The following is a 61936-nucleotide window of genomic DNA, read 5'->3' as shown; positions in this document are numbered from 1 at the left end:
GGGCTGGGCGGGTCGTGGCTGGGCTGGGCTGGACTGGGCTGGGCTGGGCTGGGCTGGACTGGGCTGGGCTGGGCTGGGCGGGTCGTGACTGGACTGGACTGGGCTGGGCTGGGCTGGGCTGGGCTGGGCTGGACTGGACTGGGCTGGGCTGGGCTGGGCTGGGCTGGGCTGGGCTGGACTGGACTGGACTGGGCCGGGCGGGTCGTGACTGGACTGGACTGGACTGGACTGGACTGGACTGGACTGGGCCGGGCGGGTCGTGACTACAGCCCTGAACTGAACCTGCTGTGCATTTCTGCTCCTTGGCTCTGAGAGACTTTGCACTCCTGCACCGGCGGCTCACACAGCTGTGCAGATGTGCTCATTCGTTGGCTTTCTCAGACGACTTACTGGAAATTACATTTCTTTTTGTCTCTCAAGGGAAGTTTATCTAAATGCTGAAACACAGATTATTGTCACCTTATAAAATCGGTTTAGTTAAACGTGTGTGTTTTAATCTGTAAAACATAGGATGGGATCCGGAAGCGTTGGCTGGATATGGAACACAGAGATTTTTTTTTTTTTTTTTAAATGTCTTGTTGAAAAAAAAAAAACTCAACAAAGTTTCCCTTATTTATATTTTATGTTGTCAGTCCACATTGTGCTGTAGTGACGGATCATGTGAGTGAGCCTGAGGATGTGCAGTATTACAGTAACTATACGTGTGAGTCCAGTAGATGTCACTCTACGCCATCCAATTTCTAGTTACGTGTTTAATGTATCAGAGATTTGACTTATTATAAGAAGCCTTAAATTGAGATTGAGCGCAGACCGTTTTTGAACCAGATGTTGATTTCCTGCCTCGTGTTAAAGTTGCACTGAGGAGGCCGAGCTCTCTGTACATTACTTTCCTTCTCACAGTCCATTAAATGTATTTGACCTGTTTTAGAATAAAGCTCTACAGAGGCAACGTGTACACTGACTCAAGTACTTCTCACATACTTGTACGATTTTACTCCACTACATTTATTTAAGAGCCACAGATAAGTGACATTTAGCCAACTTTAAAACTTCTAACATGTGTTTGACGATATACTTCATGAAAAAAGTGTTTTTAATGCACTTTTGGCCCCAAATAGTGATAAATATGCATCATTTTTAGGCCAAAATGTCACTTTCATAAAACACTATGCATGGTTATTCAACCATTGAACAGAAGTAAGTATATCAGCATATAAGTAAAAAATATAGTAGTCACAGGAGGCATACTGCTGCATGATTAACACTTTAAAATTTCAAATTTGTTGAGTAACACTTCTGTTTTTTTATATAATACGATGCACAAATATTCACAAAACGCAAGATAAAAATTCTGATATGTTACAGAATAAATAATAAATTGTAAAACAAAAAAAAAACCCTAATAATGTTGAGTAGTTTTTGATGTTTCTCAATTTAAAAGATAATTTTCTAAGTCAATAAAAGTCTCAGTTTGTTGTGATTAAAGTAAAATCTGATGTAGTTTTGTGTTAAAGCGCTCAGTGAACTACGTCGTCTCACTCGACACCAACACGGAGCCGACTGGGCTCAGAAAAAGTCCTAAAAACAGATAAACGTCACAATAAATCTGCTCATATTGACGACTGCAGTTCTGTGAAAGGAGAGTGGGTTCTGGTTCAGTTCTGTGAGCTGCTGATATACTGGACTGGCTCTACAGGGTCTCAGTTTGAGGTCTTTGGTGACCGTTCACTCTTCATTCACTTCCATAGAAAGGTTTTTTCCCAATAAGGTCCCATGATGGAAACTGGGAGGGGCGCGACTTCAGCTCTCTTTGAAATTGTATCTTCATTTGAGATCTGTTTGTTTGTTCAGTCGTGAACACAAAGAGAGTTTGTCTCTAAGATAAGATGAGATAAGATGATCCTTTTATTGGTCCCAGTAGAGAACATGAAATATATAAGTAGGAAAATCAGTCAGAACAATATCGACAGTATGAATAGGCTATAAAAACTCCTACAACTACACAGTTGCACATTCATGAAAATATTTACACCACTGCACATGTAGATCCTCAATCTGCCCGTCGGCATATTGAGCAAACAGTTATCTTCTTTGTTCAGACATAATAAATGTGTCAGTAAATTCTTTCTCTTCCGATTAAAATTCCTTCCTCAAAACTACACAGTGTTCCCAAAGCTGTAGCTGCAGTACAGGACACTGAAGTCATGTCCGAAAATAAGCTATTATATACCATTAAAAAATGCAAAATTATAGGTAATTTAACTTTGTTACTGTTATTTCACTGTTAACAAGCAATGCAATGTTTCTACAAACCATTTATTAGCAAGTGTCTATTGGAAAGTTGCAGTTAATGTTTATGATACTTTATAAGTGGTTAATAAATAGTGCGTAGTTCATTATTTTGACGCCATTAGAGAGTTACAACTGATGTTTTCAGCCTCTACAACTGCTTATTTTTCTCTCAACTACTCATTGTTTATTAATAAGGTCATTGTTTATTAATAAGGTCATATTGTGCAAATGTTCAGGTTCAAACTTGTATTTAGGGGTCTTAGTAGAATATGTCTGCATACTTTATTTTTCATCAAAACACGTTATTTTTCTCATATGGTGCATCGCTGCAGCTTCACTTTACACGCTGTGTCTTGAACGCTCCGTTTTGGCCACAGAGTGAGACATCTCGCCTCTGTTCAGTCTTTGATGAGAGTTGCAGATGTACCTTATTGAACGGGCAGCAAGTAGCCAATCGGAAGCAGAGTAGAGCGGGTCACATCGAGCAAGGTAGTGTGATCTAAAATAACACCACTAGGAGCAACTGCATGTCTGCTGACGGACTAGAGTGTATATATTTTATAATAAATATATACAAATATATCTGTATATAACACCTGTTACACAGTGATGCACATATGTGACAGAAGTAAAGGTTCGGGTCCAAACCAGATGTTTCAGCAGGTGTTTTCTGTGGGAGAGCGATTACCTTTAGTGTGGACTTTTCACTTTGCAGAACTTTTACATGCACAGATATGTCACATGATACAATAAAGGACAGGCAAAAACGCCAAAAACCCAATATGACCTCTTTAACAGTGAAATTACACAACTAATCAGAATCAGAATCAGAATATTTTATTAATCCCGGGGGTGAAATTGTTTTTGTTCCAGATGCTCCGTGCAAAGTAGAAGTAGAAATACAGCATGAATGGAAACAAGAGATAAAGATAATGGATATAAATCAAAAAGTAAAGCAGACAATAAAATGAGGGCGTAGCTTAATAAATAACTAAAGTAAAAACAGAACAAGTAAGATAAAGAAAAAAGGAAAAAAGTTGAAAACTAAGTTAAAGTAAGCAGGAGCGACTGGAACAGGCTGCATTACACTGCACACATCATAAAATATCATAAACTACAATTTTTCCATTTATTATTGATGGTTATTATAAAGTTATACCCACATGAATAAGTTATTTTTAGCAAAGAAATAAGTTTGATACATTTAAGTCAAATTTGGCTATATGTGTGTTATCTTCTTCTTCTTCTGTTGGAATTTGAGTCCAATTTTTATCCATCCTGATGTCATTTTCTAACTGATAACTGCACCTGTGAAATGCAACTAAATGCATATATTATATTATATTATATTATATTGTATTATATTATAGGTGGAGGTGAGGGGGCCTGACCTATTGATGATATCAGTGATCAATAGGCCCACAGAGCGGCTGCAGGCTGCTGTGTGCAGGCTGTCGCCGCCCTGTGGTCGCCGGCGGTACTGACGCTGTTTAACGAGGTAATGTTTTTCTCGCAGCAGTCTGAGGATAACAAGCCAGCGGATCTGAGTTGCGGTTACAAGCAACCCTGTCAGCCGACGGCTAATAAGCTGAAAACATTTGCAAGCAGGCAGTCAGTGAGAAGAATCGTGGTTTGGAGCGGCGACGAAGGAAGGAGCGTTTCTGTCGCCGCGGTTTTTGTTTATCTTCATGGAGTCGTCGGGTTGGAGTTTGTCTGAAATCTCTCAGCTGTCCGTGGATTAACACAAGACTCGGCTCCGAAGCGCTGTCAGATCACTTTAACTGATAAATGTGTGGATTTTACGCTCCCTGCATCACTTTGTGAATATTTTGTGTTTTTGGAGGCTTGCTTGTTGCCTGTTTTTTTTTTTTTTAAGGGGGGCAACATAAAGTCGAAATTCAGTGAAGTCCGGACAAGACCCAGCGGACACTTGTTGAAATACAATTTACCGAGCAAACCTTTGCCCAACTGCTCGGGAGCTTTGCTAACGTTCCTAGCGAGATTTAGCTAACGAGGCTAACAACTTTCTCTCAGCACCGGCGCTCAGTGTTCTGGGCTCGGATCGGTTCTGAAACGTGTGTGTTAGATGTGGGTCGAGTGTCCACAGGTTGGCAAAGTGCGTTTGTCAGGATCGTCGGGATGCCACTGACAGCAGCTTAGCTAACTCGGCTAGCTGCAGCTGTTACTCGGCTCTCCGTTCACCTCCAACGTTTCGTTAGCAATGACAGCTAACGTTATGTTAACGTTAGATTCAAACAAGTGGTTCGCTTGAAATGTGTCAATATGAAGTTATATTTCGCCATTAACTTCTTGTAATCAACACAGCATACTTTGTGAAAGTCATCAGAGTTGACTTACAGACATAAAGTACACACAGGCTGTAATTAATCTGCTCTCCGGGCATAAGAAGTCAACTTTTATTTACGGGCAGCTTTAAACGTTAGCTTAGCTACGTTAGCTGCTAGCTAAGCACAGAGTTGTACTTCTCTTGAATTAACTTTGGCTAACCAATAATGTGTGCTGTGGTTTTTGAAACGCTGACGGGTTCACTGCGACGCTCACTGAGAGACTTTGAGAAGTAGACCCCCCCCCTCCAGCACCGTCTTCCACTTTTTACAAGTCGCTGAAGTTGTGAACACTGCGGCCCGCAACGATGTCCGGCTCCCCGGGCACAGGTGGCTCAAACCCCAGGAAGTTCAGCGAGAAGATCGCGCTGCACAACCAGAAGCAAGCAGAGGAGACGCGGGCCTTCGAACAGCTGATGACAGACCTCACTGTTTCAAGGGTAAATACACAACATTTCATAAGCTAATTATCCTCGTTATATATGTAATTATCAGTGGTTATTATGTGACGAGCTGCCTGCTGGGTGTCTGAGCTGCTTCATCTGCTGACTGAGATTTCTGGTATTCAACCAGAACTTCTTGTTTTCCCTTCTTGCGTTCAGCATGCCCGCGTACGTCTGTCAGCGTGAAGACCAAATGAAAACAGTTTGGTGGGGTTGCAGTGATACACTAACACAAACACTCTCTGCAGAGACCTGTTTGTTTTCTGGTTTCATTTCGATCAGCGGTGCAACAGGAAATGGGAAAGTGGCTCCTCTGCAGCTCAGCCACCCGCCAAAAAAGCTCCCTGGCGCTGTTACGAGTGCTGAGAATGGAGCAGTGTTGTCTGGGAGGGCTGCAGCATGCATGTCTGCAGACCTGCTGTTTACATCCACCTCCTCCTCTCATGTTGAATCAGTTCCCATGAGTTAAGACCTGAAGTGCACCCAGGGCACTGCAGCATATACACTCATCATTGTACCGGGCCAGTGCTCCTAATCATCCGCAGCACCGATGCTCAGATGTCCCCCAGAGCGAAATGAGTCCACATGTGCTTTATGTTTTCTGTTTCTGATGTGTGGTAACACACAGCTGAATGAATCTGTGTGTCAGGTTCAGGCGTGAAAGTGTTCTGCCTCAGTTATTATTCAGTTTGTAAGCTTGTAACGAAAAAAAAAAAAAGCTACCAATCGTCTAATCAGTATGAGCCAATCAATATGAATCAATCTGGGGATGTTTTTCTCATGAATCAATGACTTTTTTAGACTTTAGAATGTAAGAAAACTGTGAAATCTGTCCAACATGACAAGATTTTATCGTTCTAATGATACAGTACAGGACTGATGACTAAGGCTGTGCTAAACAAAATGTCACAAGATTTAAATGTTATATTGCAATACACAATATATGTCTTTAATATTTTGGCATCTTGACAGCAAAACAAAATCAAGCATCAGCGTATTATTGACCAAATACCTCTACTGATACTGCAGCCAAAGTGTAGGGATGACAGTGAGATTATTTGTAGTGAATCATCAGCTACGTGGATTTGATGTCTGCATTGTGAAGGAACATTTTAGACAAAGTACAACAGTGTGGGAAGTCCAGAAAATGACATCACTTTGCTGTAATGCTGCCTTCTTTCAATATTTAGTCTAGTATCACAATAATGATGCAACATCGATATGTTGTCCAACTTTACCCAAATCCTCCTGTTGAAGAGGTTGTTACCAGAAAATGTTTGAATTATTCTTCTTGATAAATGACTCAAAAGAATAATCACTTTACCAAACAGCTGCTGATTAATGTTGTACTAAGTTTTTCATTAATAGTCATTTTGTTAGTTGTACTTTACATGCTAACAGAAAAAGGACAAGTTGTACTTGCTTTTCTTTTTAGTTTTCTTTTACATAAAAATAACCTGCAGTTATTTTGATGGTGTTTTTTTGTTTTTTTGTTTTTTCTTCTGGCGTGTGGTGTTTGCTGCTCATGAGCAACGTGATCATGTGATGGTCGGATCAGATTAATTGATAATAATAATGAAAACAATATGCAGCAGTGATATCAGCTGATGGTTCGTCATCAAATAACTTGTGACACAGAAGAACAGAGGCAGGATATCGCACTGGACCAGTAAACTTCACTGGGAATTTAATATTTTTTCTGTTTTCTGTATCTCTGAAATAAGAGTTTTCACAACATTTTATATCATCACCAATATCAGTATATCTGTGATCACCCATTCAGTATCAGCAGCAGTGGCGTGCACAGACTTTTTGAAGGGCAGGGGCGAAAAGAAGGGCACTTTAGCGTGCGTTTTGGCTCCCAAGAGGGCACTTTAGCGCGCGTTTTGGCTCCCAAAAGGGCACTTTAGCGCATGTTTTGGCTCCCAAGAGGGCAGTTTATCATGTTTTAACCAGCCAAGGGAGCAGTTTAGTGTGTTTTGCCAACCAAGAGGGCACTTCAGCATGCTTTTGGGGCTCTCAGGAGGGCACTTTAGCGCGCGTTTTGGCTCTCAGGAGGGCACTTTAGCGCGCGTTTTGGCTCGCAGGAGGGCACTTTAGCGCGCGTTTTTCAACAATTGGGCCACATCACTGATCAGCAGGGCTCTAAATATTAGTACCAAATAGTTTGTTAGTGTTGTTAATAACTCCTCACTGGACTGATCCGAGGTCAGACTTGCATTTACAATGTCAGTGTAACAAGGTATGCTTCCTCAGGTGTCTGTTGATGCTGTAGGTAGGTTGATAGTTTCACACTAGACACGCGGCTGAACGATGTGCAGAATATCTTTTTTTTTTTATCATATAAATATTCTCACAGATGAGTCATGATTTTAGTGGGTATGGTAATTTGTGCTTTTCATTTTCACCTGGAAAAAAAAATCTAAAAGTGGTTGTGATGTGATTTTTGCTGCTATCAGTACCAAACAACATGTTCTCTACGTCTGGGAAATGTGATTGGCAGGTTGAGGCGTCTCTGTTGCACCACAGTAAAAACTTTTGTCAAGTTATGTTGCGACCAAAACGGTACCAAACACCCAGAGTGAGTGAAAGTAAAGGTATCGTGTAAAAATATTACATTGGTAAACGTGCAAGTCACCAAATAATACTTGCGTAAAAGTCTTTAATTATCTGACATTAAATGTACTTAAGTGTACATGTACTGTATATAAACTAAATACTGTGGATTGGCTGGTTATCCTTTATATGAATAAATTATATTAAACATATGTTCTGCAAAGTAACTAATAGCCAAAGTTACTAAATAAATGTAATGGAATAAGCGGTACCATTTTTATTTCATCTTTTTTCATCCATGTCTTGAAAATGTTAGGGATCTGCTGTACAATCCACATTGTAAGTGATAAATATAGTGCCGCTTCAGAGGATATAAAGGCTCTTTTCACATTATTCTCATACCATTGGTTTACAAAGTGCTCTTTCTATGAGGGGGAGAGTCCTGAATGGCTGGTCAAAGAGGATGTGGTTTGAGGCGACGCAGAATAAAGTTTGCCGTAAGGTATGAACTGCTGCTGACCTCCTGTGAGACAGAAAAGCCCAGTCAGCGAGCCCGACGCCGGCTGGATGCAGGAACAGCTGGAATTAGAAGTAGCTGCTTCTAGATTTTAACCAAAGGGCTGAATACAAGCTCCCCCGAGGGGCTCTGAACGAGTGGACGCGGTGCCATAGTGCACAGACAGACTGCAGCCGTCCCTCAGCTGTGAATCATATATGTGTACAGTCTGCTCGTTGGATGTTATGTAACAGCTAACGCCAACACTGGAGTAAGAGGTTTAAATGAGGATTTATTTTCTGGATATTTAAATATTTTTTTCATTTGTCCTGGACGGAAAATGAAATGTTCCTGGTGGGACGTCCGAGTTAATCACAGTAATGTCTGTAATATGTTTGTCATTATGTCCCTCTGCTTTGGACAGCTGGCACAGTTGTAATCTGACGTTCGCTGGCTGCAGTTCACACAGAATTAAACTGCCGTTTTGGGTCCCTGCTACATGCTGGATATGAAACTGTAATGCGTGCCTCCATTCAAAGCAGTTTGGGCGCAGCCTTCAAATTTGTATGACTCGCGCGTCAACTAATGTTTCATTTTATTGTCGATTAATCCCTCGATTCATTTCTCGACGACTCGATGAGTTCCTTGGACTATAAAATGGAAAACAGAAGTCAATCAGTGTTTCCCAAAGCCCACGATGACATCCTGAAATGTCTCGTTGTGTTGCTGTGCTTCCTTTAGTGCAGCTTTTTAGTGGATGCAAACAAACATTCGTTGCTGGTTTGTAACAATATAACCACATTTGCTACATACATCTGACAAATGTTGCTCCAGAGGGTTTGATCATTTCGATTTACAATTTCCGGCCCAGTCCTGATTTCTTGTCGCAGTCACAATCTCTCCGTTCTCTGTAAATCCACTGATAGAATCTAACAAGGTCAGTCTTTGAGATTCAAATTTTGCCCTTTCGGCAGTCTAAGGAAGAATTGCCCCTCTGATTTGCCTATTCCTGATCACAGTTGATGATTGGATCTGTTTTCCTCACCTTGGCAGAACAAGCTGCCTTCTGTTTTCTGCGAGCTAATCGTTGTGGCATCTCCTCTGGTAGGGTGCCTTTTTTTGGAGGCCAGACTGCCTATTTTTCCTAGAACGTGTCTCCTTAAGTTGTATCTAGGTCTGCTGCGTTTTTATCCCGTGTCCTGTGCTCCATTAGATAATAAGAGTATTTGATTCATTGTTCGGCATACAGGCCTAAAAATGTATTCCGTTAGTAGTGGTAATTTGTGACGGTTGATGTTTCGACACTAGAGAAGCTGCTTGTGCAACGATACGACTTTACAACATGTGAAACCGACGTCCACAGTTTGCTGCACATGCTTTAAAAAAAAAAGGGATGCGATTAAAAATTTAGATTGGATTTTTAAGAGCACTGAAAGTGGGGGGAAAAAAACAGTGTGATGAAGTAAATCTGTGTCTCTGATCTCTGCGTTTATTTCTAATTACAGAGGAAGATTGCGATTTTCATCCTGCAGCTATATTTCCTCCGCATGTGCAGAATGTATTATTCCTGACAGTTGTGTCTTTGTTTTTCTCCCCTCTTTCAACTGACAGGTGCAGTTTCAGAAGATCCAGCAGCTTCGTTTGTCTCAGACACGGGCGCCGTACTACGGAGGCTCTCTGCCGAACGTCAATCAGATCGGCAACACCAGCGCTGAATTTCAGGTGGGATTCAACTATTCCATTAAATGCTGAATTCAGAATTCGTTGTAATCTTTGTCTGAAAAAAAAACAGCTTGTAAGGTTAATCAGGATCGCTTGTTCCAGGTTTTTTGTATTGAATACTGTGTGTGATGTCAGTCGTCCGCTCAGTGTTAATGGTTTCTTTTGGTCTGTCAGACAGAAAGTGTAGGAATATTTTGCTCAAGTTCAAACGTTTTCATCTTAAGTAGACACTGTGAAATCACTGCACCACATCGGTTGTCAGGAATAAATCAATAGAGTACTTTATTAATCCCAAGAAGAGGTAAAGGGGACATACAGTACCCAGACCTTCATGAGTGATGTTGACTGATAATCTTATCATCTTTGGCCTCTATGACAAGAAAGTATGGTACCAAGTATGTTCAGTTCTCTTGTTTTCCTTGACTTTGCCTCACCGTTTTGCTGTGTTCATAAATTTTGACATGAATGTATCCTTCCATCATGTACTGTAGTCCTTTGTGTCGACTCTGTTGAAGCTGTATTGCCTCAGTCCCAGAAACTGTCTGTTAAACACTGCTGCAGCTGGCTGAACTGGACCAGCGTCGCCATGTTTTTCAGTGTCCAGATTGTGCGACCTAGCAACAGTATCTAAGGGGCGTCCAGTTGTCTTGACTTTATCAGGGCACGCAGTAAAAGTAAAGCCAGGATGAACTACTTTAGCCAGCATTTCTTCCACATAGTGCTGCTAGTGTGGCTCTGATCTCGGCCTTGCAGATGTTCTGGTGCTGGAAATCAGTGCAGTTTATTTTGTGTGACTGCACTCAAACGCTCTCCTTAAGCAAAAGGACGTTTCATGTCAAATTAAACATGAACGTTTTCTTCCAAACCCTGCCTACCCTGGGATTAGTATGTACAGAATTCAAGGTCTTGTTCTCATCCTGAGGTTTTCAAGGCCTGACCGCAGCAACCCGCAGATCTAATGTTGTCTATTTCAGTGGATTCCAAAATATTTGAGACCACAACACCTCCTCTGAGGAGATGTTTTGTTATGGCTAGACCCACCCAGCCCCCAATATCACATGTTTATATGTACACTGAGGGTTAACGGTTCCAATCATTTAAAATCTGATATTATTATTATTATCATTACTATTGGGGCTACAGCCATCAGTTGTCATGTCATTAGCTGCAGCATAACTGCATATTAAACAGGATATTTTGATGCAGTGATTTTGATTTAGATTCTTATGTCTTATTGTCTAGGAAAATTAACAATGATAATCCATCCTGTATTTTCTCAATCAATCGATGTCAGACAAAGGTAAAAAAAAGTCGATCAGTGTTTCCTGAAGTCCAAAATGTCGTCCTCAAGTGTATCGTTTTGTCCACAACTGTCGTACAGGAGAAAAGAAACCAGAAAATGTCTTAATTAAGGAATTAAAATCAGGGAATTTGGTCTTTTTTTCCCTTCTCTCTAATGACCCCAAACTGATTAATTGATCATCAAAATACTTGGCGGTTAATTTAGTCGTTGAAAACTATTAAAATGGTTGTTGCAGCTTTCCTCCAGTTTGTGAATCACTGGTAGTATGACTGCCAAAAGATCAAAACACTGAATTGGACGTTCTGAAGTGCAAACAAGCTTCTGCCGGGAGTGTTAAATAATTTAGCTCCTCATTGAAAGAAAAAGGAATAAAAGATCAGTGCAGTAGTTCTCACTACTCCTTCAAGCAATGCAGTATTTTATCTAGGAGTGCTTCTCTGCGGCACTGGGCCGGTATCTGTGTCAGCTCTCCAAGGACCGGCCAGTGCTGGGACACAGAGGGTCCAGGTGAAAGTACCCTTGTTGCTTGGAAGAATGGCCCTTTGAGGTGGCAGCAGTAATTGCAATTTCAACAGTGTGGCCAGGTCCAGAAATCAATCCCCACACGGAGGGAGTCCATTCACCTTCTCTTCAGGGAACAAAACGCAACAAACTAAATCGCGTCTCGATTCCACCAGTTGATAACCTGTTTTTTAACCCTAATTGAATTAAATGAATGCGGAGAGCTCTGAGCTGACCAAACATCACTTGAAACTCACAGAAACAGTTTTAAATCATTTGAAGAAGAAACTTTGAAATGTATGTCATGTGTCTGATGTCTCTTTGTCAGGGTGGCTTCCCATCGGGCTTGGACTCCGTCAGAGGAACCCGCCACCACGGGCTGGTCGAGAGGGTCCACAGGGATCGAAACCGAATCAACTCCCCCCACCGCCGACCCATCGACAAGCACGGACGGCAGATATCCTTCCAAGCCTAAATCATTGACAGTGGGAGATCTGAAAGGGTAATCGGTGACGTGGAAGAGTTGTGGCTTCCAGGTGGTCGGTCTTCTCTGTTGTCATTGGCGTTGTTGTTTTTTTTCATGGCAGTTTGTGTTTATGGTGTGGTTTCAAGCGTGACGACACTTACCAGTGTAGGCAGCTGTTTTGTAGCCTCAGGAACAGAATTAGTCATTATGCTAATTTGAAATGTGACGCAGAGACACTGCGCTTTTACTTGCGCCTAATGGACATTGACAGTAGGAGATTCTCGGCATAGTCTGAATGCACACACTCAGGCATCCGTGTGTCCTCAGCAGAAGGTGTGATTTCCATGACGAAGCTGCAGGAGAGTCTAATTCTTTTAACGGTGGCAGTACGCAGGATGAGGAACAGAGCAGTCGGTGTCTTAAACTTGCATCTACGTTCTTCAAAGTCTTTTTTTTCCCCCCGCAGTTTCCTCAGTGATGGAGTGAGAACAAGCAGAAAAATCAAATCTGTATTTCTGTTTGATTCTGCTGCTGTTTTGGTTACAAATTCCGTGGTCACATAATTTATTCGTTCAATTTCATAAGCCGTCTGTGTTATATAAACTGTCCCCATTTACGCCGCGCAGCCAATCACCATGAATGTTATTACCAGTCAGCTATCACATGTGCAGTGTGTGTCAGAATTCATTACTGCTGTGTTGGTATCTTACGTGGTTCTGAATAGAGACAACAGTGGTTGAATTTAGACCAGAATTATTAACAGCTGGATCGCTGTGTGTAATCTTGAAATGCTGTTCTGAAAATTAACAATAATTACAGCACTTCAGCCCCTTGAGAACCATTATGTGTTTGATTTGGAGAGCAGAACGACCAGCTCCAAACCTGAATAAGACCACTGTGTTTAGTCCCTGTTAGGGCTGCAATAACATGAGATTTTCATGGTGCTACAACCTTCTTAGACAATGTCGTGGTATCGCAGTATAAGGTGTTACACAATTGTATAATGTGTATATGTATTATCAGTTACAGTGATCCTTAAAGGAATAAGGACAGAGAGGATTTTGGGTTGAACAAACCCTGTTTTTATGATTTAAAATTGATTATGTCCTGACAGACCTGAAGCTTCTACAGTAGAATTCAATACAGCAGATGAGCAGTTGTGAACTTTCATACCATTGTATTGAAAACCGTACATCACTGCAACCCCAGTCCCTATTAGAGCCTGAGCCGTGCTGGAGCTTTGGGGGTGATGCTGATAACGACATTGGGGAGCAAATAAATTCCAGTATTGATATATCAGTTGATAATATATATAGATGTATCAGGATATTTTACAGCTCAACACTAAACTTTATTGTTTGAAATTAAATTAAAGCACTGATATCAATATCGTCATTGGCCGGTATATGTGTTGTCCATATTGGCTGAGACGAAAACATTTTGATTTTATAATTATTAAGATTCCTGTGAAGTTTATTGCTTTTGTGCACTGCTGTCATTTCACATTCTTATGAGAAAGATATGTGATGGAGTTCAGGTGTTTGATAACCATATTTGAGGGATCACAGCAAAAATTGGGAATATATTGGCCGATATATTGATATTAGAATTTTGGACACCCTAATGTTGGTCTCTGAATTGGCCCTAAAAATTGCATATCAGACAGGCTGTAGTTCTCACAAAAGCAGTTACTTCTAATAAATGGTCCTTAGACATTTAGACTTAATAGAAAAAACTAAATTCAGTACATTTATGGTCCAAGTACACTGACTGTCTTCTGACTGCAGTGCAGTGCCTCTTTTCTGTTATCAATGTTTTCTACTTCTAACCTGTTTGCATTTTGATTTAAAATGTTTTTTTGTAAATGATATCTAGCTGGTGAGCTCCTTTTGTAGTAAGGAGGACAGGGATTACATTTCCTTATCTGTATTCACACCAAATATGTTTCATTTACATGAAACACCACTTAGCCGTCTGATCCATCAGTACGCCCCCACCTCATAGCATTTTAGTAAGCGGATATGTTTATTTCCTGCCTCGGGATGGAGATGATTCAGTGACCTGTCACTGTGGTGTGTGATAGCTGGAAGGGAATTTGTCCTGTGTCCCAGCGTGTGATGTCATACCAGCGTCGTTTCCACGGAGAACAATCGGAACAGATGTGCGATGTTAGCGGTTAGGCTCAGTATGTGTGATGTATGTTGAGGAAAACATTCCACAAACTCACGTGTATTTTTTTTCTTTCATCGTCAGTACATTGTGACATCTTTGATGAACTTTCTTGTTTCTACAGTTTGTATAGAGTCTGATGTGGACAACAGATGGTTGAGACATACATTTCGTGGGTTGTTTAAACTGAAAAAACTTCAGTCGGTATAGCAGAACTCTAAATATACTTTGAGAGGGCTTGGGTAATGTACACATACACGCAGGGTGGAGGCACTATAAAAGTCTGCCTGTTAGTGTAAAAAAAGAAGCAGCTGGACCATTTGTGTGAGGTGGGTGGTGTTGGTTCCACACTTCTACAGACTGTGCATGTATGTGTCCTGTATACGTAGAGATTGTTTGGTCAAAATGGTATAAAGGTCACTGGTGAAAGAGATTGTTGGTGTTGTTTTGCCCAAAATAGACTGAACTATCCATCTCCAAGTGCGCTTGGCAGGAACGAAATCTCAGCGGAGGGAATGATGAGCACTGTAGACGGACGTTTATTCTTTGAGAAAACTGTGCATTTGTCTGAGCGGGCGTGTGTGAAAAAGAACGAGGTCAGAAGTCATCGTAGCAAAATCTGACACAGAAAGACGAGGCCCTGAACAAGAACTGACGAGGTCTAATTTCTAGGTCATGTGGGACGTCTTGTGGTCTTTAACTATTTTTATTTTTCTACTTTTTCTTTTTTTCCTTCAGGTTTTGTTAAGATGCACCAGTTCCATTCTACAAACTGTGTTACAACTAGACGTCCTGATTTAATATCCACAAGCTATTGACCCAGTTATTTGATCAGATATAGCCCACATGGAATAAGTTAAAATCTGAGAAGTTTGGAGTGAAATAAATACGTGTTGTTGGCTGAATGTTCATAGGTGTTATTGATAACATTCAGCCAGTAAATCTGGCATTTCATCTCCCCCGACTGCACCGGTGCATTCACTTAACAACACCGCAGCACATGTAAGTGCTCCATGAAGGCAACTTACTAGAGTTTATTGACGATGTTTCACCTTTTATCCCAGAGGCTTGTTCAGTTCATGAATTGAAGAAGCCTCTTGGATGGGAGGTGATGTCTGTGGCTTATCCAATCATGGTTAAAATGGAAAAGCGGTTTGTGGCTCTAATTGGTTAAAGATGTAGAGGCCGATTTTGGACATGTGACCCAATGTTACAGTCATTGTTTGTGTAGTAGAATGCAGTATGGGAGTGTGTGTTCTCTACATACAGGACACGAGGGGTGTCATGAATGATTTTATATTTTTATTGTTGAATCACTGAAGGGTGATGTTTTCTGCTGAACTCTTAACCTGCAAAAAGCCACCAGGGTAAAGTAAAGCCATAGTAGTAAAATAGACCTATTTTTAGATGTTGTTGAAGTTTAACACGAATATCTAATCACATCACAATCACTGTAGCATGTTACTGTTTGGGGTTGAGCCCACCATTATAGTGTGTTATGTACGAGTGCATGATCCAGTCAAATAACCAGTTCGACAAGTTTGTGCGCGTCCTTCCTCTGTATCTGAAGAAGCCGAAATAGTGTCTTTTCCATTTAGTTGTATTTGTGTATATATGAGAATGGGCTTATCCCATGTTGTGTGTCAGGGGGTAATGAGTGATAACAGGACTCCAGTCTCTGTAAATCTGTCTCACTCCTGATAATCATTTCTCCAAGGCCTGAATGCAGTGCAGAGCAGTGGTTGGCCTTGTGGGGCACCAGATCTGTGCTTTTATTTTGTTTTTGGACAACATTTTTAACAGTCTGTCAGACAGGAGAGCCTAGCACAGGAGCTCGACATGAAAACACTAAAAGATGAAACGCCACCCTCCTGAAGTCCTGCCCCTTTCAGAGACAATGCCAGGAACTCTGCCTCGGCTCCCAGTTGCAAATTGAATAATGCAGTCTTTGTTTTATTAAGTGTTTGAAAGAGGCAGCTCTGTCGTTCACACTTGTCTTCAACCGCAGTTAGACTCCGATGAGCCCACGATGTGAATGCTTTCGTTTCTCTGTGAACATGTTCATGTGTCATCCAGTCATACCTAAGACTGCACGGTTTTGGAAAAAACTGACATTGCGATATTTTGGTTTTCTGCATCATGAATAACAACTGGAATTTTTACCAGATAACTTAAGTGACTCAATTTGGAAAGAATTAACCTGTTAGTGAACGCCCCCATTTTAAGGTCCTTTTTCCAAAACGACACACCGAAATTAAAAGCATGACAGCTCCCACATAGTTTGAGACTCAGTGCTTGGTACCATTAGAAAGGTAACACCCTCAGGTTTTTATTAGAAGTGTAAGTGTGATTCTATGACATACTGACACAGAGTTACAGATGTTGGAACACAGGTTTTGGTTTCGGTCCAATTCAAATGTCTAAAAACTAAGATATAAGGGTTCAGGTTTGTCTATGGACACAGCAGACACAATGAGGCCACAGCCACACGTCTCAGCTTGCCACACTCAAAATTTGAAGTCAAAAGACTAAAAAAATGATTTTTCACAAATTCTTTTCTAAAGGCATGTCTGTGCGTTTTGCGTGGGTCCTCAATTATAACTGTGATTGGGATAATTGGGACTCATTATGTAATATCAGAAAGACCTCTTTCATAGATAAGTCATAGAAAATGGGAACTGAGTTTCCCATTTGTATCAAGCAGCAAAACATTTGTAGGATGACGTGTTCATTTCCCTTCGATGACACTGCATGTGATGTGACTATTGCACATGTGCACGTTGCGATGTCAGTGTGGAAATGAGATACTGTGCAGCCGTAGTTATAACTCACTCTTTTGCCCCTTTTATGTATAATGTCAAGGTGAAAGAAGGCTCCTTCATATTTTGGAGTTTAAGTCCAGTTGGGAATGTGGAAATGTACACATGTAATCTTTAAAATGAACTTGCTGTCAGTGATGTTTCTGTGTTGACAACAATAATTTCCTTAACTAAAAACCTACATAGAGAGCTCCCCGTATGGAGCTGTGTACCTGTCCCCACCTCTGGACAACAACTGGAGAAGGTGAGTAGCACGTCTGTTGAGCTGCTGACAGAATAGTTATTGTCTTCTCTTCTTCCTCTAACTAGATTATTTTACAACAGGAACTGTTTCCTCTTGCCAGCCTGTTTCCTGTATCAGGCTTCTCTGTGCCAACGAGTATTGCCTTTCTGTGTCCAGCCTCCAGCCATCTCGATCAAACACAAATCAGAAATGTATATAATCTGTGGGTGACGGGTTGAGTTGTAGACCCGCACGAATGTTTCAAGTTTCAGGATGCTGTTGCTGCGTTAGCCCTGGGAAGGCTGCGTCTACCTAAAGGTGTTTGACAGATAGCCTTTTGCTTTAAAGGTCATGCCCGACAGCACTTGTCCTACTGTTTAGGGATTTTATGTTGTCACAGCACCTCTGCCCTGTGGCGCAGAATCTCCAACTTAGCAGAAAGTCAATAGCAGTACCTGCTGGAAAACGCTGCCACACCAGCTGGCCTTGATGAGAGCTACAAGATCCCTTTTTCCAGCTCTGGTTGTGCCCACGTAGAACAGTAAGTGTATCGGCCAGCAGCTTTTCGTCAGTGTTTACAAGGGAGTGAATTATGGCCTTGTGATAAAAAGCTCAGCCAAGCTCCTCCCCACTCACTCTCTTTCACTCTTGCTCCGTCTCCACACTTGTGTTTTGTATGCTAGCTTGGCCCGCCGCCAACCACCCTGCCTCGTCTTCGTGTACAGCGCCGGCACAGACATTGGCCAGGCTCCGTGTTGAGCCTGCTATAACAGCTTGTACTGTAGAAGTGAATAAGGCCCACGCCCTCTCGTCATTGTTGACAGCACAAAACAGGTTGGCTGACAAACGTCTTGACGGAGCAACCAGACATCAGTGTTCTCACAGTGGGTGTGTTTGTGGGAGAGCCATGTGGCACAAAGCGCTGAACGCAGACGCGCATGTTTAATTTACGCAGCGCTGCTTTGTTTCTCGATATCTGTGGTTACAAGGACGACGTTTCTTTAATCCGATCATTCTGATTAGAGATTTCAACTGTTTACATGAACACTAAATAATGTGATGTGATAAGATGTTGGTTTAAGTTTTTCCAAGATTGATTGATTGAGAAAAATGTCATTCATTCATTCATTCATTCATTCATTCATTCATTTCTGCCGCCTGTTAATACAATGTACAAAATGGACTCGCGTCATGTCCTGGAAGCAGTATTTGTATTTCTGGTTCTGTGGTTTCCGGCTCCATTCATCTCATCAAACACTCCTTTAAACAAGTCCAACCCTCAAGATGTCCAACAATCCTTACAACTTCTTTTTGTGTTGGACATCTTAAAGACTTATCAGAAAAAAAGCAGTTCTGTTATTTTAACAAAATGTTTCTGCCCCTCGAAGAATCAAAGAAGCAATGTCACCTAATTTTAATTGGTACATGAGGTGAACGTGTGCCAATTAATATATCAATTCCAATCTAAGGAAAACTGATTAAACATTAACATGTTTACTAGGTGCTTGTATTTTTCTATTAAACAGATTAACAAAGGTTTATGCCACCCTACTTGACCTGATGTTTAAAAAATAATTTAGATCGAGCCAGATGGAGTCAGTCTCTTCTGATTTATGGCCTTTATACACGAGGCATTTTTATTCTGATTTATAGATTAATGTTGGAGTCCATGTAAATGAAGTAAATGAAGCAAATGGACGGCTGATCATCATCTGAAATTAAGCTGGAGTATGACAAAATGGGTCATATTTAGGTGGTAACATCAGATCCACAAAAGATCGAGCAAGAGTCATCATATTAACCCATTAAAATTAACCAAGTGCTTTTGTCCCTAAACCAAACTAGTGTTGTTCACTTAATTAAAACATCAAAAGAAACAATGTGCACAAAACTTGAGAGTTTTGCAGACCTACAGCTGGGATCCACACTGACCAGAAAGTGTCACAACCATTTTTATTTATTAATATAATTACTTTTTTCTATCTTGTAGGCACATGCAGGCTCTACTAGTTGATCTTTAATTATCTACATGAGGGGAATTTCTGAATTGACTAAGTTTTATATAATTATATAGGTTATGAACATTATGTTGCCTTCAAAAAGAAAGGCACATTACGAAATAATCGACCATGAAACAGCCAACAAACAATCAGACAAACAGACGACAAAACAAGGCAACAGAACAGAAATATCGATCAACATCGTACATATTATAACTACGATACCAATGAAATGTTAATGAACATATGGACTTTACCCTTTGGGGATCGCTTAAATCTCGAAGTTGCAAAACCTCTTAACATTTTTTTTTTGTTCCAAGTCATCTTCAATTAAATCTATAACAGGACACCAGACAGAGAAAAAACCCATTCAAGTCTCCTCTGGGAACATGTGTGAGCCTTTCCAGTGGGAAAAGTTGCCAAACATTATCAAGCCAACTTGAAACAGATGGTTTGTCATCATCCAGCCAATGCTGTAAGATTGGTAAACAGGCACAGTATCATAGAAAGATGGCATAAACCTGTTTGTTTGTGGACCAGAGTCCTTTTGTGACATTTTCATTGATTGCCATCAGTCCGTTTTCGATGGCAGCACAATCTCCCTCCTCAGTTTAACTAAACAAGCTATTTTCATGTCACCTTGACACTCTATTCATCTCCACTTCATGCTCATCTCTCCCTGCTCTGCTGATTTAAATCCTGTCTGTGACTGGCATCAGGTTTGTCAAGTCTCTGCAGGCCAAGCCGAGCCTCCTGCTCCAACCTGCAGCAGATTGTTGTCACAGTGTGTAACAGGGATAAACTTCCCCCTCTGCCTGTATCGGTGAAGTGGGCCAAAATCCACTGCTGAGATCTAGAAGTTTCCCCTTAATATACTGGCCGTAACTGACCATGTCCAAAAACCTGCAGAGCGCCCAAAACCATCTGCTTTGAGTGCACACATCCACTGAACCCTCGCACAAGTTGTAAGTTTATATGTCTTTTAAGTTGCTTTTTAGTGTTGCTATATTGACTGTAGTTTAGTTTGGGGTGTGCCCAGCTCACTTTTAAAACAATGTTCTGATTTGATCTCAATCTTTCATGCCAAGACAAACAATGGTGCTCCCGGCTACTCGCTCTTATTTCTAGTAGCTCTCTGTACTCCTGCTATAAAAAATCTGGCTGGTAAACCCTCCGGAAACTTTGCCTATCGAGATCTGGCAGGATGTCATGAGTGAATTAGACTTTTATGGTTCCTGTTTGATTTACAGACTCTTGGTTTTCACAGAGCATGTGAAGGTTTAGAATGACAAAAGAGGATGGAGATGAACGTTACATAGAAGAAGTAGGTTAGAAAATACCTCCAATGAGGTGTAATTTTATAAGCCTGCAGTAGATTTGCTCCTCATCCGCTGGAAATCAGTCCGGAGAGCCCTTACGCACAAGACAAGACTACTAGTATCAACTAGTCATCGTTTAAAGAGGAAGGTCATGTAGAAAAACAATCCAGGATTCCACTGAAGAACCGAACAGTGACTCACCATCATACTGTATGCTAGCACAACAGCTCTCAACTCTCAAAACAGGATGTTGGTGCATATTCTCTTACAATAAAACGGCTTCAGCTAAATATTACTTTAATCAACGATTCGTCTGCTGTTTATTTTCACAATTGAAATGAAAAACTCTTTTAAATTTGCTGGAGCCCAACCTGATGTCTTCAGATGGCTTCTTTTGTCCAACCAACAGTCCAAAACCCAAAGACTCTTCAATTACTGTCACAAAAGACAAAAAAGTGCAGCAGATCTTTTACAGATCAAACCAGCAGATGTGTGACTTTAAATCTTGAAAAAAACATTTTTTGGGCAACGCGTTTGCTGTAGAGTGATCGACTAATTGTTGCAGCTCTAAATTTTAACGTACAAAATATATCAGCATTAACTTTTTAAAGTATAATAGCTACATCCCTCAGTTTAAATGTCTTGTTTGTGCTAATTGTAATTGTAAAATTGCCATCTAACATTTTACCAGCGTCTTGCGCCCGGGAACAAAATTGCACCGCTTGTCAGGGTCATATTCAAGACAGATGTTTCCAGCTCTTGTAAGTTTCGTATGTGGCCAAAATGAGTTAGCAGTACATAAGGTTGCTTTTACACAATCAGTTTAAGTAGAGACATAACACACTGTTGGAAGGGAAATGGGAAATCGAAGTCTGAACTGAAGTCTGGCCAGATTAGCCAGGCTCTTCATCCAGTTGGGAAATCCCGTTGGAGGAAATGTTCTTTTGTTACACTCTCTACAAGAGGCTGTCCATAATATACTGTGATTAAAGAAACACTGAAACCGTTTTCATCTTGTCTGAGAACGAATCATCGCCTCATCTTCGTATCCATCCATGTTAATGGTCTCAGGCTCTTGTTTTGTTGTTGTGAGAGGCAGATCCTCTGCTTGTCCGTCTCAGGGGAGAGTGGGGCGGTAAGTGTTTATAACGCCAACCACATCTGCACTGCATTACCGCCAGTCAGCAAGGGAGAAGAGCCGCAGAGCTCTTTAACTGTTTCAGTGCTTTAACTACCACAACGGTGAACAGCTATCTGCTGTACACGCAGCCTCTCGAGCAGTGGCGACTTAGAACCGGCGCTGGGACGATATGCTGTTCTCCAGATTTGATATCATCAGTGTGATGCTAATTTCTGTTAGCATGTTGATGTTAATTCTTATTATGCATTACCACCGAGCTTAAGAACTTGTTCTTTAAAAATCAGTTCAGAAGTCAACGAATCGATTTAGGGAATCATAAAAAGAAGAATCATGATACTCAAGTGAAAGTTTTTTTTTCACTGCAACTTAATGCAACGGGAGCGAAAGATGCGCTACAAACACAGTTAGGAAGACATTATACTTTTACTGCTGCGTGTTTATATGAAGATGACTCATGCCAAGCTTCCCAGCCTCTTTTAGATCGAGACTTGGAAGCAGTGGGCCAGTGCTAAGGGATTGTCCGGCATGACAGCAATGCTGGGGAACAGAGCTGTTCACACAGCCTCCATCTGATCTATGACCAGCAGTCTGGCCAGCAGATTTTATCATCTCTCTGGATTTCATGAGGCCATTATTTTCAAGTAGTGATTTCACAACTTTGACCATCTGTAGTGAGTCGGGGTCAGGATTTCATTTCTTTTTTTTTATATTCACCATCTGTTCGGTTAAGTTTATTCAAAGTATAGTGGTTGCCCGGAAATGTGTCGGAGAATATTACTGTACGCTGGTGTCCGAGAAGAGGATTTCTCCGTGGAGGGTTTCCTGGGTCCTGAGGCATCAGACCTGAGCACAGCCCTGGATGCATCCCTTCAGAGACCATCTGTTTCAGGGTCAGATCCAGTCCCACGCCCTCATCCTCGTGCATTCACCCATCTTTGGCCTGCTATTCCTGTACCAGCCTCTCTCGGGATGAAATCTCAGACCAAGCTCCCTGGAGAGTTTTCTGTTGAAGACAGAGGAGAGATCTTAAAATGTCCACTTTGGCAGATGTGGGGTGATGATTCTCAGGGGGTGTATACTCCATCTAGGTGGTCTAATAATTGATGCACCCCTTTTAAAAGAGGCCAGTGTTTCTGCTTGTAAACACGGATTTTTTTCCTCACTCTAAAATCGCGTCCGGCACTTTCAGACTGATCAAAAGCATCGGTCAGCATTAGATGTACTAAGCTGCACATACACGACCATCCTTGCATAATATTCGGCTGGTTTACCCCAGTTGACCATCAGTCTGTCTGTGATTCATCCTTAATGCTGCGCTGCTGTGGAATGATTAAAGTAGCAGGGCCTTGTTTCTCAACATGAGAGAATCCAGCAGGAGAACTCAACAAACAAAATGAAGACGTTGCTTTGTCAGTCTGGATATTTGTTGCCGGCTGGGTGGAGCTCCAGAGCTCATCTGCATTCTGCAGCCTACATCATATCTCTAAAAATACATTTTATATAAACTATCACATGATGAGCATGCTGGCTAAACCAGGTGTCGTGGTGGTTTGTAGCTTTTGTTTTTACACTCCTCTGCAAGTGGCAGTGCATGAAAGGACACTGGCATGTCAGAGATGCTCACCTGCTGTATGACCAGTATCCAGTCAGTTATAGCAGCTGATGTTATACTTACCTGGTCCTTATTGTCTGAGCATATATGTATCCACAAACTAACTGACAAAGCTGACCTGGGCTCGGGTAGCATAGGACTACTGGTTAGCTTTCTGTGGCGCGAGGCAAGTTACCTTGCAATACATTTGGTTTTCCTTCTGAAGAGGTTAGCTTTGCTGCTTTGGGTTTGGGTGAATTTAACCTGTGATAGATGGTGATAGACAGATGGTTTAACCAATCACCTGCCATTATTTGTCCTTTTTTTTTCCCGAAACAGTTTTTAGCAGCTCCCTCACAGATGGTTCTGTTTAACAAACCATCGGTGCATCAGGTTACAAGTCACGATACACTTACTGTTCCTGGGCCACAGGGGCCAAAGGAAATGAGAGACAACTGCATGTACCTGTTGGGTAATTAAAGGCAACATGATATGTACTCGGAGGCACAGAGAGTGGGAGGACTAATTTTACCTTGTGCTCAGAAAGTTGATTGCTGAGATCTGAGAAATGAAATGCAACAAGACGAGAAAATCCTGCTCTCAGTCTCAGTTGTACCTCCGTAAAGTGGAGGTACGACCCAAGATTGTCACAAACTGAAATTGTTTTCCATCTCCAGTGCCACAGATTCACCATGACAATTTTTAGTTAAAGCAGAAAAAAATATGTATTGGTGATATATTGTTGTAAGCAAGCATGCCGGGAACTTGACCACCCACATGGCTGAAAAGACAGATTGTCCAGTCCAACCGGACACGTGGGTTCTTTTGTGTACCATTTGTATTTTGAGAAGACCAGAAGTAGACTAGTTAGAAGAAGTGGTTCCCTCTACATACTTTCGTGGAAGATTCAAGACCCCTTTTTTGCTGAACGCTTCAGAAGAATCCACTCAGCCACTGTTCCCACTCCACCGTTTCAGGCTTCGACAATGACCCTTCACATCAAGTTGTTTATGTCGTTTCCCTCTCTGGCCGGCCGTTCTCCGGAGAGCCGGTGGTGTTGCACCATTTTTCTCTCCCAGTTGGATATGAGAGAACAGCTTGTACTGTAACTGCTCTCAGCTGCAGGTTTATAAATCTGCCTTCGAGTCATTCCTCTCGTTAGCGCTCCTGTCTTTGTTTGTATCCAGATTTTCCGTCCTCTGCTTTTGATTCGTTTCTGTCGTTTCATTTCCCTCCAAAGTATTGTTCTGTATCTTGAGTATTTTCCAGGGTCTTTCTTTCCTTCTACACACTGACTCATCATGTTTTTTTTTTACCAAGGTGTTTTCTCTCCTTCACAACTTTTTGAGGCAGTACCAGGGGTCTCTACTCTCACCCAGTAAATGTGTCTATCATTCTTTTCCCCTCTGTCTCTCTTTGAAGGGAACAGCAGCCATGGACAGAGGAAAAACGGCCTGGGTTTAGATTAATATCACAACTCAACAGGTGACCCTTGACCCCCCTCTCTCTCTCTCTCTCTCAGGCTCTTTCACTCAGTCTGTCTTTACCGCTTTATCCCTCGCTCACATAGAGGCCAACAATTCTGCTTTTTGTCTTTTTGCAATCTCTCGTCCCGGTTTCTATCCTTTTTTGTAAATCTCCGCCTGATTTGTAACATCTCAGTAATCCCCTCCTTTCTTCCTTTGAAGCACTGAGATAGAGAGCCACAAAATCTCAGCTGAAGCTTGTTATTGTTGATCTATTAATCATTTTTTTCTTGTAGTTTTCCACTCATCCTTCCAGTTTGGACTTTTCTGCAACATTAATCAATACTTTCTCTCTTACTAACCCAGCTCTAGGACTCACGGCTCCTTCACAGTCTAACACGAGGCTTCTTACGCACAATTTCTTACTTTCAGCCTTTTTTAATTCAACACAACTGTTTTTTTTTTACTTTTTCCACAAAACTCTTGTTAGAATGTTATAAATGAATGTCAAATCAAATGTCTAATATGGACACAAGCTGGTGTTTTAAAACTGAAACATAAAGTGTACACTGTGACTGTGACACTGAGATTATATGATGCGTGACAACATGTTCTTTTATAGGTCGAAATGACATTGACTTCATTGAACCCTCTTTAAAACTCATTGTGTTAATAATGTGTACATTGAAGAGAAGTACATGTTCATGTAAAACCTCGCAGATTTATTCAGAATAGTTTATCGAATAGTTGCTACAATACTGTTCTGCCTGCCTGGTTTAGAATTTGAAATACAGCTTTCAAAAAATATGGAAGCTGTTTCGGTCACTGGTTCTCAACCTGGGGGCGAGGAAGATCGTTTCCAGGGGTTACCAAAGGTTGAATGTTATTGGTTTAACGGCCCGTGTCCACATAACATGTTTTTCTGACAGCCAGAATCTTTTTTTCATATTTTTTCGAGCATGCGGTCACATTTAGCCACCTAGAGAAAATCTTTTTTTAAAGAGTGCTCCGCGTTTTTTGCACTTTTTCATGCAAGTTATCAAATATTAGATGAGCTGGGACTCGTCTGTCCATCCTGAGCTTCATCCAAGTTAAACTTGCATTACAGAGACGGCAGAATCCATTTGTAGGGGCAGACTGTCCATACACTGTTGATGGTGCATGTTGTGCTTTTATCACCCTACATGCTGTAATCTGTTATGACCTGTGTGGTCAGCCCTCTGTTATCATAACGTGAGCACATGTCAGTCAAAACCGGCGCTCCTTCGCTGTGTGGACACGGGCCCCAAATCTGGCTGATGAGAATCATGATGACCAGCACATTTCTTATATATGTGACATTATTGTATGAGTTACCTTAACAAAAAAAAACAAACTTTCAAACTCTTAACCCTTAAAAAGCGCTGCAATCTAATCTTTGACGTAGCATATGAGTGTTTTTTTTTTATTCCAAACCAATTCTGGTAGACATAAATTAACAGAATAAACCTGGCAGCTTGAAGAAAGAGATGAATTCAGATGAATCAACTTTAAGTGTTATTACTACACTTTGCTACAATCCACTAGATGGGAAGCAGCAATGACGCATGAAAGAAGCCATTGAGGCTTAATGGAAAGCACTAGAGAAAGCTCGCAGCTGGAGTGATACAGGACTCGGGGGTTTGTGTGGGTTGGCCAGTGTGTGTCTTTTTTATGTGTGTGTGTGTGTGTGTGTGTGTGTTTGAGAGACTGGCACAAGTGAAAGGACATAAGAAGAATCTAATTTCAAATTCATCTCTCGCACATAAATGTCAGAAAGCCTGACAGACAGTTGATCTTCATTAGAAGTCTAACAAATATCACACAGTCGTCAGTTTCTCTGCACTTCCCTCCATCAGTATAATTGGATGTAGTGATCAATAGGGTATTTCTCTAAAGTGCTTTAAGGTGATCCTTATCTGATCGCTGAGTCAAACTGTTTAATCATAAGTACCGAGTGTGGTGCTGTGGGGATGTGGATGAGTAAGGTCAGTGTGAGCTTTCAGATGAATGCAGCTTGTGTGGAGGCAGAGCAGGAAGCAGAGTGACTCACTGACCTCACGGCCCTGAGAAATCCTCTGCCTCTGTCCAAGGTGCTGGAACACTTAGCATAATTTTCCTCTTCCTCCTCCTCTTCCTCCTACACAGAACCAACTCGGACTCAGCTCTCCATACAAGCGCTATGAACCCGAACCCTCAGGACCCCTTTGGCATGAACATGCAGATGGGTCGAGGTCCCCCCCAGCGTAATGGTGAGAGTAACACACACACACACACACACACACACACACACACACACACACACACACACACTGAGAACGCGAGATACCGTCAGAGACACTGATCTTTATTTGTGTGTGTGCTTGAAATCTTTTTCTCCTCATTGTCTTTAAAAACATGCCAACTTCTGGAAGTGTGTGCCTCAGCGCCATCGTTTGACCTGCTTTGTCTTTTTAAACGTCGTCTGTGTTTAGTTTTATTTGCACCGACTGATCCTCCAGTTATCCGGAACCCGCCCCGTTTTACCACGATCAGCCGTGACCGATTCAGAGATGGTCAAATTTAAACAGGTTCACCCCGGTAACTGGACCACCAGAACAAACTGAAAGGGAGAAATACAATATTTTTATGACATTTTAACTCGTATAACCTCACTAGTTTCATTTCAGCTCAGTGTGAGAGAGTCTTTATTGCGTTTTGACGTCTGTTTCTGTTTTTATTTGCACAAAAAACTAATGTCCAGTAACTTGGAGCCTTGGCAGAGTGCGAGTGTGAAGACTCCATTCTGTCTTCTTTCTTTTTTTCTTTTTTGATAATCAGTTCATCAGTTTGAGTCCAGAAAAAATCCAAAGATTCTCTGGGTTCTGCTTCTCTGATGTGCTGGGCGGTGTGGCCTTTAAATAATATTTTGGCCATATCGCAATAAATACCTTGATATTTTGAAATATTCACAAAAGCACTATGAATGTCAGGACTGGGTCACAATTCAAAATTTACCCAATAACAATATCGATATTGCAGCGATAGGATATAATGACAAAGTGGCTAAAGACAAGTATTACAGTCAGTATAACAGTCTTCAGAAGATGACGTCACTTCACTGTAATGACGCCTTTAAAACCAGGAAAAGACAACACTTATGTCATATCACCGTATAATGATTTCTAAAATCTAACACGATATAGTCTAGTCTCATAACATGATAAAAAGTTAACCTAATATCTTTGGGTTGTGTATAAAAATACATTTGAACATTTCAGCTTGAAGCGAAACTCTCGCCAAAAAGCAACCGAGGCTTTATTTGGGATTGAATATGAGGGAACCTTCGTGTAAAAGCATAATTACGACGAAAGAGGCACTTTTAAGATTTACCGTAGTTTCGGTTTTGGGCACGATAATTTTGAACGGGAGTGTAAGGGGCATGACACGCTTAGTGTTCTAAAAATACCGTTCAAAATCTTAAAAGTGCCTCTTTCATCGTAATTATGCTTTTACACAAAGGTTTGACTCATATTCAATCCCAAATAAAGCCTCGGTTGCTTTTTGGCGAGAGTTTCGCTTTAAGGACAGACATTTTTCACCATTTTACGCACCAACAGCTGATTGATTAAACAGGCAAACAATAGACGGATTAACTGACAATGAAAATAATCATTAGCTGCCGTCCGACACAACATACCGTCTCCAAATGTGTGCAGCTAAACTAGAACTAACTGGATCTTGCATGTGTTGCTGACAGGATTCAGTGTGTTAGCAGAGGAAAAGCAGGTGGAATATTTGTGCACCACCAACAAGGGCAAGAAACCGCCCACAGAGACTAATTAAGATCCACTTGTGTATTGAGCCATCAGCTGTAACACCCATCCAGTTGCACTACACCGTGTTGCAGAGGTGCAGCCTTGTGAGCGCAGAGCCGACTTGTTTTTAAACCAGACACTGTGTCAGTGACATGCAGCATGCAGGCTGCTCCTGAACTGGGCCCATGTCGTAGTAATCATGCTAGTTTATGATGTTTGTGTTTCTGTTCCTCTGGTCATTTATTAACAGAACACAAGTCCAACCAGCCAGCTGCTCTTCAGTCTCATGAGCTGCGATGAGCTCAGTGACACAAACCACCGTCGGGCCACCGTCGCTTTGAAATGTTCTGTTTATACGTTTTTGGTGCTGAATTGTAAGCGATCCAAAGAATTCATGTTCCTCCCTCTTCTGTCACGCCCTCCATCCGTTCCCCTCGTGTCTCCCCTGAGCTGTTTCCATCCGAGCGTCCAGCGCGTTTCTGATGGTGTTTGTCTGATCTCAGCGCTGATGAAGTGTGGCGTGGATGAGAGAAGTGCTCCTGCGCGGCGTTACTACTCGCAGTGTTTAGCCAACGAGTTAAACAGGATATTGCTTTAAGATCTTGGCCAAGTTGGAGTTTCACATGCAAACAGAATCAAAGCAGTGCAGATATATGAATTGCTGTCTGTTGTGCTTTAAATGGCTCACCTTCGACCCACTTGGAAATGTTGGCGCGTGTGCGTGCGTCTGTGTGTGTGTTGCTTACAAAAATAGCTGATATGAGGCATTTCATGTTTATGACGGCTCCCTGTTTGTCCTCTGCAGCTAACCGTTGTTATCATTGTCCGTTTATCAGTTGATTATTTTCTCAAATATTAGATTTGTTTTTTGGTCTATAAAATGTAAGAAAATGGTGAAAAGAAAGTCTGTCAGTGTTTCCTAAAGCCCCAGATTTTGTCCTCAAATGTCTTGTTTTGCCCACAACCCAAAGATACTGAGTTTCCTGTCACAGAGGAGGAAAGAAACAGAAAATATTCATATTTAGGAGGCTGGAATCAGAAAATGTCAACCTTTTTACCTCATGAAATAACTCCGACCAGTTAATTTATCAAATCAGTCTGTGATTAATTTACTGGAGCAGTTAAAGATTAGTTTTTTGAATAATCGTTTGCTTCCTTAGAACGTCAGAGAATGGCAAAAACATCCAGAGTTTAAAATGTCTTTTCATTTGATCAGCAGTTGACAACCCAGAGGTGTCCTGTCCTCTGTCACAGAAGAGTAAAGAACACAATCTAATGTAAAGTCTTAACACATATGTAGATGATTGTTAACAGGATTAAAGGTGCAGATAAATGTTAAGTACATTAAACATAAACATTTACAGTACAAAGTGCTGATGTCGCACTTGGAATATGTTCTGCAACGCTGCACCCTGCAACCGGGAGAAAACCATTTAACATTACAGTTCCAGAAGTTTGAACCAGAGAATATTCATTTAGTAACGACTTGACAAATAATAAAAGTTATCCGGCTTCATTTTACTGGTTTTCTGTCGACTGACAAATAGATAAATAAACAATTAGTTTCAACCAGCAGTGGAACCGAGTCATCGTAGTTTAACTGGACATGTAAAGAGATGGATTTATGTCCCCAGAGGTGAACTGAGCTGCCTGTGGAGGATCACATAGTATACACACAGTAAAGCCTTCCTGCATAGTCTGCTGTATATAGTCCAGCAGCACATACTGCACATAGCTGCACCGGCTCTATGTCCTTCCTCAGCCTCATCGCCTCACTGCTGCCGTCGCAGGAGCGCAGAGAGCTGTGAAGCCTCGGGGCCTCGTTGACACTTCTAAAGGTTTCAGCGGGTTTTGAGTGGTGTTAAGGCCTGGCTGATTAAAGACGCCTCTAACTAAGAATTACAGCTATGAGTCACGCCGCTGAGGTGGAAACACTTGGAGCAGGGGAGCTGAGCTACAGTCTGTTTGTTGTGATCTCTGCCAATTGTTGTCAATGGAAAAGGAGCAACACCAGTCATAAGAAATCTAACGTCAACCCTGCAGCTGAACAGCCTCTGATTACTGCTGCGCTGTAGAAGCAGGCAGTGATTTTTCTTCTCAATCCCGAGCATTTCCAACACCCATATTGAATGTAAGTGATCCAGCCCGGGACACGAGCCAGCCATTTTCCATCCCAGTTGTCCTGTTTCCGTCCCAGTTGCGCCTCTGCGAGCAACAGCGACCAGACACCTCAGAAGGGGAAATGTAATGATGCCAGACTGTTGTATCGCCTCATTGTCCCATCTGTTCCAGCAGCCGAAAGGCTGCCTCTCCAAATGAATGGGCCTCAGAGAGACTGAGAGCATGGAAGGAGAAGGAATGGGTGGGCTGCGGATCAAAGGCCAACGTAAGAGGAGATCGCTTTAAGCTTGAGCGATGAGGAGACTTGATGGAGACATCAAGAGAAACAAAACATACTTTCCTAATAAGTAACAGAGTGATCTGGAAGCGTTGTCGCACAACACGAGTGTCAGACACGGAACAGACAAAAGTTAAAAGGAGGGAACGACCAAGGCATGTGTATCTGGCATCGGGTCTCCAGTGAGGAGGAAGAGAAAGAGACTCTTTGTGGTTGGAGAAAAACAATGGCACTCTCTTTATTCCTCGCCGCTCTGTGTGCCCCCCCCCCACCCAACTTCTTCCTCCGCTCTTCATCTGTGTGACTAATAACATGATGCCAGATGCCCGGCTGTTGTGTTTATGAAAGTGCGCAGTAATTGCAGTCTGTGTTCCAAAGGGCCTGTTCCTGACAGAGGGACTGATTATTGTGCCAGACACGCGGGATAATTCAAACAGCTGGGTAATATTGAATATCCTCTAATGTTCCTCTGCTTTTGCTTTTATGTCTTTCTTTATCTCTCCATCATCCCTCCCCTCGTCCTTTTTATTGTTTGTTTGTTTCTGGTGGAGGCTGGCATGCAGCTAGTGTAAATGAGGCAGAGGTGGACGGCTCCGGAAACAGTGAGTTCTACTTTCCTTTTTTATGAGAAGATAACTTGCATTACTGCACGACATGTTTCATTAAAGGCGCACTTTTCTTCCCCGCAGTCTTCTCCTTCCCCCCCCTGCCTACCGATGAGAGTCTAATAGGTGTCGGTAAACCTCTTCCCAAGCAGCTGTGGGTGGCAAAGAAGGTGAGAGTGTTGCTCACTTTATTACTTCTTACACTGATGCCTGGTTGAAGCTTTCTGGGATGTCTGACAGATGGTAACTCAGAATGGAGGCAGATTATCGCACTCAGTGCTCTGTGATGATGAAGACTCCAGAGTAATGACGGTAAAGACAGGATTATAGCTGCCAGAAGAGTCGCAATGTCAGATTAGGTGATCGTGACACCTGACATTTCTGACATGCCGGTCTACACGTCAAACCAGTCCGTCCTGTGTGACTGTGAATAGGTGATCAGGCAAGGTGAGCGTCAGACAAATGTCTTCATCCAGAATATCAACACAACAAGAACAGCAGCATCCAAAGCATCGAGGCAGTAATCCTAGAGGACGACAAACTAGATGAGAAAACACCAAAAAACTCTCTGAAATGTCAGTCTCAGGTGTCTTCTGTGGCCGTGTTTTATGCACATTTTTAAAGGATTGCATTAGAAAAGGTTGATGAAAACAATTTTCCAATTAACTCACATGACTGATCGGCTGTTTCCACTTCAAGAAGGGAAGAAGTACGAGTTTTTTCCAGTGTTGCCGTCTTCCCACATATTAATACCAAAAATTAATCGACATGTAAGAATAATCGCAGCTTAACTAATTTTAAAAAGAAACCTCGCAATTACTCTCTCGTAGATTGCAGAGGCGACTGCTTTCGTTTCTTCTTTTCCTTTTTTTTTACATTTATTGGCAGTGGCAAACAGCTGGATTTGTTTCTGGTTTGCAGCCTCTGCTTTCTCCACTCTGTTGCGATGTTATTGCAGAACCAGCCAAACGTAGCCCTCGCTGCCAATTCTTTAACCAAACTACACTTCGCTTAGCTGAGTGTGTTCACTTCACATCAGTCGATGGAAGCGTTCCCAATTCACTTATTTTGCTGTCTTGCATCATTCCAAAGTATTGCTTAAAACCTGCTTGACAATTAGTTGGAAAACGCTGCAGAATTTCAGACCAGATGCTCATTTTTGTTCCTTTTGGATCAGGACATTTCCGTCCATTTTCCGTTCAGCTAATCCTGAAAGGAGACATATTTTAGCTTATTTGAAAACTTTCCACTTTGCAGCAGATTTCAGGGGATTTTCAGCTCATTACATTGAGTGACTCACCGATCTGACACCAGTGTCAGCGCCAATACTAGCAGATTGGAGCTCGGACATGACATGACATGACAACGATACGCAGTTAGAAAAAGGTTTCTTTGTCAATGATAAGAAACTCTGATCTCACGCTCAGCTTTCAGTGTTGGGACTGTTATTATGTGGTTGAGATAAGTAACGGTAGTGTTTGTGCTCCCGTCGCAGGTCCAGTCTCTGGCATCGAGGCCTAAATCATGTGAAGTGCCTGGAATCAAGTAAGTGAAGGCGGTGACACAGGGTCCAGATTTTGCTCTGTAAATACCCTTTTTCTTTTTCTTCTTCATTAATGTGATGTTTGTAGTGGTTTCAGCTGGTGAACAGAAACAATGGAGTCCTGGAAATGAAATACCACACATTCCCACCACGTCAAACAGGATGTCTGTGTTCCTCTTTACACGTCAAACTCTTTTGAAATAAGAGGAACGCAGTCGGTACAATCAGACTCCACTGACATTGTTAAACAACAGTTTGTAAAGACTATCGTCTTCCTACTGCAAACGACCTCCGGTGTCATTTCATGATTTAGAAGCAAACGGATGTCCTCATTTTTACTAGCGATTCATGAGCTTTACAGCGGCAGCTCTCCTTTGCCATTGTTGCCAGTAGATGATACAGACCAGGCTGCAGAGTATCGCACAGAAATCCTGCAGAGAGATTCTTAGAAAGCCGTTCTCCTGTCTAGTGTATAAATAAATGATCGATAATCAGATAGACAAAATATTTTGACCCGCGCAGCCAGCATCGAGAAACCCGACGCGCTGTTTGTGTGTTTGTGGAGGCAAGAATTTGTTCATTGTTTTTGTGTTGTTGTCCCAGTTTTGTGTGTATTTGTGTGGGAACAGACAACAGTGAGTCACTGTCGCTGTTGTTGAGGCAGCGTATCAACAGAAATGGAAATTAGAGAAATAATAGAGGAAATGGAGAGTGGGCGGAAAGAAGAAGAGGGTAGAACAAGTGGATGGGAGTCAAACAAATGTCTCATCAAATTGAAATGCACATTTAATAATTCTACCTTGAATTATGAACAATATTTATATTCATTCAAATGCACTCTGAGCACTGGTGTGATTCCTGCTGGGTCAAATGTTTTGTTTGCACCTCTCCTGCAGTATATTCCCGTCTCCGGAGCAGAACCCTGGTCTGTCCCACTACCAGGGCTTGTTAAATACCGGCGGCTCCCTGCCAGACCTCAGCAACCTGCACTTCCCCTCACCTCTCTCCACCCCGCTGGACCCCGAGGACAACGGAGGATACCCCAACCTCAGCGGGGGCAGCAGCACCGGAAACCTGCCGGCAGCCATGATGCACCTCGGCATTGGCAACTCGCAGGGTGGGTGGAGCTTTGTGTTGCCGTGTGTCGGTTCTCTGCCTGTATGTTTGCGTTGTTCCCAAGTTTTTGACTCCTGATTTGCAGGATTGATTGTTTATTATGTCTCCACGGCAGCAACAGTCCCAGTGGGGAGGCACCACGAGTTTAGGTTGTTCATACGTCCGTCTGTAGGTGCCATTCTCGTGAAGGCGATATCTCAGGAACGGCTCTCTGGAATTCCTTCAAATTTGAACTCTTATTATTTCTCAATGGATAAATTGATTACGTTTCATATTCCAAAGGTCAGCTTCACTGTGACATCATAATGCTCTGCTTCTCATCCTGCCATTACTTGTCACAATAACCCCAAAAGGGGAAATTGTGACCATATTTCATATGTGGTTGCACAAGTTGCTGACACTAATCTTTAGTGTCCATCTTGAAACTGGTGACTGATACAGTTCTCCATGCCGTGGAGCTGAACTTGTGTGAAACATCCACGTTTTGCAATTTGTAGCTTCTTTGTATTTAATCAGAATCAGATTTATCAGCTGAGCACGTTTTCTTTTAATGAACTTACACGTTCAGAGACATACAGCAGTCGTCCTCCTCCAGCTGATCGAGCTCCATGTGATGAAGCTCTCCATCAGGCCTCTGTTCCATTTTTGCAAAAACTGCACTTAATATCTTGTATTTAACGCCTTCAAAGTTGTCACCAGATTCACACGTAAATTCAAAACAGTTGTGACACTCCTTAAAAGATCAATCAACACAATGTGATTGTTTGTTCATCCTTTTTGACATGTAGTCTTGTAACAACAATGCAAACACAACATATTTAGTGTTTAGTGTCTCTGCGAAAGTTTGCGAAAAGCTCCAAAAACACCTGTTTGTTTACCACATTCCACAGGTAAACAGGTTAATTTGTTACAGGTGATCCATGATTGGGTTTGAAAGGAGCATCCTCAAAAGCCTCGGGGACGGGGCGAGGTTCACCACTTTGTCAAACACGTTAATTTATAAAGGATATTACGACGTGAGCTCAGGAACACTTGTTGTCGGTTAACACAGTTTATTTTGTAACGTACTCTGGGCCATGCTGTTTTTTTTACGTCTGAACCCGACTCGACGCAGTTAATGTGCGTTACCCTCACAGAGTCCCACATGAATGTTTGCCACAAATTTAAAGCTTTGTCATGTAAATAACAAACCCCAGCACTTAACACAACATACAGACCCAACACAGACACGTCCATCACATATTATCACCCAACGCTTGTTTTATTTTTTACCATATTTGCTTGTTTTTGATTTATATTTCCACTAAAAGAAACCGCACCGTGTTAATTATGGTGAACAAACCTGACCCAGGTTTAAATCCGGTCCTGGAGGATTTCGGTGGATTAAAAATATGTCGCCTAGCAACACGTCCCTAATCATACTCTACCTGTCATTCAGTGTATTATCCGAATTTATTTAGTCACTCAACATGTGTTCCTCGTGACTGTCAAGACTATAAAATCTGTGTGTGCGTGAGCTGACGTGATTCGTCACCTGCTGGGAATCTAGTTCTCTTCTGTAGGTGTAATAATAATAATACCAGTGTGACGGCTTCAGGCTTCACGTTAGGAAGCACCGCTCTGGTGTTTTGAGCAGGTTCCACGCCTCTTTCTCTGCCAGCCAACTGCACTTTAAGGAGAGCTCATTGAATGATGTCTCTGTCTCCCTCTTCCTCACCCTGAACTCTGCTGCCTGATCTGATCACACCCACCGCTGCTCCCACTCAGTCTTTCCTTTCACTGTGTTGTGAGTGTATGCGTGGTTGGGCTCTCATGTCGAACACAGCTCAGCTTGGCCGAGCACCAAAGTGACAGAGGAACTCTGACCCTGTTCTGGCTCGCTACAATCAGCTCTTTTCTTTCCCCCGTCTCTGCCCTCCATCTCCCTCCCCAGCCGCACAAAAACTCCAGTGTTTTGGGTCGGGGGGGCTGGAGAGCGTGCTGGAAAATTGAGTACATGCGACATCATAACTTCCACATGATCTTTGTGGTTTCTAACGGCCCATATCTGCTTCCTCATTACCTTCATTCTAATGTACGTTTACACTGCGTTTCTGTGCCTGCAGGTCTCTCCTCCTCTCTGAGCAACCCCTCGATCCAGGCGTCCCTCAACAACTGCCAGCTGCAGTCGTCGCTCAGCAATCCCTCCATCAACTCGTCCCTGCGCATGTCCAACAACTCCCCCCGGCGGCGGCCCGCTCCCATCAGCCCCCTCACCCTGTCCCCTGGCACCGAGCAGCGCCGGGGTCTGGCCAAACAGCTGTCTCCGACCATGTCTCCCTCCCTGTCCCCCATCACACAGGTACACACACCTCACGCCAGAGCCTGAAGGGATTGTCTCTCTTGTAATGCAGCGGATTAACAATAAACTGTTGGAGCAGACAAACACATATTTGCTATATTGGGCCTTAAAATTCATTATTGTTGAATATGCTAGGTCTTTAACACATCATCACATTTTATTTATCCGTATTTTAATTGATTTAATTGTATTTTTGTCACGCGATTGAAGCTCTGCTGCATGAAAGTCATTTCTGATGTCATAAATCCCGAAACCTACCGCCGAACATAAAACTGTCTGACTTCACCTGCTGGCAAATTGTAGATTAGCCTTCCTTAGTCTAACTACCATAATCATGCATACAACCCACCTTTTCACAGGACCACATAAATGCAATCTACGTGCACACTTAGCTGCAAGGCTTCAAAAAGAAAAAACATGAAAGTCAGCTGAAGTTTCATAGTCCACAAAACACTCCTGGAGCTACACAGACAAACAGTGTTGCAGCAACATCTGAAGTAGCGGGAGACTCGTTTTAAAAATGTAAAAAAATAAGAGGCAACTGAAAGAACTTCCTACATTCAGCTGCCTTTTATCTGGCATAATCCAAACCTTTGGATGCCTCGAGATCCCATGTTGATTAGAGAATTTTACTTTCACCCTTGCAGCACGGACGAGCGTGTGCATCGGAACAGGGGTGTGTGCTAACGCTTTTATCTCATCAGCCACAGTGAAGCTTTAAAAAGAGTACAAATAATGTCTGTTCAAATCAATTCAGGATCTCGGGGCTTCCGGAGACTTGAACTACGCCAGACAAACTGGATGGAGCGCTTTAATGGTGAATGTTTTTCTGTGAAGCTCAATAAATGTTTTGTGGACTACGAAACTGCACCCGACTTTGGGTGAACTGTTCCTTTTTTTTTTTTTTAAGCATTGAAATTGAATTGTGTGATACCTGTAGACACCCTGGTTGACTTGATGTTGTTTGGAGGCTCTGACATCTCCAGTTTCTCTGCTGTCGAAATTACTGAAGCTGGAGCTAAATCTAAAAAAAAACATCTTTTAACAATCGGAAGTGTACAGTGATGTAAAACGAGGTCCGACCGCCAAGTAAAAATTCCTCCTATTGCAAAAAAAAATATCCCAAAACACTGGTGCGGTTGTTTCTGGCCGAGCTTTGATGGGGAGGCTGTTGTTGAGTAATGACACAACAATCAGAGTAAATTCATTTCAAGTCCCCAAGTCTGTGTTCATGTTGTAGTCAGTCTTTAGTGACTCCTGCTGGCTCCTTTGTCCTGTGTAGGGAGTTGCTTTGGATACCAGCAACATGCCAAGAGAGCCGCCCCCACCCTATCCGCTCTACCAACAATCCCAGCATGCAGTGGACCCGAGCCGACAGCGCCAACAGCAGCAGCAGCAGCAGCAGCAGCAGCAGCAGCCACAACAGCAGAACCAGCAGCCTGTTTCCCCTCTTCAGAACATCCAGATGGACTTCAACACGAGCCAAGTGAGTGCCGTGAACAGCGTCTTTGTCAGAGTGTGTGTGTGTTTGAGTGTGTGTGTGTGTGTGTAGAGAGCACACGCGCATCATATTTTAAGCGCCGGCGTTTGTGGTGCTCTGTTGATGATCATAACTTGTTTTAATCTCCCCGCAGGGCAGAAATTAGTGTGGAAGATTAGATTCAACACTGAAATTGTATTAACTCAACACAAGTTGGGTAATCACATCCACTGTGGAACTTGTTTTTCTCGCTCCACAACAGTTTAAAAATACTCTGTAGATGTTTTCCTGCGCGACGAATATCAAGCTCTGTTTTACCGCCAAAAATCAAGACAGTCATATCTCGATGGGACCCGTAGATTACGTTCATGTTGGACATCATGTTATACTACTTGTTGAGTTCATTCTAACGTATGGCAGACAACCAGTGACGTTTCTTTTTCTAATCTATTAACTCTAAAAAATTATGTTTCTGATAAACGGACCGAACCGAAAGATATTCAGTCAATAGATTATCAGAACGGTAGGAACATAATTTCCCCAAACTCGACAACAAAGTAAAGTTTTACGACTCTTTCCTTCCCTGACAGAACAACAACATGGCGGCACTCTTCAACGACCCCTTCATGGAGCCACAGTTCTCCAATCGCCAGAGCAAGACGCTTCCTTATCAGGTAGACACACACACACACACACACACACACACACACACACAAGAATAGTAGTGTGTGTTACATCTGGACGGGCAGTAACTGAGATTCTTGGAAACCGAGATGCAGACACAAACGTTGCTTTCTAATCACGCCGTATCGGTACATGTGTCATTATCAGCGAGTGTGACTCCACTGACATCAGTGTTACAGAATCCTCCGGCAGGATTCTGTGACGAGCCGTCACGTTTCCTGTTTTCTGTAAGAATTATCTGTGGCCTCTACCAGCCCTGGTACCTGGAACATATACACTAGAAAAATCGTCTGTAGTAATTCTGCAACAAAACTGTCAGTGACGACACTCACATGCAGCGTGTTTACAGTCTACTGACGGCTCAAAGCACTTTACAACACTTGTCAGATTCCCCCATTCACACACAGATTGATACAGTAATGGCGGATGCTGCAGTGCAAAGTGCCAACTGCTCATCAAGGACACTTTGACATGCAGCTGGGAGGTCGCTGGGATTCAAACCAGCAACCCTCTGATTACTAGACGACCTGCTCTACCTCCTGAGCTACAGCCGCCCTGTTGTTACACAGAAGTAGATCTTCTACACAAGCGTGTGATATTAAGGACTTTTTCCAGTTTTACAGGAGCAATGTCTCTGTGACATCAGTAGGATGAAAATGACATCATGATTTCTTCGGGAGTTTGTGAGCAGGATGAATTAAAATCTTATGAATGGATTCTTGTGAATTCTGGCCAACAAGATCAGCAGTAATTCAGTTCCTGGTCAGACAGCAGAGCTGAACAGAATGTGCCATCAGTGGATGTGTTAATAAGGTTTTCTATGCACTGTAGATGTTATGAGATAACATGTGAAGACATCGAGCTGCCGGGGTCGAACGCGACGACAACTCCTCTCACTGATTCTTTGCATTTTTTCTGTCGCTTGCCATTTTCTCTCCGCCATCTGCCGGCTAGTTGGACCAGTTTAATCTGTTGGAAAACGCGATGAGCTCCACGGCGGGGGGTTCTTGCTTCGACCCTTCCTCCTCCTCTTCCTCCTCCTCCCTGCTCTACTACTCCCAGGCTTCCCTCGCAGGCCTGGGTGGCAGCCATGGCAATCTGCAGGACCAGATGAGGTCCAACATGCTGTACTCCAACTGCAGCGGAGGACTGCCCAACATCATACTCACAGGTAAGGCTAACTGTTGGTCGGCTGTGTTGTCCATCACAGGCCACCGTAGCTGCAGCCTGGCAAGACAGGAAGTCAGTGTTGTGGGGGGTTTTTTCAGTGGAAAACAATTTCAGAATAATTGGACAATATTTTTATCATCATATAACAAACAAAAGAGAGAAATTCATTCAGAATTTTAGATTTTCAACATTGATGTTAATAATAAAAAACACAGATATTAGTTTTTTCCGTAAGTGAATAAACGAGCGACTCTCAGAGGAAAATAAGGTCCCAGAACACTGTTTGAAGGTGGAAAGGTGGCGGGGTCCGCCACATGAAAACAAAGTAAAACGGCATAAAATGTGTTGTTCTTTAACGTCAGTTTGTTTATTCAGTCATGAAAGCAGAGTGTGTTTGTTTATGCATTTAAAAATCAGTCTGATCTGATAACAATGTCTTCCCCAAAACTACAGAGTGCACCTTTAATTGTCTTTAGATCTAAACATTGATTGACTGACTAATTGTTGCAGCTCTACTCTGAAGAGAGAAGAATTCTTTCTTAATTTTTCAGTATTCACACCATCACAGAGCAGATTTTAGCAGGAGTGTGTTGTCAGGTTAGTGATTCTTTCCTGAGGCTGAAATCAAAGACGAGCGTCTGCAGAGCGGCGTGTTTCTCAGGAATCAATCGTAGCAGTTTGACATTTCTCCCAGAAAGGCGATGAACATGCATCCATGAACTTAGCCGCCTCAGGCTCCAGCTTTGGTTTTCGACTGCAGCAGCTGATATTGTGTCTTTTTCTGTCGGCGTCAGATTTATCTAAAAAAGAGCTGTCAGGACAGCGATGAGTGCAGCGACACTGTGAGTTATATCGAGAAGAAGTGTTTTCTGAGCAGGAGAAAACGTTCACCCACCATCATCTGTTTCTCTCTCTCTCTCAGATGACTCCAACCCCAGTCTGTCAAAGGACATCAGCAGCGCACTGTGTACGGTGCCCGAATGTTTTGACTCGGAGGGAGGCTTCCCATTGGAGGACGAGCTGCGCATCGAGCCCCTCAGCCTGGACGGCCTGAGCATGCTCAGTGATCCCGACATGGTGCTGCCGGACCCATCTGTGGAGGATACGTTCCGCAGTGACAGACTCTGAACACGAAGAGCGTCACGGGTTCAGCACACATGGAGTTGCAGTGTATAGAGTGTACAGATCTGAATATGCATGCAAACGATCTCTATATGGCCACTGTGCATGCATCCACTGCCACTAAGATTCATTAAATGTGAAAGACGAGAACATGTGCACGGTCGTGCACAAACACTTTTAAAGGAGGAGACTTGTGAACAAACACAGTTTACACCTGCTTCATGCAAAGTTACTCTGACACACGCACAAGCTCGTGTTTCTCAGACTTTATTATTGTATTCGAGGTGAGTCGATGCAGTTTGAAATCAGCGTCTGAGCGCCTGCACCTCGGACGGACACGTGAGGCGATCCGGCGAGGAGCCGAAGTCCTCCCGCTCACAGCCTCCCCGAAGCCATGGCAACCTCGTCGCCATGGTTGCACACCATAGCAACCCCATCGCCATGCTGAGGAGCAGCAGAAATGCCAAAACACGATTTACTTTTCTCCAGTAAATGAGGGAACGTTACTGATCACAGCTGGAGCAGTCAGACGTGTCGGCGGCGAAACACCTGGCAGCCCGGCTTCCTTCAGGTGGAGCGAAGAGCCGCCGTGCCGCTGCCGCTTCAGGCTCTTGAACTATCGTGGTAGAAATGAAGAGCTTTTTGTTTTAAATGTATTTCTCTACACATGCTATCAGATTATTTTTGAGATGTTTGCCACAGATCTATATGAATATAAATATGAATATATACACAGTTCAATTTGTCTGATTAGAATGTATTTTCCAACTAGACACAAAAAGGGCAAACTGTTTACAAAGATGAGATTTTAATAAGTAAAATATTACTTAAGAGTATAGATTTTTGAATTTCTAACTAAGAAATAAATTCTCAGATGAACTGAATAAATGCTTTATTTTCCTCGTGATCTGGACGGATGCTCCTCGCTCGCAGACGAGTCGCCTGTGGTTTCCTCTGGCGGCACCGGGACAGCGTCAACAAAATCATTAAAAAAAAAAAAAAGAAATTGGAACTTTACACTTTTTTGAAAATACTTCTACGTACATTCATTGCATATGTTTTATTTTACATTTTGTACTGACTTGTAATGGCGCTTGTACTGTACTTTAACTCTCGTTGTGAATAAGGGCATGCGCTGTGCTACTGTGGGTCGATTAAGTCCTGAATATGTTCTCTTTGCATCCGGCTTTCTGTCCTCGTGTTCCGGCTGTGCAGTGACACCCCCCCCCCCCCCGACAGTGACTCACTCAGAGAGCAGATTGTAATCATGTGGACATCGGACATCATGTAACGTTGCACTTAATCTCTTTTGCACTAATTGGTTCACTTTTTTTTTTTTTTTTTTTAAACCTGATAACCCAAAGAAGTTAGACGAAGCCAATACAAAGAAAAAGGGGCATTCCGTGACTCACGAGGTCGTTCCAGTTCATATCCCGGGTCGTCTTCACAATAAATTAATGGGACCTGTAGCTGTACTCCAAAAACTTCTACCTTTTTTTTTTTGGTATTTCTATTATTTTCAGTCTCACCAAAAGTTTTTACTGCATGAGGTTTAAATTTATACTTTGCAAACTGTAACGTGCAAAATCCCAGAATCTAATGAAAACAGCAGAAGACGGAGAACCGTTAAGTCAGCACAGTACACACAATATAATGTTACAGCTTGTGACAAGTAGTAAAAAATTGCTATTTAAAAAAATAACTTGATGATGGAGTGATATGACATGTTTGAATATTCGGGGAGTTCTGCTAGTTTTCACCCTGGGCTCTATATGTATATGTACGTGTTTTTCAATGATTCATACTGCAACAAAATCCTTTTGCACAGCTTCAGCTGTTAAAGTTATGCTCGTCTTCGTCGCTCTCAGGCTGAGTTTGTACCTTTTTGTAACCAGAAACAAGAGTCTGGTTTAGGGAGACGTTTGGCTTTGAGATGTTGCGAGCGGTGAGTTGTTACACTTGTTGCTTCATCTAGATTGTCTGAATCCGTTAAATATTCATCCAAGACTTTGGAAATGATTTCTCACTGGCAGGTTCTCTACGTACAAACTCCAAACTCCTCTCCTCAACAATAACACGTGTTTCTGGTGACGAAAAGGATCTTACTCTGTAACAGACAGTTCTCTCTCTCTGTAGGAAACACTTTCAAAATGTTGTCGAGCGATTAGAACGACGACAAACATGAGCACTGTTAGTGGACGTCACTTTGACGGTCGGAGGATTACGTAGCAGCTGTGTCGATCTGCTCGTGGTCCCCTTTAACACTTTCACATCAAAAAAAGTTTTGAGGGAAATTCAAAATCCTCTTTTTGTAAAGACATCTGGCACTTAGAATTTTAAACAAGAACATATAACGTGTAGATGTGATAGATTTACATTAATGCTACACAGAATCAACATTACAACAAAGTGAAAACTAGTTGAGTTTTGGAAAATGAAAGGTTATTTGTTCAGGTTAGAGTGATAAATCTTTCCTCATGTCATTATATAATGACTGTAAACCGTCTGCAACAACTGTTTGAACCAGCATGTGTTTCACATTAGAGTCTCTCAGATGTTCAGGACACATTTCAACCCAATCCAGTGAAAAATGAGCAATTTGTCAAACTCAGAAAACACATAAAACGCAACAATGACTTAGTTCAGCTCTGGAAGGCCAAACTTCCAAAATAAAATCAGAGCTTATAAAAGTATTTGGACTTCAGCTGTGGGGTTTATTCAGGTCCCGTGAATTTAATAGAAGTGTTTTCATAAATTTCATTTTGCATATCCGTCACATGAACTGAGAAAAGTCCTGAATTCTGTGTGAGTCGGCATCAAAATGACCCAAAAAAAGTGCGACTTTGTGACTAAACTGTTCATTCACTCAGTGCACCAGCAACAGGTGTGTGATTTTGATACGATGCGAGGAGCCAGGTGACCGTGTGGTCCTGCAGAAGTGTTTTTATAAAGAGATCATATTTGCAGTTATGTAATAACTCGGCCATTCAGGGCATTGAGTGCCCCCTAGTGTTTTAATAAAGTCAGAGAGTTATTTTTAATACTGCGTCTGAGAGGATGTGGAGCAGATGTCTCCGTCAGCTATGCAACGACCTGTTGAACAGGTGCATCTTGTACATTATGCAGTGCGACATGGCGTGCAGGTTTATTTTGCCGTGTTCACAACGTGGGGATCAAATTTGCTATAAAATCACAATATTACATGTGTCCAGTGTCCACTCTGTGTGTGTGTGTGTGTGACTGTCAGTTAGCAGAATCGTAACTGATCTGAGGTCAGAGAACAAGAGCATTTACAGTGAATGGTTCACTGAAGTTGCGTTGGACTGTTTGTTTGTGTTGTAGTTATTTTTTTGTACGTGTCAGTCTGAAGATGCCCCCCCCGCTCTGCTCTGCAGTGTGTGGACCGTATGAAAGAGATTCAGTGTGATTTATTTGTGGAATATGAAATGAAGAGGGGTGTCGGGGTTCTCGTGAGGTTGTTTTTATAAGAGTTTCTACTCAGTTACAGCTGTTGAACATGTGTAGCTGCTCTCTGGTCAGCTCTGTGGGGGAGCGATGGAGCCACTTTCCTGCGTGTTGGTGATGTTGTCGTCCCGTTCGTCTGTCCCGGCCTGTTCGCTGCTGCCTTCTGCTGCCTTACTTCGTTTTGACTTTTCATATTCCAGCAGTAACCTGTATCAGCTCGTAATCACTTTCCCTTCAGCTTTGGCTCTGTTTGGTACTAACTGCTCGTTGTTCTGTTCCGTCACAGTTTTTTTTTTTGGTGTCTTACTTTTTTTTTTAGTTGCATTTTAAAATGTACAGTTCTGTTATTTAAAGAATGGTTTTGTCCACTAGTGTTACTACTTTTTTTTTTTTTTTTTTTTAAATGTCATTTGTTTTTTCTCTCCCCCCTCCCCCAAGATATAAAATGTTCTTGGTTTGTAACGTATGTTATAGTGCTTATCTTTCTGATTTAATATAAACAATAAAACTCTATACTGTGTATTAAGTCTGAAGGCTCTGCTGTGTGGAGGCGTCGCAGGATGAAGTTGTTGTTCTGGCCAGTAGATGGCAGCAGAGCGATGACGTTCAGATGGACTCACCTCATGAAAGGAAACATCTCAAGTTTTGAAAAATGTTATTCAGAGAGTTTTTTTACATTCTTTCTTCTATTCGTTTAAATTGAATTTATTCTGAAAAGAAAAGACGTGTTTATAAACCATCAGTGAGGAATAGAACCGAGCCAGGACTCAGTTTAGAGTCTAATTAAGTTCCAACACAATGAAATAATTTTTTCCTCATGTCTTCTCTAATTTGTTGTTCGTCCTCAGCCAACACTCACTGAACTATATCATCAATCTTTTCTATTTGTTTGATTTCAAAGTTCAGAAAAGAAATGTGTTTACTATGAAACTAAGACGAGCTTAATTGCGTCTTTAACTCATCGCAAAACTCACAATTTGTAAAATATGGCCTGAAGTTTAGTTTTAAACCCTCAAAAATGGACGTGAAGAAACTAAAGTGTTGATGTTTGGTCAAAGTATCTGTATTTTGTTTACAGAGGCGTCGACTGACGTTAGCCAGAGAATGCTAACCAGCGAGCCTCGGCCCAGCCCGTCAACCAAGATGTTAAGAAAATAAATAATCCTGCTTCTTTTTCAATACCAAACAAAAAGCAACATCTGGATTAAAGTTTCTCTCTTCTACTGAATCAAGACGAGCAAACTAACATAAACATAAAGTAAAATTCACCAGAACTGTTCTGATTTGGTTGAAATAAATCCTCAATTCACAGAGTAAGATGTGAAAATATTCCAGTCGCTGCTGTAAATCACCTCTGTACTGTCGGTGTCCGAGGCTGCACTCATGCCCAGTTTGTTGTCCAGGCTGCTAAAACCCGGTTGAGCTGAGCCTAGTTGCCTGTGGTGACTCCCCTGTGATCCAAAATCATCGGTCCAGACGAACCCTTGGTCCGCTGGCTCCATGGCTAACTGAACCATGAGCTAATTAGCTAACGGTAGCTAGTTACAGCCAAGGATAGCTTGCGGAGAGCAGCAGTTGTCTGTCAGGTGATCTGCTGCCGCCTTCTGATCATATTCTACACATTTCACTTTAACTCAAAGCTTTGTAATACAGGTGATGTATAAGAAATGTGGACTTTCTTTAGAAGCTTCCCTTCGGGTTCTGTCCTGGACCCGGTTCTGCTTTCATACAACGCACACAGTTTTGCTGTTTCTCGGTGTTCCAGCTCATCAGAGGCCACCAGAAGAATCCTTTCAGGTTGAAATTGACGGCAGCAACACTTTCTGTGTTTGTTCGCCAAGATCCAAATTGGAGTCAGATGGTAACAATTTGACGCTGGTTTGTAACCAGCCTGCAGAGACTGTGGGACTAAAAGATGAGGGGCAGAAATGTCTTCTTTCACTGCGTTTCCTCCAAGCTGGGGTTCTTCACGAGGAACAATAAGAGGAACCGTAAACGTACCGTCACGTCATGGTACCACGTGATTGGACCGTGTTGGCTTCACAGGAAAAAAACATCATGTTCAGTGGATTTTTTGTCCCGGGTCAGTTCCATTAGAGACGGTTCTGAGGCCACAGCATCACTTTGGATTTATAAGTCTAACATTTGGTGCCCGGCGGGTGGAAATTGCAGCCCATGCGTTCACACACACACACACACACACACACACACACACACACACACACACACACACACACACACACACACACACACACACACACACACACAGTGTATAGATGGGAGTGTATAGTCTGACAGATGGACGGTGTGGGCTCCTGGAAATCAGCCAGACTTCGTATGTAGAATGCAATCTGGGAGTGAGTTCCCAAAACAACACCACACACACACACACACACACACACACACACACACACACACACACACACAGATAATCGCAGTCATCAGTCAGAGAGCTGGAGTTGGTCCACATAGTGAGTCTGTGCAGTTCAGGATGCCAGCCTGAAATTCCTCTGAGGATGATGTTAGAGTGTGTGTGTGTGTGTGTGTGTGTGTGTGTGTGTGTGTGTGTACCGTCCAGCTGGTGGGAACCTGAAGGAGCTCTGAACGAAGCTGCTGGCTCAAAGTCATTAATGAAGTCTGTGAAGCCGGCGGCAGGCAGCGAACAGGTTTTATTGTTTTTAACTTTGATGTGAGATCGTGATGAACAAACTGTGACTCGATGACCCGTTCATACAGTTTGGGAGTTCAGGATGTAATATACAGATGAAAAGTCTCATTTCACTGTCGAACACCAGATAATAAAATAAAGGAAGTACACTGCAGCCGCTCTACTTCAACGCTGTTCACACTTCACAATAAACTGATCAATGTACAGGTTGTAAAGTCAGAGTTAGAACAGTGTGTAACTAAAGTGGCCTGTAAAGACGGACGAGTGAGTAGATGAGTCTCCGTGTTCGCTGTGAGGACGTTTAATGTCCCCGACAACCTCTGTAGTCTCATTCAGACACACCTAACACATGTAAACATGGAACGTAGGGGATTTACAGATGCTGAAAAATCTCTTAATTTTGTTTGAACAACAGATCTTTTTGAGGGCACTGACTTTGAGATGAGGGAACCAGAAAATACGTATTTATTTGCAGGTTTTAGGACTCACTGCTTCGGCTCTGCGTCGAGGGAAAGGGCTGTATAAGATTTAAGTTTTCAAGTGGCTGAAAGCTGATTAAATGCAGCTTTAAAGTCAAACTTCACAGTTATATTTGTGAATTCATGTGTCTCAAATTGATGATTGTGAAGCTCTTTCAAAAGATTGACTCAGACATTTATAATCTTCCTCTGAACCCAAACACAAAAACACTTCCACACTAGATTCTCTTGTTTTTTCAGACTCTTCTTCTGCTTCTGTCATCAGAACAAATGCTGTCATGACGAGTGTGTTAGCAGCATGTTAGCGTCTCCGTGACTCTGTGCCATGAATCAGGGGGGACAGCTGCACACAGACCCTGACCTCCACCGAGTCCTGAGGGTCTTAAAGACTTCATAAACCTGGTCCCAGCGCGGCTCACGTCACCTCACCTATCTGTCTCTCTATCCGTCCGATCTCGCAGCGTCTCGTCGGCTTCCTGGCTGCTGCAGCTTGTTAACTCATCGTCTCAGGATTTCTCCTCTTTTCCCTCTTATATCCTGAAACCTCATAATAAAAGCTCTCGTTATTTTCCTCTATAGATCCGGTTGTGTTCAGCACAACTCCAAAATGTACATCGTTTTCACTGAAAATTAAAATGATTGTTGGTTTCAGCAAATCAGTGCATGTGTGGATCAACACTATGATTTTTTCACCTTCTTCTTGTCAATTTACATATAAAAAGAGTCAGAATGTCCCAAAAAAGTTTATACTCTTGGCGGCGGAGGAGAATTTGGTGTATCGACAGAAGCAAAATGTGAGAAAGTGCGTCAGAAACAGCGAAAAATCCACGTTTCCATTTCATATTTACATTTTATTACATCGTCTACAAGTTTTAATGGAAACTGACACGAGGCCGAGAACAACCGAGTGTTCATCTAAATGAGGGAGCGTCTAATGTTCAGGTAATGTTTGATCCAAATCCCCTAAATAAATGCTGCATTGTACATTTCTGCAAACTACAAATGTCCTCAAACCGTGACAACGCCGTGCTGCCGCCGTTATCGTGGCACAAAGGCTGCTGGGAAATATCCTGATGTTGTCACACCTGCGTCGTTCTCATCTCCTCCTGACATGTTATGTGGTGGTGATACGACTCGAAGTGTGGAAGAGTTGAACAAACACAACATCTGTGGTTTGCAGAACCGATGCAACAATGCCTTCATTTTATTTTGGCGGGGCTCTGGAGAAGAACATTCATTAGGATTTTGTTTTTGCTGATTTTCTGTAAATTCTGTAAAAATTTCTCCTAAACTTTGACGATAATATTTAAAGCCACAATGTGTTTGACTATCAAATTCTTTCCAGCTGTTTCTCACAGGAAGTCGGACAATCTCAGCTGTTTTAGTGTGTTTTTAAAAAAAGTTTGTCTTATTTGTGTCTTTTTTTATAAGCGTAGTTAGCTAACATTTATCCTGGTGACTGGTTTGGTTCCCGTCCTATGATGAATTTCTCCCTCTTCATATTTCATTACGTCACCTGACTTCCTCCTTTGCAGCCGTAATAATCACTCTGGCCACTGGAGGTCGCCGCCTAACAAGAAAGATCAATACGCGTCGTTGTAAGCTGCTTTCACTCATGCTTTCATTATTAAAGTTAGATCACATTTCTGAGACTGTTTGTCGCTTCATTGTGTCAGTAATCATTCAATAAATGTGTTTTCTGTGTTCTGTGGGTTTACATTTACAGATATATTCAGATTGGACACAAGAATGAATGAAACTCCGGGTCGTAAAATCTACGTTCTGTCATCAGAACCCCAGCTGACCCAGACAGAGTTCCTCTCGTCTCCTGTGTTTTTTTATTTTTTCATAACTTTCTTGTTTTCTCGTTTGCTTGCAGTTAACTGTTCTCGTGTCCTTGTTCTTTTACTGTCTGCAGTGAGAAGCACTCTTGACTTTCACTGCGTGTTTCCACCACATGTTCTGCTGATGTTTATGTGGCTGAGCGGGTCGGTTCTCCCTAATTCCACCCAGACCACACAGAGGAGAAAACTGTGAGCCGCAGCCGAAAAAAACGCCTCCAGATCGGGTTTCTTCAGGTGGTTGTGATATTGATAAAAGAGGAGATAGAAAATGTGTTTTTCGAAACATTTGGTCCCGTTTTTTTATTTAGACGTTGGGCGAGTTTCAAAGAAGTGCTGGCGTGGAATGAAAGTCACGGAGCGGCCCTCGCTTTGTGATGGAGCGAGTGTTCATTCAGCGCAGGATAAAAGAGTCACAACAGAGCTGCTGGATGCTTTTTTTGGGCCTTTTTCAGACACAAAACATACGATGAAGTCATTTCACGCTCTCGCTCCGCTGCTCCTCTGGCATTAATCGTATCTGTATGTGTGTGTGTGGGAGACGGAGGAGACAGGAAGTCCACGTGTGATTCAGTGTTGAGACTTAAATGCTGCACAAACAGCTCCATTAATCCCAACATGTAAGTCACCATGTTTTTGAAAACCTGGAGAAACGTGTGTGAATATCAGTTAAAGACAGAGTCCATCAGTCGGGAACACTTCCTGCCTGTTTGCTGTCCTCGTTGCAGTTTCGTTTGATTTGTGTTTTCTGTGTTTTCTACGTTTTTGTGGCGTCTTTCGCTGTCCTGCATCTCATTGGTTAGCCCGGTGCTTTCCTGCCCAATCAGCTCTCTCCGTGTTGCCAGTGTTTTCTCCACCTGCACCTCATCCGCTCGTTAGTTTAGTTTTATTGAAGTCCGGTCTTTACTTCCGTTTTTGTCGAGTCAGCTGTTGTGTTTCCTTGTTCCGTGTGTTTCTGTGATCACAAATAAATCTTCATCCACTGCCGTCTCCTGTGTTAGTGATAGATAGATAGATAGATAGATCGATAGATCGATAGATATTTGTGTTTTACATCCATTATCAGACACTCGTGTCAAAGGGACTTACGAGGACACTGATATTTGGACAGGATCCTAACAGACACTCTGACACCTCCGCTGTAGTGAATGAATTTGCTTTTACAAGAGAAAAAGCTTGAAGGAAAATGTTACTGTTCAATATCCTAATCAATTTCTCCAGAGAAGCGGCAGTTTTGTACCTGTTCCTCCGTCTTCTGTCCGTAAGGTGCATCCAGTGAGAATGTGAGAATACGTCATTATGAAGACGACACAGAGTCGTCAGTGACGTCGTCTCCTGACTTCATCATCGTAGAGCTGCTCCTGTAAATCAGCCACTCACAGAACTGAACCAGAACCAGCTCTCCTGTCACAGAACTGAACCAGAACCAGCTCTTGTTTACGACCTTTTCTGAGCACAAAATTACATGAGATTTGACTTTATTGACTTGAAAAATGATCTTTTAAACTGACAAACAGGATCAGTAAGTTATTTGTCTCTCTTCTTTCACTACTATTGACATTTTTTCAGAAACAACGTCCCATCAGTTCCCCTGAAGGATCGTGACAATATTAATATTCCAGTTTTGTTGCCATTGTTTTTAGGATTGCTGCTGAAGGGTTCAGTTAAAGGGATCTTCCAGTGTAAATTTAATCCATGGTCTAAATCACAGTGAAACTGTGTTAGACTCCCTCTCGAGAGATCAAGTTAGCAGACCGCTAATTTACGGAGTTTTATCAACCTCAGAAACGACCGCACGACAACAATACACTGCAGTAAATGGATCCAAATATAAACCGCCACCAAAAAGCCACAAATAATGCTCAGAACAGCACCAAACTTCAGCAACAGTACAAATAGGGTCTCAGCACATAGTCCGGGGCATCTAACCTCCGCTAGCTTAGCTGGATTTCTATTGTGAAGCTAAAAACAGATTTCAACTCTCCTCCATCAGCTTCCGGGTCAGGGAAGTCCCGACCCGACGATTACCGAGTGCGGTTAGAAATGCTCAATTCCGTTCTTTTCCCTGTCCGCTCTCGATATAACTGTTATAAACTGGCAGGTAAGACACATATGAACTTTGATTGCTTTTCCATGGAGTCATAATCATACATTTTCATCCATGAGCCGCGGAACTCTACTGCACTCGGTAATCGACTCGTCGGGACTTCCCGTCAACAGGAAGCTGCTGCAGAAGAGTGGTAGATTTAGTCAGCTTTTCAGTAGAAATCCAGCTAAGCTAGCGGAGGTTAGATGCCCCGGACTATGTGCTGAGACCCTATTTGTACTGTTGCTGAAGTTTGGTGCTGTTCTGAGCATTATTTGTGGCTTTTTGGTGGCGGTTTATATTTGGATCCATTTACTGCAGTGTATTGTTGTCGTGCGGTCGTTTCTGAGGATGCTAAAGCTACGTGAATTAGCGGTCTGCTAACTTGATCTCTCGAGAGGGAGTCTAACACAGTTTCACAGTGATTTAGAACATGGATTAAATTTATACTGGAATATCCCTTTAACAGTCTGGTTCATTCTATAACTATAAACTAAGTGTTGATACATTCTGACTTGTTTCTAACTCTTCTGTTTCCTGTATGATGACTCTGACTCTGAGAACATGAATGTCTGCACTGTCCACGCTTGTGATCTGTATTTTTAGCGTGCCGGTGCTCATGTGTCAGCTCGGTCACATCTCCGCTGTTGTGTGTTGTGACTGAAAATAGTTTAATCCCACACAACAGGAGCGGGATCAGAGCCGAACGGGCTCGAATAAAACCTGGTTCCCAGAAACAGGAGGAGCGGCGGCGGCATCTTGATCTGCGGCCCGTCCCGTGAACGGAGGCCTGGACGTGGTCGGCGCCGGTTTTGGCCTTTTGTTTACATGCTTGAGTTATTCTCAGCCAATGAGGTTGAACCGCATTCCTGCTCAGTGGAAACATCTGTCCACAGCAAGAAGACGCTGTTTGAGTTTTAATTTGGTGAACGTCAAGTTACACACACACACACACACACACACACACACACACACACACACACACGCACACAGTGTTGGTTCACTCCTGCAGCTGTGTTGTTTGGTGGCTTATGCATGTTTGTGCTGAGATGATGAGATGTGTTAACTCAGACTACCGTGCCAGTGATGTAAACACAACCTGTCTGCAGCTTCAGTCCAGGACAAATTGTGTTTATCTCCTCGTGCACGTTGTAATTTATAGAACACGCCGCGTCACTGAGCGCGCTCTGCAGGAGGCTGGAGTGTGAGATTTACTGGACCTGAGATAACGTCGGGCTGGACAGAAGCAGCAGATGTTTCCCATCCAGACTTCTTGTTTAGACCGACGCTGACGGCTCGCAGGTCAGTGTGGATTTAAAGGGACATGCCGCACTGTTTAGGAGCTCAGTTTTCTTCAAATATAAATGTTTCACTGTCACAAAACACCGAGCAAAATCTGAATCAAGACAATTTTGGCTCATGAAGTGTATTTTTTCTTTTTCTTTTTGAATGAATGTGCAGCTGTTGAACTTAGTGAAGTATGATGCTGCTCTGACCTACGAGATAATTTCCCTTGAAGTTGTGCTGCTGCTGTTTTCTTACCCTTCGTACGGTCCACTCAGTCATTACTTGGCGTATCTTCAGATGCTTCATGTCCCTGAAATCTGTATAATCTAAGCTAAAAGGTTATGTTAGACACAAGAAGAGCAATTTTGAGTTCTTACTTTATATTTCAGAATTTGCACTTCTTGGTTTTTGGATGCTTTTATTCTCTGGATGTCATCTTGTTGTTAAAACTCACTTTTTTGTTCCTCATCCTGCTTGCCTGTCTGAGCGTCTTGCATTTGTGTTCCCACCAATGTTGCTGACAGTAAGTGCTGAAACAGTTTGGACCAACATATGGAGCGGGCCCAAGAACAACCAGAGCGTCTGCTGGAGGCGGCTGCCATGTTGCATTCAGATCAACAACACTCAGACGGAGCTGCTCCTCAGTGAAGCAGACGGAGTGAGGACGTCTTTTCCTCTGAGCGTCAGAGTGAGAAGCAACAAACATTTTAAAGTTTGAGTGAAAACGTTGGTGAATACTGATGGTGGTTTTATTATCCTTCTTCTTCTTCTTCTTCTTCTTCTTCTTCTTCTTCTTCTTCTTCTTCTTCTTCTTCTTCTTCTTCTTCTTCTTCTTCTTCTTCTTCTTCTTCTTCTTATTATTATTATTATTATTATTATTCACCCTCTTCTTCTTCTTTGACTTCTTCTTATTATTATTCACCTTCTTCTTGTTCTTCTTCTTGTTCTTCTTCTTATTATTATCATTATTATTATTATCATCATGATTATTATTATTATTCACCCTCTTCTTCTTCTTTGACTTCTTCTTCACGTTCTTCTTCTTCTTCTTCTTCTTCTTCTTCTTCTTCTTCTTCTTCTTCTTCTTCTTCTTCTTCTTCTTCTTCTTCTTCTTATTATTATTATTATTCACCTTCTTCTTCTTCGCCTTCTTCTTCTACTTCTTCTTCTTATTATCATTCTTCACCCTCTTCTTCTTGTTGTTTTTTTCCTTCTTTTCTTCTTCTTCTTTACTTTGCCTTCTTTTTCTTGTTGTTTTTCTTCTTCTTCCTCTTATCATTCTTCTTCTTCTTCACCTTCTTCTTCGGCCATCTTTCAACGCCGTATGTGAACGTGTCTGGTACAAATGTGTTATCTGGTCTGTAGTTTCATCTGGTTTCAAACACAACAATCTGGCAGACAAGAATAAATATAGTTAGTGTTTCCTCCATCGTACACAACATCTTTTCTCAAACGTGGAATATTTCAGCCTCTTCTTCCTTCTCAGTCCAGGCCGTCAGTCCTCGTGTCCTGCAGACCAGAACATCCTCTCACCACAGACCTCTGCTGGTTTCTGTTGCTGCGTGGTGCTGATGGTTTCACATCTGACGCTGATCACTGCACACAAACCACTCTGAGGTTTCTGACAGAGAAACATTTGCATCATGAAAACCTGATGTCGAAACTGTTTGCTGTGTTTAAAACCTCAAAGCATGAAATCACCCCGAGGGACGAAACAACAACACCGGCTCGAGACTGTCGACGTGATTTAGACTAAACTAAGAAAATGTCATTTCTTTAATTTAGTGCAAGATCACATCATCATCTCATCATCACATAACTTTATTTACAAGATACTTTGCAGAGTACATTCTGCATCAGAACAGAGAGCATTTTTATATTGATTTATTTTACTGATCGATTGCTCACTTTACACTTTATACCTACATGTGAATATATCTATAATCTACTTGTACTCGTGCTTCTGACACTCAAGTTAACCATTAAATATTCTTACATTAATTTAATTAATATCAGAAACCTAAAGGAGCACGATGTAGTTTTGGGGAAGTCGTTTTATTCTGACGAGAAAGAACTTCATTGACTGGTTTATTTTATCCTGAAACAAACCAAATATTCAAACTGTCTCATTGTGAACGACTGAATAAACAAACAGACTTTAAAGGATGACGCAAATTATGTTGTTTGACTTTGTTTATATGTGGCGGACCCTGCCACCTTTCTAGCTTCAAACAGTGTTCTGGGACCTTGTTTTCCTCTGAGAACAGCTCGTTTATTCACTCCAACAATTCTGAGTTTGAATTTCTTCTCCAAATGACAAAGTCTTTTACTCACTTTCACTTTTATCAAGGTAATATTTACCAGGTTATCTTTTGCTTGTACTGTAAGTGAAGACGTGTTGGTACCTCTTCCAGCTCCGTGTCTTCACCCAGTGAGCATCATGTGACTGTTTGGTTTCTGTACATAAACTCTGGCTGCAGATGTTCAGCCTGTTTTACAGTATCCAAACACAGCAGTAAATGTAGCCGATGGTATTTACTGGAGGTCTGAAGTGGCTTTTTTCGCGTGTGTTATTTTCTCCAACGGGGAAAAAGCAGTCGGTGAAATCACCACGGTGGTTTGTATGTAATGAATAGCTCTCATTGTGATGAGTTTGGAGAACACATATCTTCACGACTGACTCACGTCCTGACGAGCGAGCGTGACTGTACGCTCAGGTCGTGGCAGCTTTGTTTTCGTGGCTTTCTTACCTGAGTGTTACGGAGTGTGTAATTCTCTCATACCTTCCTGCCGGCAGTAAATCACAGTTGTTGTTCTCCTTGTTCCACCTCCGTTATTTTACGAACTTTATGAACCCCATACGTCAAACCTTCAAGGACTCTGCGAGCGCCTGCCCACTGCATAATTCTGCCGCAGCCATTAAGCCCGCGCCACATCCAGAACATGTCACAACATCACGCTGATGTGTTGCCCAGGTGACGGACGACAGCTCCAGATGAAAGCAGGAAGCGCCTGCAGGTTTCTCTCAAGAATAAAAGCCCGTCATGTCATCCAGCGGGCACATATACCTCCACTTCAAATACCACCCATGGTGCATGCTGGGATGCTGCCATTTTGTTGCACATGTAGACAATTCTCCCTCTTTTATACCTTTTTCTTCTTCTTGCCTCTTTTATCCTTTTCCCGCTGAGCCACATGTCCAGAATAAAATGTTTTCAATCACTCTTCTATCACAATTCCCACTAAATCATCTTGTGTTGACAAAATCCACAAACACGCCACTCCAGACGATTAGTATTTTATTTTGTTTTTTTTTCCACTGCTTGATGACACTAATCCAGATTTTAATCACCTGTCTGCGCTGCCCAGACCTGCATGTTGTCTTGTTACACACACAGTTTCAGCCTGCTGGGCAAACATGCAAAGACTACTTAAGAGTTTTGTGTTATTGTCAGTTTCTGCCTCTGGATCTGCAACAAAAACACGGTTACATAATCACAGATTATCACTGAAAAACGATTTTGAATATTGAAATATTCATGTAGTTCACAAATGCTCAGAAGACACAGACTCACTGTAGACACAGACGTTAGTTGTAGTTGTTTCTGCGTTATAACAGAAAACAGAACATTAAAACTACTTTATGTCAAACAAGAAGAGACCGTTGAAAACATGATGTGACTTTCTTTTTGTTTTGTGCAACAGTCACTTTACTTACTCACTGTACTGCTGCATCATAAAGACAAATTGATGTTGCACAATTTTGTCCTGAGCTGTTTAAACTGATTTTGTTTAATTCTTTCATTACTACGTGATGCACAAACCACTTTACAGCAGTTTAATAACTTAAATGAAACATTATAAAATGAGAAATATTCAGCAGTATCTGTTGCTCAGTGTAAGACACACAGACAACTGAACTATTGTGATCTTTAAATGAAAATGTAAAATAAAATTGCGATACACCACATAATAACACAAAGCAATAACACAAATTATCAGCAATATCTCAAAGCAACATTATGAGGCCGTGCACGTTTCAGATGTGATGGAACGTTAACGCCGCGTGCTGAATACTAATAAAACTCTGCATATTATAACAGAAACAAACATCAAGCAAGTGCAAAAGTGCAAAACAAACAACTTAACGTTAGCAAGCCAGCTAACATGCTAACTCTTCACCAGCAACAGGTCGGCTCTGCGTCTGTCGGCGGCTTTAACTTAAAGTGAAACTCTCGCTAAAAAGCAACCGAGGCTTTATTTGTGATTGAATATGAGTCAGACCTTCATGTAAAAGCATAATTACGACGAAAGAGTCACTTTTAAGATTTACCGTGGTTTTGTTTTCGGGTCAAACTCATTTTCAATGGGAGTGCTACGGGCACTTTTACGATAGCATCAAAATCTCTATTTTTAAAACAGTAAGAAGTCTCGACACAACATGAAACTTTGCTGGTAGTATCACCAGGGTCTCTACACATGAACACGAGCATTGAGAACATTGTTTGTGTACACAGAGTTTACTAAAAAGAAGGTTTTTGAACAACTCATGTTAGCAGTAGCTTGTTCCGCTCGCCGCCGACATGGCAGATAAAAAGTGCTGATCCCTGAGTGCAACCTAACAGGCAGGAGGTCCACTGTTACTCTCCTGCCTGTTAGGTCGTACTCCGGGATCAACACTTTTTGCCTTCTTAGTGTTTTAAAAATAGAGATTTTGATGCTATCGTAAAAGTGCCCGTAGCACTCCCATTGAAAATGAGTTTGACCTGAAAACGAAAATACGGTAAATCTTAAAAGTGCCTCTTTCTTCGTAATTATGCATTTACACGAAGGTTTGACTCATATTCAATCACAAATAAAACCTCGGTTGCTTTTTGGCGAGAGTTTCACTTTAAGCTAGGCTAGAAGCCAGTCGGATATTTACTCTCTCGCCTCTCGCTCGCTCACTGTCGCTTTTCTCTTCCTACCTTTCCTTGTCAGCGTCCTCTTCGGTCTCGTCACCTCTGTCATGATGTCTGTAGAAGCTGCTGACCTAATTTGCATCTCTTGATAGATAGATAGATAGAATTACTTTAATGATCCCAGGCTGGGAAATTATTTTGTTACAGCAGTAGTGGGTCCGCAAATGCATTGGTGCATTGGTTTCCAAAAATACTTTTCCACTTAAGCTTACATTGCAAAAGAAGTTGCAGTAAAACGCTGGATACATTTTTATGAGCGTCACAACCCCCACAAAATGACTTGTTTGACTCAAATTTGGAAAGTTTAAAGGAGCCACAAGTTTAAACGCGTAATAAAACGTATAATGGAAACATTTACTTTAGAAGTCTGGTTGTTCAAAAGCTCTACAGGCTTGTGATTTACTTGCCTTTAACACTTTTAGTTGTTGCATGTCGTGTTTGCGAGGGCTAAACCTTGGATGATGCTCAGCTCTGGAGGGTTTGCATCCTGAAGACTCACACTTCATGTCTCCGAGCTGCAGTTACGGACATGAACAGAGGGGGCAGCATGTGTGAATGTGAGGGTCAGGAGCAGATTCTGCACAGCAACAAAAAAACCACGGTGGAAACTTTGAAGCCAGACCGATGGAGCTTGCGGATGAGATTTCAACATTAACCACATGTGGCGTCACTAAGTTTAGTTCTGTTTGTGTCGTGCAAGAAGTTCTGCAAAAAATATAAAAATCTGCCTCATTTAAACCTCAACGACACACTTTTTACAAGCTAAAACGAAATTTAACTTCCCCGGCTGCAGCTGCGTTGAAGCTGCATGAAGTGTGCAGGACTTTTCACACCACCACCGGCAGTCTTTTATCTGTGCTGCTGTGAAACCCGGTCCACCCATCAGGTTCCTCCATTCATGCTGGCAGGCTGCCAAGCTCAGTAAGAACCTGAAAGAGAGGTGGAGGTGGAGGAGGGGGGAGAAACGCTCCAACTCCCCACTCCAACACCGCCCCACTAATGTCTTTGTGGAGTGGTAAAGTGCCTCCTCAGCTCAGAAGCCTCTTATTACAGAGCTGCACACTGTCGGCTGCCAAGTGCACACACACACACACACACACACACACAGAAAGAGAAAGAGAGAGCGTACGTGTATGAATGTAATGATTACTGTAAACACTCGGCGATCCGTCTCTCGGTAAACACACACGGAGCTCTAAACAGTGGAGTGTGCTCGGTAAAGACGGAGGATCTATAGGGAGGGCCGAGGGAAATGTCTCCGCAGGCCTCGACAAGCTCGCAGACCGCCGAGCGCTCGACTAATCATTATATACACAGGTAGAGAGCAGCCACTCACTGCTGACGCACACACTTCTATAGAACTGATGAACTCACCGTCAACTTAAACAGAACTGTTCTGGTGTAAAGATCTGATCGTGTGGTGATGAATCTCAGCATAATGCTACTGGAAATAAGAAAAAGTTAGATGACTGGTTGTAAAGAATGCATCCAGCGAGGGAGGAGATGTTAAAAATCCTTTATTTTAGTGGCTAATCTTAAAAAAAGCCAACATGTTTCGACTGTTTTTCCTCTGGACTCCAGACAACAAACAACATGATCTGTCCTCACATGTACAGCTTAACAGTAAAGAGGAGACAATCACATCACCTGCATGATAATGAAACAGAAAACATTGAGACCAGGACACTTAAACGCCTCATAGGTGCTTTTATAATGTCAGCTTACGATCTCAAGTTAAAGATCGTATTTGTAAGAAAAGTTGATTTTGGACTCTCAGTTTCTGACCCACAATCCAAAAGCTTCAGTATTTGACGAATTAGGAATGAGACTCAAAAATCAACTTTTCTTTCAAATAAGACCTCTGACGGATAGATAGATATTTATACTTAGGGGACATATTCTTGACATCTTCATTTCCTGTTAATTAACTGCATGATATGCAATTTTTGTTGCTACCTGGAGAGACAGGTGCAGAGCCAGATCTTTCAGAGGAAAAAACACCCAGACTCTGCTCTGAGGTCTGCGTTACTTTTTAACTTTCGGGGTTAAAAAGTGGATTTATCTTCACTCCTGTTGATCAGCCTGACTGCAGCAGAGTTCCGGAGGTGACCTCCATCGTCGAGTGGTTCTGTTCTGTGTTTACTGCTGACTGGAGCCGGAGGGGAAATGTACGTAACTTCATGAACGTAACGTTACAGAGAGGAGTGAGGAGCCTCTGCTGAGTTCAGTCAGAGGTTGACCTGAATTCATTAGTTTACGGCTGATGCAGAATTAAAGGGATATTCCGGTGTAAATTTAATCCATGGTCTAAATCACCGTGAAACTGTGTTAGACTCCCTCTGGAGAGATCAAGTTAGCAGACCGCTAATTTACGGAGTTTTATCAACCTCAGAAACGACCGCATGACAACAATACACTGCAGTAAATGGATCCAAATATAAACCGCCACCAAAAAGCCACAAATAATGCTCAGAACAGCACCAAACTTCAGCAACAGTACAAATAGGGTCTCAGCACATAGTCCATGGGCATCTAACCTCCGCTAGCTTAGCTGGATTTCTACTGAAAAGCTGACTAAATTTACCACTCTTCTGCAGCAGCTTCCTGTTGACGGGAAGTCCCGACGAGTCGATTACCGAGTGCAGTAGAGTTCCGCGGCTCATGGATGAAAATGTATGATTATGACTCCATGGAAAAGCAATCAAAGTTCATATGTGTCTTACCTGCCAGTTTATAACAGTTATTATCGAGAGCGGACAGGGAAAAGAACGGAATTGAGCATTTCTAACCGCACTCGGTAATCGTCGCTTCGGGACTTCCCCGACCCTGAAGTTGATGGAGGAGAGTTGAAATCTGTTTTTAGCTTCACAATAGAAATCCAGCTAAGCTAGCGGAGGTTAGATGCCCCGGACTATGTGCTGAGACCCTATTTGTACTGTTGCTGAAGTTTGGTGCTGTTCTGAGCATTATTTGTGGCTTTTTGGTGGCGGTTTATATTTGGATCCATTTACTGCAGTGTATTGTTGTCGTGCGGTCGTTTCTGAGGTTGATAAAACTCCGTAAATTAGCGGTCTGCTAACTTGATCTCTTGAGAGGGAGTCTAACACAGTTTCACGGTGATTTAGACCATGGGTTAAATTTAGACCGGAATATCCCTTTAACACGTTACGTTCAGTCGACTTCCTCGCTCGCTCACTTTCTCCCAGAAGTTCTCATGAAAGGCGACCGTATGAAACACTCTGTTTGAGATACTGTAAGCACACAACTCAACAAAATAAGTAACGAAGATTATGTCGTTTTCAGAGCTTTTAACTTAAAGTTCTTACGTATTATATCTTTAAACCACACACGTCTGCCTGTCTGTCTGTAGATTTATGTCTCTGCTGGCTCACTTTGTCTGCAAGTCAACATTTGTAGATCCGTAAATCTGTAAAGGGCTTCGTATGACTGCGACATCACATCCTGTGTACTGCTAAGTGCTCCGATTCAGCATAATATTTACACTAACAACATGACCCCACGTCGTCAAAAACAAGCCGCTACCTACCGGCTGTAACAGACACTGACAGTCGATCTCACAGCTAACGCTCTGAGACAGACGCCGACACCCCGGCAGCTCTGTGGGGAGAAACTAATGTCGTCCTGTTTCCTCTGTTATGACTGCACGGCTCCAGATGAAAGTTCAAGGTCGCGTGTTGAAACCGCAGCACGGCTCAGATGAGTCGTCTCCGCCTTGGCTGCAGCTTAAAGAGGAGCTGTGACAGACTCGAGGTGGAGACGGCGCTCTGAGTTCACGCGAAGGCCGCGTGGTCGCCCTGTCACTAACACATCCCATTCATACTGCGGGAAACCGGAGAGGACCTGCATGTTACCGCCATCACAAAGTGCGCTCCACTGTAAGACAAGACCTGCTAAAAGGAGAACGAGGTGCTTCAAGTGTAAAGCTCAGCGAGAGACAAAGGAGGGATTCTGTTACACACAGTCAGAGAGAAAGAGGAGATTTCAGATAAAGGAGAAGCTGGT

At 42.3% G+C, this 61936-nt stretch overlaps 1 protein-coding gene across 6 annotated transcripts; it reads left to right on the top strand.

Moving 5' to 3' along the window:
* Nucleotides 1-3762: 3762 nt before the first annotated feature.
* Nucleotides 3763-45113, top strand: crtc3 (CREB regulated transcription coactivator 3). 6 transcript variants are annotated; one of them, XM_030414329.1, is made up of 16 exons: nucleotides 3763-5077; nucleotides 9744-9854; nucleotides 11987-12115; nucleotides 17295-17356; nucleotides 24809-24871; nucleotides 27019-27122; nucleotides 31629-31667; nucleotides 31755-31840; nucleotides 33166-33215; nucleotides 34110-34330; nucleotides 36435-36670; nucleotides 37428-37487; nucleotides 37953-38156; nucleotides 38741-38824; nucleotides 39789-40005; nucleotides 40927-45113. In XM_030414329.1, the coding sequence occupies exons 1-16, from the start codon at nucleotides 4946-4948 to the stop codon at nucleotides 41130-41132; spliced, it is 2004 nt and encodes a 667-aa protein (XP_030270189.1). In that variant the 5' UTR covers nucleotides 3763-4945; the 3' UTR covers nucleotides 41133-45113. The 6 variants fall into 6 exon arrangements, with proteins under 6 accessions (XP_030270189.1, XP_030270188.1, XP_030270191.1 ...); XM_030414328.1 differs by having other exon boundaries at nucleotides 31617-31667; XM_030414331.1 differs by lacking the exon at nucleotides 37428-37487 and having other exon boundaries at nucleotides 31617-31667.
* The last annotated feature ends 16823 nt before the right edge of the window (nucleotides 45114-61936 follow it).

The sequence above is a fragment of the Sparus aurata genome, chromosome 4 (genome assembly GCF_900880675.1).
Source record: "Sparus aurata chromosome 4, fSpaAur1.1, whole genome shotgun sequence".
Taxonomy (NCBI): domain Eukaryota; kingdom Metazoa; phylum Chordata; class Actinopteri; order Spariformes; family Sparidae; genus Sparus; species Sparus aurata.
This window is presented reverse-complemented; position numbering and strand designations above follow the sequence as displayed.

Coding starts and splice junctions, on each gene's coding strand:
- crtc3 (XM_030414328.1), top strand. CDS start 4,946: ATGTCCGGCTCCCCGGGCACAGGTGGCTCAAACCCCAGGAAGTTCAGC. Junction 36,671..37,427: donor CCCTGTCCCCCATCACACAG/GTACACACACCT, acceptor AAATCAATTCAG/GATCTCGGGGCTTCCGGAGA. Junction 38,825..39,788: donor GCAAGACGCTTCCTTATCAG/GTAGACACACAC, acceptor TCTGCCGGCTAG/TTGGACCAGTTTAATCTGTT.